This window comes from Neopelma chrysocephalum, unplaced genomic scaffold (genome assembly GCF_003984885.1).
Source record: "Neopelma chrysocephalum unplaced genomic scaffold, ASM398488v2 Primary Assembly neopelma1_59, whole genome shotgun sequence".
Taxonomy (NCBI): domain Eukaryota; kingdom Metazoa; phylum Chordata; class Aves; order Passeriformes; family Pipridae; genus Neopelma; species Neopelma chrysocephalum.
This window is the reverse complement of record NW_020897714.1, coordinates 8470305-8542393: the sequence shown is the minus strand read 5'-3', so window position 1 is coordinate 8542393 and position 72089 is coordinate 8470305. Positions and strand designations below refer to the sequence as shown.

The 72089-nt window shown below is 36.9% G+C and overlaps 1 protein-coding gene across 4 annotated transcripts; it reads left to right on the top strand.

Moving 5' to 3' along the window:
* Positions 1–27090: 27090 nt before the first annotated feature.
* Positions 27091–64803, top strand: SLC6A15 (solute carrier family 6 member 15). 4 transcript variants are annotated; one of them, XM_027679861.1, is made up of 12 exons: positions 27091–27268; positions 37712–38192; positions 47527–47684; positions 48132–48258; positions 50087–50268; positions 51451–51561; positions 55051–55292; positions 55395–55587; positions 56772–56964; positions 58813–58972; positions 61521–61683; positions 63437–64803. In XM_027679861.1, the coding sequence occupies exons 2-12, from the start codon at positions 37904–37906 to the stop codon at positions 63806–63808; spliced, it is 2190 nt and encodes a 729-aa protein (XP_027535662.1). In that variant the 5' UTR covers positions 27091–27268; positions 37712–37903; the 3' UTR covers positions 63809–64803. The 4 variants fall into 4 exon arrangements, with proteins under 4 accessions (XP_027535662.1, XP_027535663.1, XP_027535664.1 ...); XM_027679862.1 differs by lacking the exon at positions 27091–27268 and adding an exon at positions 27599–27654 and having other exon boundaries at positions 63437–63854; XM_027679863.1 differs by lacking the exon at positions 27091–27268 and adding an exon at positions 32442–32517 and having other exon boundaries at positions 63437–63854.
* Positions 64804–72089: the final 7286 nt, after the last annotated feature.

The following is a 72089-nucleotide window of genomic DNA, read 5'->3' as shown; positions in this document are numbered from 1 at the left end:
GAGACTGTTATCTCACATGTACAAACGATTATATTTTGAACAGTATTTAAAAAGTCTCTGTCTGCGTCAAAAATGTAAGCCAAGACTGAGAAGAAATTACAGACAAGTTTATTCTTGTATCATTATTTTCTTCCCTTAATGTTTTAGCTCACTTTTATAGTTCCTGATTTTCCTTTCCTTCTATTCCTTCTATATCTTTTATGATGTCTCTTTTCATAACATTCTAACAAATATCTTTTGTTTTAGCTCTACTATAGTAGAAAACCAGAAAGCTTTTGTCTTTGAATTTCTATAGATTTTGAGTTTAAGAATGGTCTCGTGACGCTTGAGTACAACTGAAAAAGGAAGTACTAGTTTAAAATATCAAGTATATTATGAATATTCAAAGAATATCTTTATGAGGTATAAGGTTATGCTATAATAATATGGACATCAGATTTTCTGATATTTATTTACCTTATGATTTTTATCCTGTTTTTGTGGTAGTGGGAGCAAAATCTTGAAAACAATTAATCCTAAATATTATTATTATTATTTATGAACTACACAAATCTTTGTGTCTTCCCTCTGCCTACATTCAAAAGTCAAAATAAATTAAATGAAGCAAACAAGATAATTTCTTTATCTCTCCTGCTGGTGTAGTTTATGCTATTCGGTACATTACTGGGTAACCTATTCTTAGCTAAAAAGATACTAGGGAAATATAAGACTTCAAATTAATATTTCGAAATTACTCTGTCTCTACAGCTTTATTCTTATCAGTTTTGGGGCTTCCAGTAAAAAAAAAAAGGAAAAAAAAACAACCAACAAAGAAAAAGAAAGAAGGTGAGCCAAGAACTGCAGCCAGCTCCCATCCATTCTTTCAAAATAATTTTGAAAATAGCTAGAAATTTTCTTTTCTCCTGTACTGAGAAAGAAATTATCTTTCATGTTACCTGAGAAGTGATGATTGGAATGTGTTAAATAGAAAACTGAAGGTGAAAAATTCTATTTCCAGAAGTTTCTAAATTAACAGCTGAGTTGAGATGGCCTGACTGAAAAATCGATAACTATTGATCATATCAGAGGAAAGGAAAGAAAAAGTGAAGACACTTCAAAACACAGCCAGAAAACTTGTTCACTTTTAAATTCACTACTAGATGGGATTACATTTTTTCTGTTACCTATGAAAGGACCACGAAAGCAACATAGCCCTCTGAGGTGTAGATAAATTATTGTACTAAATATAGTGCAATATATTATAATTATCATTATCATGTTACAGATCACAAAGTCAGACAGAAGACCTTGAACTACCTTTACATGACCCGGCTGAGGGAAGAGAAGAAGTTCAGTTGCAGCACAGGGGCACAGTGCATCTGGCCATGGACACAGGTTCACTTAGCAAACCGCAGCTGCCCACAATGTGTGTAGCTGCCTCTGCCAGAAGTTCTCACATCCATAATCCAGGATGAAGTGCTTGCTTACTAACTATATTTTTGAAAAGTAAGATGGCCAAAGTGAACAGTTGACAGAAAATTTTCAGTAGAACAAATAAATCAATAAACCACATGGCAGAAGCAGAAATGAACGAAGAATCAGTTTGATAAATACATCTAAACCTTTAAATGTTGCTTATAAATCTAAACAAGACACAAATTCTCTACATCCCACCTCTTACATTGGAATATAAACCTAAAATTTAAGATTTATTTTAAATAGAAAATTGTCTAGATGTCATTACCATATTAAAATTCAACTTTTTTCTAAGGTGAATAATTACAGAAATAATGCCTCTAATTTTTTTATTAGATTGCCATCCTTTGAAAATTTTGACAAAATTCTTTAAGAATACACAGTTATAGTGAATCATAATTACAATGGACATAAGTTGCTGGTTTCCACTTTGGAAAAATTATGGGAATATATTAAAGGATTGATAAAAGGGTTGTGAATACAATATACATTTAGCTATTTTAAGCAAAAATTCCTTAGATTCACTTTTGCTGGGAAGTACCTTTTAATAGATTTTTTCCTCCCTCTGGAAAGGCAATGGAAAAAGAAATCTCTCCCTTCCTTCCACTTTGATTTGGTTTATTTACATTAATTTCCTAAACCAAAACTTTAATTTTCAACCTCTTATGCCTGAATCCAATCCTGAACAACTCTTGACTTTGGTGGGATAACCCACAGAAAGGCTGAGAGACTGAGAATGTCTGATCTTAGAAGTTCTTAGGTCCTTGTGGAAAAAGCTAAGCACCCCTAAATTAGCCTACTGGAAAATATATATAATATATAGAAGTATATGAATCTGTTACTAGGACTATGTGAAATGAATAAATAGAAAATGTCAAATGTTGTAGGACAAATTTCTTCCAGAGAAAAGCACACAGAACTGGTCAAATCTGCACTCCGTGTTGCACCTTAAATACCATCAGGACTGTGGCTTACTCTTACTTGGTTGACGAAGCACAAGCTTGTTCATGTTCACTCTGGCAGTGTGAAATGATCTAAGTATGAACAGAGAAACCATTGTTTTACCCTTAGAACATAAGTAATTAGTAATAATAAAAATATTTTAACAGGACAAGAACCTGCATGGCACTGCGAGTAAAATAACCCATCTTCTCTTTGCTTGAACATTTTAAAGAAAGTTCCTTTTCATCAACTCTGTGTAGAAAGTGCTATTAATTTGTACTGTTTAATGTCACACTCTGATGATTAATATTAATTTTATATGGCTAGGGGAAAAAACACCTTAGGTCTATATAGTCAAGGTAAACATCTGTTGCCATTTTATAAAATGTCCTACAATTTGTGCTGATGCTGCTTTATGGAAGAGCACACTACTTTACTGCAGTCCTTTCCTCACCATGTGTCTCTGAATTTCCATTCCCACTTCATGCACATACCACCTTTGCAGCAAGTTCAAGAACTGAAAAACATTTTAATAAAAGGATGGCAGGGCTACTGAGCAAATGCATGGAGTGTGTTGATTTCCCTTTGGAACAATGGCTATGAACAAAGAAGGGGAAATAGAACTTGGCCTTTTTTAGATGCCAATATAGTATTATCCTGGAATTTGCAAGATTCAGTGCTTTTGTATTTTTGTGTTTCAGATGGACCTGATCAGTAGCATCCTGAAAGGTCAAGGAACTGTTTGGAGCTATGGTGCTGGCTTCCCAGCTGCACGTGGTCCCCTGACCAAGTGAAACAGTACATAGCAGAGTGTATAGTGCCTCATGATTTAGTGAAGAAGAAAGTCAAGGGGTATGGGCTACGCTGGAGAAATTTGTGTTAAAAGGTGATGATTTATTACATCCTGATGTTTGCTTGGGATTTACACTTTGACATAATGTGGCAAGAGATTGCTGGCTTTTCTTATTTGGAATGGAAATTACCTTGTAAAAAGAAATGTGCTAACCAGGATTTTAGTCACATTAATGGAGAGTGGATTACTTTTTCCTCTGACTTATGTGTGTGCAAATTGTAATTAGAAGGCAAATATCTTCAAATGAGTCTGAAAACTGTGAATTCCAAATTTTCTTTAACAAAGCAAATTCGCAAATAAGAAAATACAAACTGAAGAAAAGCAAAAAAAGCGTAATTTTCTTGTACTGATCAAAACAATACTAAACCCTGATTCAAAATGTTATTCTAATGTTCAGATCAGAGCAAGTTTTGGCAGTCACATAAGGAAGCTGAACAAGATGGCAGGAGTGAATGAAAAGAATGAGTTTACCTGTTTAACAGAGTTAGCGCCAGCATAATTATTGATAATTATTGATCTTCACGGAGGAAAAAATGATAGATCTTTCAACAGTTCAAAATACATCCTGTTGTCACATATGCATATTAAAATAGGCCTCTTTAATCTGTAAGCAAGATTCTGAAATATCTATATAGTGGTGAGATAAAACACTGCATTATTGAGGGATTCCTCTGTTTCTGTGAACTTGCCATTTTTCTCCAAACATCTAGCTTGTCCCACAATCTCTACGTTCCTCTTAAGCAAGAAGCTGTAGCAAGCTGCTGCACTGAAAGAGAAATTTGGATGGTAGGATCTGAAGCTAAGTTTATGAGCAACAGAGCACAAGGGCATAAAGTTAAGTTCGTGTCATCGTTTCTGAAAAAAATCCTGTCTCAGATCTAGATTTTTGAACATGAAATCAAAATTATATTGAAGAAATGGTACTGTCTATAAATATATGTTAGGATTGTGTCCTTTCCTTTTTCCTACCAATTTCCTACCTTTTAGAGCACAGTTCCAAAAATGAGTTCATCTCAAATCAGAATTTCTCTTTGCCTTTCTTGCTGTAGCTATTAGGACCTGTGGTGTAAGCCTCAGCTGCAGAACTGAAAAATAGTTTCCTTGGAATGTGTCAGGCTATTCTCTGAAATCAGTGTTGGCTTATGCGTTTCTGCAGCCCTTGAAGCAACTAGTTAGTAGTTTGACTCTTTATTTTTTGGCACGATCAATATCTATTCATGTTTTTTATTTTAGTAATAGGATGCTAATGGGACATTAAATGTTCTAGAAATTACATGGTAAAGTCATCTGTAATACCTGTAAAAGAAAAATTATAAAATTGGTTTGAGTTTCTGAACATATACAATGACATACTCCCTTATTTATATTTTCAGCAAAGGAATTTAGAATAGATTATGCTTTGGACAGTGAAACCTTTAGCTCTTATTCTCATACAAAGGCTATGATTGTTGGCAACTCACACAACTCTCATACTACTCTGTGATTGTTGGCAACTTACCTTTGCTTTGTTGGAACAATGAAAAAAGAAGTTCTGAATACTGTTGAGACTCAAAAACATAAAACTCCATAGAAATGTTAAACATATTTCATGATCATAACTAGATTACAATTTAGATATTGTCTTTAAAATGCTTGACATTCATATATAGCATAAATGAGAATGATTTGCCTGTTTAATATATAAGAAAAATGTGTACCTTATTACAAATTTTTCATACTCTGTGATCTTTCAGAGCTGTAACTATGTCTGCCTTTGATTGATTACTTCACTTGTTTCTACTGCATCTCTCTCACAGAAGTATATAATGAGCAACAGTATAGGTTTTGTAATCCTACATTGAAAGGAAAGATTGAGAGTGATAGTGCTCATATTAGAGATTATATATGTGAATTTGAAGACAAGATATTTCAGTTTAAAAGGGTGTTTTGTTTGATATGAAATTTTATTCATCTTATTCAGGTTAAAACTCCTAAACCTATGGCTTGTATTAATTTAAACTATTAAAGCTGGAGAAGCTGTCTGGGCCTAGCCCTTAATCACTTTCCAACATCTTCCTAGTTTGAAGAGCTCTTAAATTCAGCATAAGTTACATTTTCTCACTTAACACTCTTCTAACATCAAATAGGAATGGAATAAGGCCCTATTAATTTGATATTTCAAATGTACCTGAAGCTCATAAAACGATAATTAATTCCAAGATTTTTTTAGCCTGTGTAAAACTCATAATCCTTTCATTTTATGATCTGATGATTATAGCTCCACAACTTAATTTTCTTTTTTTTTTTTACCTGCAAGGTAAAGTTTACATTATGAGGAAAAAAAAATCCACTGCTGCAGGTTCAGAAGCTCAAAGCAAAACTTTATTAAAGTTAAATGGAAACTTGTAAAGAAAATATGTCAAGGAAAGCTAAAGCAAAACCCTAGGTTATTTCTTTAATTATCCTCTGAGGTTATTCTTCAGTTGTTTCCCTTTTCTACTAAGCAAAACTACTCAGAGTGAGTACTGGCATATTGTAAATGGGCTAGAAGTGGCACACTTTAGGTTTTATATTGATGTTTGTTTTTCATATTTACTAACATCCCCTTGGTAGGGTTATCTCTCTGAGTAAGAAAAGGGGTGCACTGTGTGTGTCTATGAACATGTGTGAACAGAGGAACAAACCACAGCAGCAGACTCACTGCTGGAGGTAAGTGAGTCACAGCAATTGCTCCACTTGCCCTTGGTAGGTTTGTCTGCAGGTACCGTGCCATGGGTAACTGTGGGTATGCTGATGTTCACACAGACCACTGCAATCCTGTGAATCATGGTGCAATATGCAAATCAGGGTAAAGTCACGGGGAACAAAAGTATGCTGCTTCTCCAGTCCAAGGATGTGTGCTCTGTCCATGTAAAAGGTAAGCATTTAGGTTATAAGTTTAGCTGTATATATCCTTCTCTCTCAATGAAGACATTTACAATTTATGAAATCCTTTTAAGTATCAGAAATAACTCATTGTTCTTCAGTGCTTGAAATAGTTTGAAGTAGATGTCTAAACAACATTTTTCTTGATCTCAAAATTCTGTTACTAACAGAAAACTCTAGTTTCCTAGTAGTACTCTATACCTGGGTGAATGTAGTAATTGTATAGCTGGTTAGTATCTTAGTATTTTACGTTTCTTAAAAGTGAAAGTTAAAAAGCAGAATTTCTATACTGTTAAACCAGTGTCAAAACTTCAGGATGACATGGTTTTGTTTTATTTCTAGACCTCAGATCTATCCCTCTCTATAACGCCCTTAAACCTGCAAACTTCATTCCAGTAACATTGTGAGCATTGTTTCTCAATACACATTTAGTATACTGCAGTTAGCAGAAAGTGCTGTAAGTAACCATTTTGATTTGAACTCCTATAAAGTTTCACAAACCAAGTTAGAGAAAAGGTTGAACATCAGGATAGGTCTTTGAAATACAAATTGTGCAATAATAAGAAAAAAAAGAATGAAAGAGAGGAGGATGAGACAGGAAGAGCATGCATCCATCCGGTTTTCTATCAGTACTAATGGAGTTGTACCAGAAAGCAGTTTACTCTTGCTACCAAAATGCACAGCATCAGCCAAACCTTCAGTTATGGAAAGGAGGAGCAAATGGTTAAATCAAATTAATCAGATAAGAGAGAAAAAATGTAGACAAAAAGCTCTTTCAGCCAAGCTAAGACATGCAGAGTAACATGTGATGTTGTCCTGAGCCTTGAACATGATGAAATATTCCTAACAAGATGTTAAAGGAGAAAAAAAACCCAACAAACCAAAATCTGCAAAGCTAAATTAAATACTAATTTAGATGCCCTCTGAGATTTTTCACAAAAAATTAAAGTTTCTGGACTTGATATGAAGTATTTCACTGAACCATAGCTTTAAAAAAATTCCAGTGAATAAGTATTAAGTCCACATTACTGCTTTTGCTGATAGTTCTTCTCCTCCCTCTTTAGAAGACACTATTTCCATGCTCATTAATATGTGGAGACGTCTTGTATTTTGCCACTTCCATCATAGCAGTGATTATCTGGTAATGGATTCAATTATCTCCCCTTCTCATTGTTATCTGCGTGCTCAGCCATGACATAGGAGCTTTTCTCTGCCTCTTCATCTATTCGAGTATCAGTGGATTTTGGAAGCAAAGAATATACAAACTCTGACAATTTTTTCTATCTTTTGGCCAACAAACACCTTCTGAATAATGTATTTTATTCTGCTTTCAGGCTTATTTAGACCTTTTAGACCTTTTTTAAGTAAAAAACAATTTATGATTGCTAATGAAGTGGTTTTCACTTCTTTGTTTGTAGATTAATATTATTTAAAGAAACATTGTTTTGTGAAAAATTCTGAGTAGTTAAAATTTTCAAACCAATATTTGTAGTTAATTTCTTTTGCTCGCAGGTGTCCTTGTCATGAGAAAATACAGCTGTATGTTTGAAATCACCTAGGCCAAGAATCAGTTCCTTTCTGGAGAACACAGGAGAGAAACTATTTTCATACTAACTTTCAAGGTTGCAAATATTATTTTGGTTCTGTAACATGACCCAAATAGTCTGGACTTTTATTATGAAAAAATTTCCCGTATTCATATTTATTTTCTATATTTTACAATGTAAGGGCATAAATCTAAGGCAAGGTTACATTAAAGATAGGTTATATTTTAAAACTCCTTGTTTCATGTTTAGGTGAGTTGAGAACAGAAGTATAAGAGGTCCACTGTGTTCCATACTGCATGAGAAAATAGGTGTCCTTGTCCCAAATGATTTTCAGCCTGAAAAATTGAGGGATTAGTGATTTTTAGACTCAAATATATTACAACATTGCAAAATTCAAATTTTGCTAAATGGAAAGTTGATTTTCACTGAAGACAGATTTTAATTCTCTTTTAGATACCATATTACCTTTTTTTGCTTTTGAGTGGGTGTATAGCTGTATCCAGAGAAAAGTACCAGACTATTTTTGGAAAAGGAGGCAAAGGTAAGGAAGATCCTGAATAGCTCTCAATCTAATAATGACTTCAAAGGTGCCAAAGATGTGAACTTCACAGAAATACAGGAATTAATTACTTATCTAAGTTATGACCAAAGTACTTGTGAATTTTCCCACCCTAAACCGATTGCCAAACAACTGTTTTGAGCCAGTGGTGAGAAAACAAGTGAGGAAGGTGACTACCTTTGGTACAAGAAATGGAACCTCGCACTTGTTATCATGGCAGTGCAGAATGGATGTACCCTGCCAGAGTCCTGGTTCAGGATTTTGAACCTGGCAGCTGAAAATTAAAATCTGGGCCACCTTTTGAGTTATCTTACACCTAAAGGATGATATATCCAGTTTGTTGGTGCTTTTCTATTACTGCAATATTGTCACTCACAGAAGAGAATAAAAATGGGCTCTGAGTAGTATCTGTTTTATTGTAGAGTAAATGTGGAATCATATGGAAGACAAACTCCTTTGCCCAGTGTCTCTGCTTCCGAGGTTTGCCCATCCTGTTGTGGATTGCCTTGTTTCATCCCACAGATTTGTAGCTCTAAGACAGTCCTTCATGGTCCATTTTTCTCAGCATGTATTTGCAGTAGTTTTTTCCATTTCATAACTCAATGGTCAACTTACAAATAAGAGAGGAAAAAATGACTGAATCACATATTAAGAAAATATAGTATATTTAAGTTGACATCTAAAATGTTTTCTATTCCTCACACCCTGAATGCTGAATTAATTTTGAAATTCATCTTCATAATAAAAGCCAGCTCAGACATTTTTTTGGTTAGAAACCCGTGCCTGTTTTAAGCTAAATGCATCTGCTTTTAGCTTATTGGACAATTCAGTCATTTAAACAAATGATTGAGCATAATTTTCATTCTACTGTCATCACTGTTTTATCTGAGATGTCACAAAAAGTACATTTTGTTCTATAGGATGAGTTGGAGTACTCTCAATGCTAACATCTAAAATGATATATCACGCCAAAAATTTGTTTCTCAGACAATAAAGAATGTGCAGTATGAAAAAAAAATGATACACTTTCTGTCATATGTAGAAATGGTAAAAAGATAAAAAGTAATCTGTGTCCATATATTAGAGAATCTGAGAGTATGTCATTAAGGTGAAAGAAAAGCAATTTTAAAGTATATCCATGATTCAGAAGCACGGCTCTATTTCAGACTGATAAAAATCATGCTTTAAAGTAACTTACATGCTTTTTAAAACCATAGCCAGAAGCAAATACCTGTTGTCAGGAGAACAGGGTTATATCCTAAGGGAAATGATTATAATCTATATACCAAAACATGGCAGAGGAACGCACAACTTCGCTGCTTGTTTCAGATGATTTTATTTCAGATTTCATTTGGCACTGATCCTCATCCCCTATAGGTTTCAGGACAGCTTTCTTCTACTCCACAAGAAAAGAAATAAGTGGATAATGAACAATAAATAGTAGAGTTTATATTTAGTCTAACAAGATGCAGAAAGTAAATAATTTCTGCATATTTGCAAATTATGACAACATTTTAAATTTGAGATTTGTGTAGCCAGAGGACAAATTTTATGGCTCACAACTAGGAAGCTGGCAGGCTATCATTCCTTTGATTATATGCAACAGACATAATGTCGTCCAATACATGCTCTAGAAATTGGCATTAGCTGCTCAGTAAAGCCAGGCAAATATAAGGAGCAAATATATCAATTAAGTAGATTTTCCACATGCTGTTTTACCATCACCCTACTTCGACCTGTTTTTAAGTAATTCACACAAGAATGCACTCACACAGATGTGGAAAGCATATAGCATTTCTATCATACACCACTTTATCCTAATGCCCTTTTCAGGAGGCACAGTCTCTCCAGGATCCCTGTAGCTATGTTCTCATCCAGAAGACACAGAGTTCTGAATTTGATGCCACCCTTGGACTAAATCTCTCCACTGACCACACTATCAGGCCTGACTGGTCTCCTAACCACCGAATGTCATCGTGCAGTTCCTGAAGCAAATCCACATTGTGCTTAGCAAGAGTAGCTTGTCAGCCACAGTCTTTAGAGGCAAGCAAAGCTGAATTGTGAGAGTCGGTGAACCTGACAGATGGATATGCATCTGTTTGTCTGTCTGTCTGTCTGTCTGTCTCTCTCTGTGATACATGATTTATTCATAGGTGAGGGTATGTATGTATATACACAGACACATACACACGAGAGATGTACGTATATGTATAGCCACATATATCCATGTATATATATGAAAATGTATATATACAAGTGTACATATAGATGAATAGTTTATGTATGCATATTTATATAGAGAGAATATATGTCAGCTCCAGTAAAAGTAAACATAATTCTATAAGTATTATCTGATAAAAACACCTGTCAGTCAACAAGAGTTATATTTTGAAGCTGTTTTCATGTTAGCCCATTGTTTGTAGGATGACTGATCTGATTCCTGTCAGACTTGGAATAAAAAAGCAAGCAATATGACGATAAATAATATAATCACTATCCATCGAAGTACCACAAAGGTACAGTCATACTCTTTCTTCTCCCATTGTAAAACGAAGTCTGTTTGCTAAATTAAAACACTACATGCTAGTTTCCTAGTCCTTTTTTTTTTTCAATGAACTTGAGTATGAGCCATAGGTGTTTTATTTTATTCAGAAGCATTTAATGAAAACACTTATTTATTCAGTCTTAATTTCATCACATAAACATCATAATTTTCAATGATACGACATTTTTAAATGCATTTGTAGAAAGATAACCTTTCTTTTGCATGTAGTCTCAGGATTTTTTTACCAGCGTCTCACATTATTAATTCAGATCTATTAAGTTTCCTTCTATTTTCCCCTTCACTTGCTAACCTGTGTAAAAACTATAGCTGACTCTTTCCCAGCAGGCACTCTGCACATAATAAACATCCCTTGGTTGGTATGAGGTACAGAGAGCTCTCTCTTTTTTCTAGCTAGAGCAAAAGCTGATTGAGTTTGGGTTTCACAGTGATGGATCCAAATTAATTTACACAATTTTTCCAAGGGACTTAATAGATTTTGTTTGCAGGAATTCTATGATTTATAATCCCTCTATTTCTCAGATCAAAGGAGATGACATAGAAGAGATTACAGTGTTTTAGCTCAGATATGAGAGAAAATTCTAAAGAAGAAACCAAACACAAAATTTGCTAAATCACTGTAAAGAGAAATTAGGAACATCTGTTTATCTTCATACTTTTTAATAAAAATATGCAAAGCTAAAACGGTTGAAATCACCTTTCCCTCCTCTGACTCCATATTAGTTTTTAATGCCAATCCCTCGAGTATGTGTTGTACTATAACTCTAGCCAATTTTAAACTGCATAAACAAAAGAGCTGGCCTAATGAATTTATACAACAGATAATTTGCTCTTTTAAATACAAGGTTAAATTCTCAAAGATATAAATAGTGCAGCAAGTAATTAGGTCAGAATGATGACAGAATTTTAAATGATCTTTTTTAAAGCTTTGTCTTTCAATTTTTGTTTTCAACAATTCTCTATGTATTAAATGTCTGTATCTGCTTACTCAAATTATAAATGTAGTTTGATATAAGGAAAATAAATTGAGTAATTGCAATGACTGGAAGATTCTCTCAGTTTGAAAAAATCCCCAAATGAGAAAGCAATATCTGTTGATGAATAAAAAGTGAAACAGAGTACGTTACACTTACACAAAAGTGCAAACATACGTACATATATATTTGAAGAAAGACACTTGCTAAACTAAATCACTTTCTTCAGCTCTTGGATCTTTCACTAAATGGTGAACTGAGCCCTCGGTGCTGCTACTTCTCCATACCCATGTTTTGTGCTAATCCTCCAAAAAGTGCCATACTCGTTATGCATATGTGAATCTGGTGGCCAAAATTACACAACACTCATATTGCCACCATGAAGTATGTACCAAATCTCATCCTCCCACCCTCTGGCATAGTAATGAGCATATCTGTTTAGCAAGACGTTCTATTCTCTACTAACTTTTTTCCAGATTTTGACAGATTTATGGAAAGCTTTTGAAAACACATAATCCTCTGTAAAACAGCTGGAAAAATACTCAACTGAATTTAGTAGCACTTATCAGTTCTATTGGGTTAACATGACTGTAACTGTCTGCCCCCAATCTGAAGAAGCATTTCCCATAATTAAAGACTCAGTTGATTTCTGTGTATTCTGTTTACTTTTACAGATAAAATAGTAATATCATTTGCATGCTTTTTCACTGGGAAGCCTTAGGAAGTCAATAATATATTTTCACTTTTTATAACAAAATCTATCCTTTTCATTGATTAAACAATAATATCAGCACTAGGAAGCAGACAGGGATTGTTTTGCAGGGTCTTGTGGTCCTCATTTGTCATGTCAGTAAGACCATTGCATTCTAAAGATAAGAGACCAGGAAAATCAGCTTTCTAAGTGGTGCTTTCATGTGAATCCAGCATTAATTTTTGCTGTTTACATATTCACAATAGATACATTACTTTGGACATACTATTTTTGTGAACGTGTATATGTAAAGAATCTTTCTGTCTGTTTAATCATATACTTCACCGAACATGGACATCAAGCTTACCAAACTTTCTCGATCAGTTACCTCTCGAAATGTTGGTTCTGTGTACTGACTTTCTGAGAGACTTGGGCTTAAAGCAAGTCTGATGCACGAAGCAGCAGGGCTTACAAGTACTCCGCCTGTCTTCCCTGAGGCAGTCATGGCCATGCTGCACATTCCTACCTACTTCTCTTACTCTGGGGAGTTATTTCTTGCTAGTTCATACCTGCAGCAAAGTAAAGCTTTTGTTCATGTGTACTTAAACATTTTCAAGGATTGTGACACTATAATTGTTACTTACCATGGAAATTTTGCTGTTGATTTCACTAAGCACAGGATCAATCCCAGCTGTCATAGCTCTGAGCCATATAAACCAGGCAGTATCATAAGAAAAGCACATGTACAGAGAAATGAACTCAAAGTCTACTGATTAGTTGGTGATTTCAATTCCACAGTAGAACACTCCATACTGCTCTCAGCTATACAGTAGTGTCCAGCAACAGCCCCAAGACAAAGAACTAACCAAACAAGGTCTTCCCAAACTCCAAACCCTCCAGCCAAGGTCTGGCATCCCAGCTAGTGCGCTATCACATCTGCAAATTGCATTTAAGGTTTGCTTTTAAGTCACAAGCCCTGTATAGCTTAATATCTCTCACTTTGAAACTTTAAAAACATTGCTAGAATGACTCTTCAAAGTCTATGTATAATTTCAAAGAAAAGTCTCACCAAAATAATATAAGTTCGTTGATATCTCATTTGTCTAGCACTAAGGGAAATCAGAATACTCTGTAAAGAAAACATCCCATAAGAATATCAGTGTAAATATCGCATAATTTAACTTCTGTATACAGAAAATAGTATTTATTTTCAGCAAATATGAGTTAAAGATTTCCAACATTTGTAAATGTATATTCAGAAAAACATAATTTAAGGAAGTTTTATGCCCAAATTGAATCATAACAGTCTTTATATAATATTCATATTAATACAATACATAGGTTGCAAAATAATATATGAGGTGAATATATAAATTGAATTTTTCTACAGTCTCTTATTTTTAAACCAGCATTCTTGCGTTCTGTCATTTTCAAATCCTTCCTCATCATAAATTCTCATAATATGGATTTAGTCAAAGCACACAACTAGATAGCTTGAATCTCAAGCTCATGTCAAAATATTTCTGTTGTAATGAGACTAAATTAAGGACTTGGGATCTCATATATGTACCTACATAAAATGCATGGGTGAGGAATGGAATTTTTTAGCTGCCTCAAAATTAGGAGTCTGGACTAACCTAAGCTTTTGACTTCTTTTCAGCTTCTGGACAGAACATGTATCCACAGAGCAACCTATCACACCCCACAGAGGAATATAAGTAACAATAATATTGGGGTGGCTGACACTGTGTTAGATAAATTCTGTCTTTGAAGTAATTGTGACACACCCATATATTTTTTTCATTTGCTATAGGAAAACCAACCAATCAAACAAAACACCCAAAACCAAATCAAAATGAAAAAAGCACCTGATTTTCAAGAGTAAGCTAGTGTTTAACATTTGAAAGAACTATTGATTTTTCTAGTCCAAAATAAAAGCACTATTGCAAATTTGAATTGGTTTAAAACTCACATATTATAATTGACAATAAACAAGATAACTTTAAAAAACAAAGAAATACTGGGTATGATGCATTGTAATTCACAAAATTGAAAAAATAACTACTAAAATCAGCAGGTTTTTTACATACAAACTATTTTCAATATTAGAACATACACTCACATGTTCAGAGTTAATACAAATGTAATTATTTACATAATGGAAAAATAATCTTCCATTTTTACCAATTCTGTTTTCCGTTGTGATGGCATGATGTTAACCTGTTAAAGAAATAAATTACTATTCCATAAAGGAATAAAGTATTAAAGCATAAAATAGGCTTTTACAACTACAAGCAAACACCTTTGTTGTATAGCTTCAGCAACTACCTGTCTTCAGTTTTATGGTTTTTCCCACTAAAAACCACTTCCAAATTAATTGGTGTTACTGTTTAATAGTCTGTAGAGTGCAACTTCTAACAAAACAGTTAAATAGTTAAAATGCAAATCCCAGATCCTTTATGTATGTATTTGACTTGAAGTTTTCTAGTAGTGTAGAGAAAAAAAAATTGTCTGAATAAACGTTTTATTGTCATTATTGTTCCCGTAGGTCAATGGAAATAAAAAATGATTGAACTCAAGTTTTAGAGAAATAAAATTGTTTTGATGCTATTTACATCAAAATCTTTGATTAATTAGTAGACTGTAAATCAGTACTTTATTAGTTGGGGTTTTACAACACCCAGTGTCATTAAAATTAAGTGATGTTCCTATAAACCGAAAGGCCAAAAATGTTAAAATGCTTGTTTAAAAGATACACAAAAATTGATTAAGCCAATAGTAACAGAGATAGGGTAAAAAAAAGTGGAGGTTTTTTCTTTTTTTTTTTTTTAATTAGCACCATTAAGGTAGTTAGAAGGACTGGAATTTTCTGGAAACTGCGAAGTACCTTTGCAAATCAGTAGCAGTAATATATCCTCATTTCTGCCAAAATAAGAAGGGGTGGCATAGATAGGAGGAGGGAAGCTCATCCCAATAGTAAAATTTGAGAAAGAAAAGAAATCATAATGAACTAGATAAAAAACAATGACAGGATGATACATAGGAAACATAAGAATTTCTACAAGGCAGAATGATCCTTAGACAGGAATAAAACAGATGGGAACGAGCCTAATGTTCACTACGACATCAAAAGAGTTGGGTCTCTGTGGTTAGAAATTAAGAATCAAGAGGCCTGCCCATTGAGCAGATTCAGACATAATAAAGATTTAAGATGCTGACTGTGGATTGAGAAGGATTCAAATGCAGAAAAACCACTGACTGCTCTTCATGTGCTGCCAAACAACTTCCTGATTTCCACTGAAAACCATGAATAAATAGGAGACATGGGCAAAATTCATATAAGTGAGAAGTCATTGAACACAAGAGTGTTACTAGTTCTCATAGCAGAAATCTCACCACAAATGGAGTTTCAGGACTTTTGAGTGAGAAAACAAAAACTCACTTTGGTTACTAAAATTGGTATTTCGGATTATAAACCCTTCAGAAGTGGAGCCCGCAGGCAGCAGTTCTTTGGAAATCCAGATCTAGATAACGACGCTGAACAGGAGATTGAAGGGAGATGTCCAACTTCTGGGAGGTATTAACAGAAAAAGGAATTCTTCTCAACAGATGGAGTCAATTCTAAGCATGCAAGTAAACCCAGGTATCGTATCTAAGATCAAAGCTGGTTCCTCGGGATTTTATTTTTTTTTTAAATCAGAGAGTCTCAGATAACCAGTCTACTTACATTTAATAAAGAAGAAGAGACAAACTGATAAATGGAGTGGTAAAGGTTACAGAAAATGAAAAACAGTAGTCTAAGAGAAAGGAAAAATATGAGCAGTGATGAGAGTGTTAAGAGCAGAAGTCAGGGATATAAGACAGAGGAAGATTGCCTAATTCAGCTGGGAAATTGGACAAACTCAAGAGAAAATAACTAACATATCTTTACATTAATGCAAAGACCTCTGAAAGTAAAATGAAATAACTAGAGCTGCTCGTGTAAGATATGGAAAAGAGAAAAAGTTAAGATGATGTGTAGTTTCCGGAAGCTGTTGCTGCAAGCTTTAATTAAATCAGAATTAAACATGAATAAAATCCATTTGGTTAAAATAACTTGTTGGTGTAGTAATGGAAAGTTGGTATATTTTTCTTGGGTTTTTTTTTTTTTGGTTGGTTGGTTGTTATAATTCCAAAGGTCTACTATAAACCTTCAGAACAGGACACTAATATGACGAAAATAATGTTACTGGCAACATAAATATTAATGAAGCCTGCATAATAAAGGTAGAAACTATAGACATTTGGGAGACTAAATATTACTATCAACAGCAACTATACCTGAGCAGGACATGTGACAGATTGCTTTTATTTATAGATAAATAATGAAGCAAAAATATATTAATATTAACTTGTTTCAGGGAATAGTGAACTCAAGGGAAATAAATCAACTAAAGAAGAGTTGAGTTATCACAAGCTAGTTCAACTGCATAAACAGAGTGGTTAAATAATTCTGTGACTATGTTTTTGGTTTCGAAGAAGCCAAGAGTAAGAAGTTAGGAAATTTATTACAGAAGTTTGTGGACTTACACAACAAGAAAGTACAGAGTTTCCTTAAGTAAAATATGCAAAAATTAAGAGAGTTTGCTACAGTCTTCAAGCAAAACTGGTGGTGTAATTCTTGGTGGCAAAGGCAGCTTCGCTAAACAGAATGATTAAAATGGAGCAAACCTCAACAATAAAACTTCCATTTCTGTGTAGCTGGAGACAGTTGAGGGAGGAAAAAGCCAAATTATTTCCACCCTAGAATACCAGTAAGTACTATGCATGAAAGGTTTTAATATGTTTCTAAGAAGTTCCTTAGCAATTCTTGAAAATTAATAAATTAAGTCCAAGATTGCAAATATGTCTGGAAATAAATATATTTAAGGATAAACCATGAGACTACTCATTTGACTTCAACCATATGAAGATTTTTCAATTAAATTGAAAGAAAAGGTAGTCAAAGAACAAAATAAAAATCAGTAAGCTCTGTATGGGTTTACTAAGGATAGTTCATGCATATTAGCTTCATATTTTATCTGATAAACTAGTATTTTATTTTGATTATAGGAAATGTTGTCTGAAATGTATTAAAGGTTTGACATAGTACCAGAAATCACATCTGCACTGTTCTTAATGCTTTTCTGTAAACATCTAGCATTTACCACTGCTGAAGACAAATACCGTTCAGGTGGACCTTAACTCTGGTCCCATATTTAATTGGAAACAACATGTGCTACAATGTGCACAGCTGTCCTGTGTGTGAGCTACTTGCTGTTTCACAGAAATGTAATAGATTACCTTAGGGATAACACTTCAATATTATAATATTTTAGTAAACTATCACACGCATGTCCTTTTAAGACTCAAGATGATACCTCTTCATGATGTACATGACTAATATGCATGAGGATTGTTTTGTATTATCTTTCATTGCTCTAAAACCCCTCAGTTTTATATACTGCCAAAACAAAGGGACAAAAGGATAGACTCATTTTCCATAAATACATAGCGATACACAAAATAGAAAGACAGAAAACAGTCTACGACATTTCAGCACAAGACCTTTTGGCCGTGACTGTTCCAAGAAGGTTTCAAACCACCACATAAGAGAAGTTCTAGAGAAACTTCAACGTGATGTAGTGGTGAAACTTAAGTAGTCTGAACATGATAAATTTAGGGACAAGTTTACACAGGTAGGTTGACTAGGGTATCACAGGACTGGATTTACTAGTGCAAGTTATCCCCTCCAATCTCTTAATCCTGTGAATAAAATACACACCTTGGTCCTTACTCCCTGGCCTTAATTGGTGGTAATCAACTAAATTCTATATGCTATTAATATACTATAAGCCGACATATCCTCAGATTTCCTTTATGACTGTAATGTATTAAAATGAAATTATTTCATGTGAATTGCTTGTGCCTTTGGACACAAGGATCAAGTTGTGGTTGATTCATAGGGGTTTCAGCTTGAGGCATATGGAATACAACAGTACCTTGTACCACAGACTTTAAAGAAAATTCCATGCAGGAGTAAAAATGTTACTTTCAGCCTTGCACATCAACAACTAAGTGCAAAAGAGCATGTGCAAGATGCACAAAATCTAACATGAATTTCATATTATTATGAAATAACCCAGTAATTAGGCTGCAAGTAGAGAATGGTAACTTCTGTAGGCAGTGATGAGCGACAGGATTACAGACATGAGGGGAGCCTTATGTTTGCTCTTGCCAGTCCTGATATTAAGAAATATGCTTGGATTTTCTCAGCCCAGAAGCCTGTGATCAGAGGACATATGTTAAAATATACTGTCAAACTGGTTTGCTCTGAAATCTCACTGAGAAACCAACACAGCCAGAGACATTTTGAAACTTCTCTTTAAACCAATTCTCTTCATGCAATGTATAGATTAACATAGCCCATGTTATCCTAGATCCATGAATTTAGAACACATTTGGGGAGGCTAGGATTCCATTCTGGCTCATCTCATGATGCCATGTCATGACAAAAAAACACCACAGCATAGAAAAGAATTATATTTAAAATAGTTTATGTAGCTCAAACATACGGAAAAATTCTAAGTATCGTGCAGTTTCAGGCATGAACTGAACATGAAGGCCATTCAGAACTGAGATCTCATTATATACTACTCAAAATGTGGCATATTGTTCTACAAGCAAAAATAATTTTCTTTAAATGACTACTCTGCAAGCTTTAAAAAAATTAAGAAACTTCATGACATGTTATTATTTTATCACTTCATTCAACACATAGTACAAGACATGAACAAATCACTGTGCTCAGCTGTATGTTGAACTATTATGTGATGCTTATGTGTGTGTGTGGCCTAAATATAATGGTTTAAATTAATTTGAAGTGCTAAAGCTGAGTATATGATAAGGTAAAAGCCTTAGACTGCTTTTTATTTTTTTGAATGCTGTGTTGCAACACAAATCCATTTCTGATGTAAAGAAAGCAAGTCAGTAAACTGCTGGCTTCCCAATTTTCAAAGTAATTATTCTCTTAGTACAGCCCTAGCAATGACACCCATGACTCTGACTTTTTTTCTTCTATTTTCTGGAGCAGAGGATTTGTTCTTTTCCCTATGTCCTGGATGGGCATTTAGAACGGTCTGTACAAAAACACATTCATAGAATCACAGAACCATAGAATGGTTTGGGTTGGCAGGGACCTTAAAGACCTAGTTCCAACCCCCCTGCCATGGGCAGGGACACCTTCCACAAGCCCAGTTTGCTCAAATCCCCATATAACTTGTCCTTGAACACTTCCAGGGATGGGGAGTCCATAGCTTCTCTGAGCAACTTGTTCCAGTGCCTCACCACCTTCACAGTAAAGAATTTCTTCCTATTACCTATCTAAATCTACTCTCTTTCAACTTAAGACAATTACCTCTCGTCCCTTACTACACCCCCTTGTAAAAAGTCCCTCTCCAGCTCCCTTGTAGGCCCCCTTTAGGTACTGGAAGGTGCTATTAGGTCTCCCTGGAGCCTTCTCTTCTCTAGGATGAGCAGCCCCAATTTTCTCAGCCTGTCTTCATAGGAGAGGTGCTTCAGCCCTCTGATCATCTTCGTGGCCCTCCTCTGGACTGGCTCCAACAGGTCCACATCCTTCTTATGCTGAGGACCCCAGAGCTGGATGCAATACTCTAGGTGGGGTCTCACGAGAGCAGAGGTGTCAACCTGCTGGCCATGCTGCTTCTGATGCAGCCCAGCATACGGTTGGCTTTCTGGGCTGCAAGTGCACGTTGCCAAGTCATATCAACCTCCTCATTCACAAACACCCCCAAGTCCTTCTTCTCAGAGCTACTCTTGATCCATTCTCCACCCAGCCTGTACTTGTGCTTGGGATTGCTCTGACCCTGCTGCAGGACTTTGCACTTGGCCTTGTTGAGTTTCATGATGTTTGCATTGGCGCAGCTGTCAAACCTGCCAAGATCCCTCTGGATGGCATCCCTTCCCTCCAGCATGTTGCCAACACCTGTCATCTGCCAATTGCTGAGGGTGCACTCGATCCCACTGTCCATGTCGTTGCTGAAGACATTAAACAGTGCCAGCCCCAATACCAATCACTCGTCACTGGTCTCCACTTGGACATCAAGCCATTGCCTGTGACTGAGCAGCCAATTCCTTATCCACTGAGTGGTTCATGCATCAAATCTGTCTCTCCAGTTTAGAGACTTGAATGTCATGCAGGACAGTGTCAAATGTTTTGTACAAGTTTAGGTGGGTGATGTCCCTCACTGACTGCTACTGTAACCCTGCCACAGAAGGCCACCAAATTTGACAAGCACAATTTGCCCTTAGTGAAGTCGTGTTGGCTACCACTAAACACCTCCTTATTTTCTATGTGCCTTAGCACAGTTTCCAGAAGGATCTGCTCCACGATCTTGCTGGGCATAGAGGTGAGACTGACCAGCCTGTAGTTTCCCAGGACTTCCTTGTTTCCTTTTGTAAATATGGGGGTTATGTTTCCCCTTTTCCAGTCAGTGGGAACTTCACCAGACTGCCCTGTCTTCTCAAATACAATGGATAGTGGTTCCCTAAGGACCCACTCATCAGGTCTCATGGACTTGTGCACCTTCAGGCTCCTTTGATGGTTTCCAATACTCTGCAGAGGTGTGCATTTATTTGCCTAAATGCATTTAATTATCTCTCATGGATGGCTTGCAACTGAACATCCTATGCTTTTTATTCCTTGCTGCCACAAAAATTAATTTATCATTAATTAAAACTGTAAAAGCCTTTTGGGGATTTCTGAAAATAAACACTCTTTTGTCTTAATATTAGATTCAGCTATTTACATGTTATTCTGAAATGCAGTAATTGAAATAGTAGCTCCTACCTGTTTAATTCTATCATTAAAGTATTAATTTACTTTAAAAACGAATTCCCAACAATTTTCTGGCAAATGAACTGTCTTGGGTACAACACATCATGAGAGGAAATTATTTTTAACTCATGTACCGTTTTGAGCTGCTGTAACCTTTTTTTGCTAGTCTCAATGAGTTTTGGGAATCAGAAAGAACTTCCTCTGGGTATGATTTTATTGCTATGATTTTATGATTTTACAATTTTATGTTAAGCACATAAGTTTCCTGGATTTAAATGGAGAATATAACTTCTGAGATTCTCATAATGTCTTGTATAGGTTCTGGTCAATGGCAAGTTGAATATGAGTCAGCAGTGCCCTGGCAGCCAGGAGGGCCAACTGTGTCCTGGGGGGCATCAGGCAAAGCAACGCCAGCCAGTCGAGGGAGGGGATTGTCCTGCTCTGCTCTGCACTGTTGCAGCCACACCTTGAATATTGGGGACTGCAATATAAGAAAGATATTAAGCTATCAGTTAGAGTCCAAAGAAGGGTAATGAAGATGGTGAAGGGTCTTGAGGGGAAGCCGTATGAGGAGCAGCTCAGGTCACTTGGTCTGTTCAGCCTGGAGGAGACTGAGGGGAGACCTCATTGCAGTCTACAACTTCCTTGTGAGGGGGAGAGGAGGGGCAGGCACTGATCTCTTCTCTGTGGTGACCAGTGGCCAGGACCCGAGGGAACGGCCTGAAGTTGTGTCACAGGAGGTTTAGATTGGATATTAGGAAAAGGTTCTTCACCCAGAGGGTGGTTGGACACAGGAACAGGCTTTCCACAGAAGTGGTCCCAGCACCAAGCCTGACAGAGTTCAAGAAGCATTTAGATGATACCCTCAGGCACATGGCGTGAGTTCCTGGGGATGGTCCTGTGCAGGGCCAGGAGCTGGACTCAATGATCCTTGTGGGCCCTTTCCAACTCAGCATATCCTGTGATTCTGTGATAACACATGGAAGCATTCCTTAGTAAGCAGTACATTCTGTATTACTTTCAAAAACAAAATTCATATGTTTGTTTACACGACAGTTTGTATCTATCTGAATAATATTTTGAATGCTAATTCATTTTTCTCTGAGTAAAATAGGGTATTTACTTCATTTATTCTGCTGAAGAAATGATGGTCAATATACCATTCCATTAATTATATTTAAACTTTCAACTTAGTGAAAATTAAACCTCAAACACACATTTCAAATCCTAACTAGCCATACCCTCAATTTACAGTGTTTCTGGAACTGAGTATTTTAATCTCTATACAGACCCAATTCTTGCAATGCACTTTGATTTGCCCCAGACTGGGGAGATGCCTTTCTAAATGTCTCTAGAACACAAAACCAGATGTTGCAGTCAGCAATCCATGCTTACTATGTCCAAGGAAATAATTCATGTTCTGAGCAATAAGGAAAAATCTTCTTCAGAATCCTGATCAGATGCCATCTCCTAGAAAACTAAGAGCAGCCAGAATGATGCTGCAATAAGAAGTTACAGTAACTTAGTGGTTCTGTGCTGTTCACTTGAAGTTTCTCAACATGTTTGTTATCATAAAATCACTCAAAATAGGCAACTTACATAAAACTTCTTTACTTTTTTTTTTTTAATTAATCCTTCTGCTATGGTTGGAGACAAAGTGTAATTTTAATTTCTTGAATAGACTGCTTCAGTTCTTGACCAAATAAGCTATTTTTAGAATAAAAATTTTAGGTTGAAAAAGATCTAAGTGATTCAGAATTACTGGATCATGAGGTTTTTTGAAAAAAAGTGGAAAAAAATAGGAATGGCTGCTTCTTATACAAACCACTATAGTTGATAATTACTGATATTACTCAGTTTACAATCCACAATATTCTGAATTGCAATAGCTGAAGCTGAAATTCAGTGCTAAGCTAACACTGAGACAAAGAACATTAACAATAGCGACAGATTCAAAAGGAGCAAGATGCAATACTACCTAATTTCACATTTAGCCAGCATGTGAAAAAATGTAATTTACATCCATTGAGAATATTAATGATACTTGTATGCAAAAGGTTCATTTAACAAGAAACTATCTTTATTGAAATATGCAACAGATTTTACAGAGAAGTCTGAATCACTAAACTGATCTGTCCTGGAAGTTCAAGACCATAAACCTGAGGTATGATTTTTAACCAGTAATAACAACAACCACTTAGTATGGTTTCCATTCAAATATACTGGTGTATACTGACTCATATTTATTCCTTTTTTAGTATAGGCTTGTCTACTTCATTTTAGTTACAAGAATGTTATTCCTAACTTTCACCTATTACTGAATCGCATACCATCAATCTAAGAAATATAAATAGTTCAGGGCAGAAGAGACTTTTATAGAACTCAGTTCATTGTTAATTAAGATTGTGCTTATTCAATAGTTAAAACAGGTGTAAAAATGTTAAGTGACTTATTTCATACATGTTTACTTTCAACAAAATTATAAAATTTATTTGTTACGTATTTGTTATATAGGGGACAAAATGTACATCACATAGCTGGATAAATACATCATGGAATGGGGGAGCAACTGGCTCATGGGTCGAGTGAAAAGAGTTACAGTAAATAGGGTAGCATCAAGCTGGTGACTGGTCACTACTGGGGTTCTGCAGGGCTCCATCTTAGGCCCAGTTCTCTTCTATGTGTTTGTAAATGTCTTGGATGCAGGACTCAAAGGAACACTAAGTAAGTTTGCCAACACCACTAAACTGGGAGGAGCTGTTGACTCCCTCAAAGGCAGAGAGGCCCTGCAGAGAGATCTCAACAAATTAGAGAAATGGGCAATCACCGATCATATGAAGTTTGCCACAGACAAGTGCCAGATTCTGCATCTGGGATGAGGCAACTCGAGATTTATGCACAGACTGAGGGATTAGATGCTGGAAAGCAGTGGCAGGAAAGGGACCTGGGGATCCTGGTCGACGGGAAGTTGAATATGAGTCAGCAGTGCCCTGGCAGCCAGAAGGGCCAACCGTGTCCTGGGGAGCATCAGGCAAACCACTGCCTGATGGTTGAGGGAGGGGATTGTCCCGCTCTGCTCTGCTCTGCAGTGGCCTCACCTTGAATATTGCGTGCAGTTTCAGGCACCACAATACAAGAAAGATATTAAGGTATTAGAGAGTGTCCAAAAAAGGGCAATGAAGATGGTGAAGGGCCTTGAGGGGAATGACCTGAAGTTGTGTCAGAGGAGGTGCAGATTAGATATTAGGAAAAGGTTCTTCACCCAGAGGGTGGTTGGGCATCAAGCCTGACAGAGTTCAAAAAGTGTTTGGACAATGCTCTCAAACACATGTGATTTTTGGTGCTTGTCTTGTGCAGAGCCAGGAGTAGGACTTCAATGATCCTTGTGGGTGTCTTCCAACTCAGGATATTTAAAACCTCTATGCAAATGACAAGAGAGCAGAACCCAGCAGAAAAATAAAATTGTCATAACTGCTTTTCTTCCAGTTGTTTTCTCTGCTTGTGCTTTTTTGTCTCTAAAGTTTTGACAAGGTAGAGGTTTAGTACATTAGCATTTCACCTTTGCTTTAGGATAATGGTTTTTTGTCATGCTGGTGTCTCTTGCTTTCCACTTAGATTTGTTCTCTCTGTCCTCAAACCTTCTGAGTTACAAGCACAGAAACACTGAAAGTCTGACCAGCAAATGAGGCTTTTTCTGTGTGTGTGTAGGACCATAACTCAGATCTAAGCTCATCATTAATGGTACATAGAATTTAAAGGGATCCAGGAATGACCTTTTCCTATTTCTATTAACTATGCAGTCATCTGATAACATTAGTAGTTAATTTACTAAATAAAAGTATCACTCATGATCTGCCAAAAGAGAGCATGAATTATTCCTCTTATTAGTACTTACTATAAAAGAAGCTTATTTCACAATTAGAAACTTACTCAAGGTAAGTTCACTTTTACTGAATTGCAAACAATATTTATTCATTTGGTGCAAAATCTGTTATATGACTGTTTTTACACATCATTGACATACATTGTGGAAATTATTAGTGGCCTAGTGGTTAGGATGCGGCACTCTCACCGCTGCGACCCAGGTTCGATTCCCTGGTCCCCCGGGCAGATGGAGCCCATTAGCCCTGTGAGGCCATCCATCTATGAGAAGGTCACTCTAAACAAACCTACGTCCTGAGGACCTCACTGCCATTGTCCAAGCTTGCTTGGCCCCGGCAGATGAACCTTAGGATTAAAGGGTGGGCTCAGTTCAGCGCATGCTGTGTCTCACCTAAAAAATCCATTGCGCAGGCTGGAAAGGTAAAAGACCTTTCCCAAAATCTTCGTTCGCGAAGACTGGCCATACCTACCTGTACTAGCAACAATGAGAAATGCACAATGCTACGATGAATTAATTTTGTAATGAAGCAAAAATGAAAATAAGTCCGTATCACAGGTTTCTCACTAAAATAGGAAGGAAATGCAAATCAGCTAGGCAGACTATCTTCTTTAGTCTTTGAAGGAAAACATCTCCTTGATTCACATGGTTTAATAAGGTTATGTATTTTTATTCAGCATGTGTTAAGATTGAAGCTGTTGCAATAACTGCTCACATAGCGAACATTAAAACCAGTTCACCCTCCATTCCATCGTGCCTATCTTCATCAAAGCCAATGTGTCTCTCCCATCTGGCTGCTGCGCCTTTGAACAGCTCACAGCTCTTTACTACAAGCCTTCCTTTCCAGACATGATCAATCTGCCTTTTTGTTTTCATTTCCCAAAGTAAAATGCAAGCAAAGAAAAAACTGACAGAAGGGCAGTGAACAAACTTCAAGACAGAATGCTTGGGGGGGTGTTGAAGCGAAACATTACCTTCATGTGACTGCAGTAAATATAAGAATCTGGGCTACAAGACCTGTGCACTATCACCACGGGGATGGTCGGTGCCTTCCATGCTCCTCACAGTCTCTCTCCATCCCTTCAGCCTCTAGGCTTGCTCCTACTCAGTCCACTGTGGTCACAGCACCGACTGCCAAAGTTCAAGAAGCGTTTGGATGATACTCTCAGGCACATGGTGTGACTCTTGGGGATGGTCCTGCACAGGGTTAAGAATTGGACTCAATGATCCTTGTGGGCCCCTTCCAACTCAGCATATTCTGCAATTGTCTACCCCTGGTTGCTCCCAGCCGCCTCGCGGACTTTAGCACACAGGTGTACTCGCTGCGATCGCCCCCTTGCTCCTGGTTTACCCCTCTTCCTTCCTCGGACTCACACTCCTCATTCCCCTTCAACCTCTTTTTCTGGAAAACCTCCGCGTTCCCCAAGGAAGCTTCCACCTGTGTGCCCACTTCCCGCCTCCAGGCCTCCCGGAGGCCATCCCCTCCCCGTATTCCGCTCTCCCGCCACCAGGAAGCCCAGGGCGGGCCGCTCGCAGCCCGTATGAGCAGCACATGGGACTTGGGAGTCATCATGCGTTCAGGCGGGGAGCGAAGGAGGCAGAGGATAGAGATGAGCATAGAAATGAGGCAACCGCGGTGCCTAAGCGTGGCGGCAGGGATTTTGGCGTGGCGCTGCTGATGGCGCCTCCCCCCTCCTCCTCCTCCCGCAGCTGCGTCTACCTCCTCCCCGCCCGCCTCCGGCGGAGGAGATGCTGCTGCAGGCGAGGGGGGGCGGCGTAGGGTGGTGAGCGCTCCTCCCTGCGTCAGGAGGTGCGGTTCCCCCGGCCTGGCGCTGCCCTCCCCCTTTCTCTCCCCCCCGCCGCTTTTATGTCTGTCTTTAAACGCCGCCGCAGCGAGGGCTGGGCAGATGTGCCTGTCGCCGCCTGCCCGCCGCTGAGCCCCGCGCCCGCACGGCCCCGCTCGCCATCCGCGCCCGCGGGGGCACCCGACCCCCCCTTTCCGCAGCTAACGCCAGGCGGGCGAAGGTAAGGCATGGCATGGCAAGGCACGGCAGGGCAAGAAAAAGGCACGGCACAGCAGGACGGCGAGCGCTGTGCGGGTGTGCGCGGGGCGGGCGGTGGCCGCGGCGGGGTGGCCCCGGGCTTTCCCAGCGCTGCCGTGCGGCCCCACCGCGGGGGCAGCGTGTTCGCCCCGCCGGCCTCGCGTGTGTCGCTGGGCGGGAAGGGGCAGGATGTGGGGGGGGTCCTTTCCGCCCGCTGTCCGCCTTCCTGTGGGGAGCAGGGTGTCCCGCCAGCCCACCGGAGAGGCTGACTTCGCCCCGGCGCCAGCTCTCGCTGGTGGGGAGAGAGCCGGCCCTCGGGAGACAATAGCGAGCGCCCCTTGGAAGCCGCCCATGTGCTTTAACTCGGCGGTAGGTTAAGAAGATGTACAGGGCTGTTTCAGTTATTGTTATTGGGAAGGGCGAAGAATTTACATCCTTTTTCTACCGCGAGTGAAAGAAATTTCATTCATCTCCCGCGTGTTGCGTAAAACACCTCGAATGCATGTGTAGCGCGTGTTTCGGAAGGAGCGGGGGCGAGGGCTGTTTCCATCCTGGGAGCACCGCGGAGATGCACCTCCCCGCACGGGCTGCCCCGGGCGCGGGGAGAGCAGGGCGAGCCTCACCGTGCCGGGCGGTGAGGAAGCTACCCAGGGGCACCATCGCCGCCGGGGGCAAGGGCCGGGCCCGGGCGCTGTATTGTTGCCGCGGAGCGTGGGCGTCGCCCGGCACGGTGTCTCCCAGCGCAGCGCCACCCGCGTCTCTCGCCCCGCGAAGGCGGAGGCAACCCCGGCGGGCGGGGGGCTGGTGCGCCCCGGTGTCAGCCATGTTTGGGTGGGTATGGTAATGAGGACCTTCTCCCTATCTTTGTGCCTCTTGGATTTGTTTTCTGTTCAGGATTTTGATGGTTGCAGCCCACCTTGTGCTACGGTATATCCACCGGACGCATTCAGACCTGCAGTTTTCTCCTAGGGATTCTTCTTCTCTTTGATTTGCTTGTTAATCCTTCTTATTTCCTATGCTCACGTTGACTGGTTTTGTTCTGATTTTTCTAGTATTAGAGCAGACTGGAATTTCTGCACAAGAAGAATTTTGTTGCTTTTGTTGTGGAAGTAAATGAGACGATTGAAATGTGGCTGCACAATCACACTGACCTGCCATATGAGGGGTTGTGGTGGGATTTGATGTGTTTAAATAAATTGCACTTTGTTTATTTGTAAAGGACCACATCCGCCATTTTATTTTCCATGTGGTATTGCTACATAGCAAGTTCACTGCTGTAGGGTGGATTTCTAAGAGAAGCCTAATAATTTTTAAGTAGTATGTCACCATCGATGAGTTGCTGTGACAGGGATCCAATTCTCTGTTTCCCCCCTCCAAAGGAAATTATAAATAAGGTAAAGATTTTGTTATCTGATGTACACTGGATTTATTATGCGGCCAGCTTACTCCATTTGATTAAAAAAATAATGCCAACATACTCAGCTTCTTTCTGTTTAGCAGTGTATTTCCCATTATCAGCATCACATTAAAAAGGAAACTGTAAAAAATACTTAGGAAAGATTGCTTAATTTTGTCTTGGCTAATACAGAAGATTTTTTTTTTGCACATAGACCATATTAAGATAATGATAGAATTACAGCCTGCATTCAGTGCCTATCAGACACTCCCTTTGGGCTCAGCTCTGCACTTGAGACTCAAGAACAAAAAGTCCCATGGGTTTTGATCTGTGCATGAAAAACAAAACGGTTTTATAGCTGTTCAGATGTGTCACCAGTAGTGCAACTTGAGTATGTGAAACTGCCAAGGCATCTTGAAACTAGTTTTACGGCATAAGCTGATTCCTGTTGACCTTTCATGTCTTGTTCTTAGAGGTTTTTTTTTCACGTTGCAAAAGCCTGTATGCACAAAACTTTTAAAATGCTGAATTTGTCAGAAAATGAAAATATCACAGGTTATTTGGAAGCACAACCTACTAATTACTGCTATTCCTTTTGATACAAATTGCATTGTTAAGGTCTGTTGGAGTAGTTGTTGCTCAGGTGGCAAGGAATTACAGCACTTGGGAATTATTCATGGTAGGAATCTTTTTGGGAAGACTTTTTTCTGAAATTCTCTAGAGTACAACCAAAAGTTTACACAATATAAGGACATGTCCACCTGTATCCCCAAGTACTTTCCATTGTGCTGTTTCACTCATATCAAGCAATAGTGTTCTTAATTAAAAGACAAAATACTTGTTGATTTTAGAAGGACAGTTTTCAGTCCTGTGTTTTATAGATCACCATAGCAGTGGTAGCAGCTTTTCCATGTGACTTTAAAGACCTCTGAATTCTCAGTTGCAGAATAACTTTGACATATCAGCAGGTGGCATCTTGAGCAACTCCCTTCTTCCTTGAAAATTGATTCAAAGTAACATTGCCATTATTCGAAAAATGTTCTCAAATAATTTAGGAAAAGAAGTATCATTGACAAAACAGTGCTATTCTACTGAAGAGCTGGAAGCACAAAACCTGGCAAGGCCATACAAAGTAATGTGAAAACACTGTGGTGACTGCCAGAATGGTTGCTTTAGGCTATGGCAATAACTGGACTGAACTTCCCATATGTCTACACTGAAACAGATCTCTGCATTCTTATCCTTCACTCTTAAGACTAGGGATTCCTTATTTGTATGGGAGAAAGCAAAGGAAAAGGTTATGTAACACTGTGGACAGCAATGCCTTGAGTCATGGTGCCACTAGTCTACTTCCCAATTTGGGAAAATAATTTTTTGCTGCTGGCAAATGGTATTTTTGCATTTCAAGAGTCAGAAACGTGTGCTGCAGTGTTAATGATTCAGCATGCTCTCTTTAAGCCAAAATGGAGAAGGGATGCTAGCTCCAATAAGACATTTGCAGTGTTTCTTTTTAAAAACATAGGGATTTATTGTAACATTACTTAAAAGCATGATTCATATAATGAAATTAAATAATCAGAGGAAGTAAGATTTCTGCTAACTCATCTATGATCACTTCAGCTTGTTTGCTTATGCATAAAAAACAGAGGAAGAAATAATCACATAAATTCTTCCCAAGGACTACTTGATTTACTTGTAAAGCATTCTAAAGCACTGACGGCAGACAGTTAGGGTCTCAGGGCAACTATGTGTCTGATAAAGTCAAACTTTCAGTACTTGATTTTACAACTTAAATTAACATTAGTACTTTAATGAAATACTAAATATACTTTTATATCCTCTCACTTCTAAGAACTGTGATAAGATTGTACAATAAACCCGTGGTCCTCTTGTATCTTATATGGTGACTTGCAAAATGGAGATTTTGTTTCAAGTTGCCAGTAGTTACACCTTTTGAGTCTGACCAAGGAGGGGTAGAGTTTTTCATAGTTGGTGAGTTTACTTTACTTGTCTTCAGCTGGAAGAGTGGTAACTACTGAATTTGTTTCTTCATTGAAGTACATGTAAATAAAAGACTGCAGAATAAGTGATACATTTTCTCCATCTGAATAGGAGATTACAGTTAGCTCGTACTGTAAGTCTGTGAAGTATATAATTAAAGTTGATTTGTGAGAAGAAAATACTGAGAAATCTGTGAAAGCAGGTGAGAAACTACAGTAAAGCAATAAACTCTTTAAATTAGTTTATGTTCAATGAAAAGAGCAAAATGACATTTAAGAGCTCTAGGTTGTAACGATCTGTCTCTTAAGTATTTCTGTTTGGCCAGTGATTTGAAAGTAGTAATACAAGCTGTTAAAATCAAGTCTATTGATAATGAACAATCCTGAGACAGAAATTTTGCTATTTTTGTGAAATCATTTTGTTTGTCTTATAATAGTAGAAGGTATTCTCCTGTAACTAAAATTTAAGAAGACTAATCTGGGCCAGAAATAGTCTGCATTTGAGTCTGTGCAGGGTCTTGATGTAAGATGAAGCCAGGAAGAACATTTTGTAGGAACTGAGAATAAATTTCCCAGCAATATGAAACAAATGCAGTGTTACTGAAGTCTGTGTAACTACCCATATCTGCAGAAGGTGTGAATTTAGTCTTTCATTTTTAAATAGTTTTGCTATAGTGTAAATTATTTCATTATATAGACAACAGAATAAAAAACATTCTCTTTTTCTAATGCTTTCAAGTCTCCCATAGCCCACAGAGCTCTTTTTTTTTATGGTGTTGTGTACATATAACATTGATTTCTCTGCATTCTTCAGTGATGTTTTCTGAGACATGCTAATGCAAGTTTGTGTAGAATAATTACGATTGAGTTAAGCACCTATTGAATCTCTATCTGTTACTGACAGGCTGTATTAAACTAGGTAGGGCAAAATGCTAGATCGTGTAGTTCATGCTGAAGAGCAGCATAATGGCTGCTTCAGTAGATAGATACAAATGGACTTGGCTAGGCAAAAAGGCTATGGTGCATATTCCTATTTCCGCCAAAGAACACAATGCTGCATTGCAGCAGTAGTTCAGTCTGTGCAATGAGTACTGTAACACAGTGTAACTCTTGCTCAAATAATTATCTGTACGCAGATTCCCCCAGCGATAGCCATTCTTCACAATCACAGTACTCCCACAAAACCTGGTCTGCTCCTGCAGTCTTCTTCCTCTCTTTCTCACTCAAATGTGGTGGTCATAAACTGTTCTTCTCATCCTGTCTGCACCAGTGGCCAGATTCCTTTTTGTAGACTCACAGCAGTCCCTTGCTCCTAAAATTTTGGTTTTTGTTTTTCTGTATTGGTTGTTCCCATCGTACTTTCTTCTTCCCAGCTCATAGACTCGTGTTTAAAATGCATTCTGTAGGTTTCCTTTTGGTGCAAAGGCTCCTCTTCTTCACCTTTGCGTATAGTTCTCCTGCAGTGATTTCATACAGACTGAAACCTTTGGCATGAATATCAATAAAAATCTTCTATGAACATATGCCATGGTGAGGATCCTGATTTTTAGTTCTGTGTCCTCTGCTGAATCATCCTGGTTTCTTCATTGGGAGTCAAGGTGAAGATTTGGTGAACAGGAATGTAAGACGTAAGCTTGTGGGACTGGGCTGGTACACTGCATTTGTTCAAAGCCGAGATTAAAGTAATGTGAACTGGCTGCAGCTTTTTATTGCATTTTGCTACCCTCGTGTAGCATATTGGTATGTTAACTGCTTCATAGGAGAAGAACACAGTGCTCTGAAGAACAGAACATTGATCTCTTTATTCCTTTAATGACAAACATTGAACATAAAAAGGTACCCATTCTTTTCTTGGTCTGTTTTTTTGTTTGTGTTTTTTGTTTGTTGATTTTGTTTTTGTTTGGTTTTATGATATGACAGTAGCCTTCTAGAAAGTCTGGACTTTCTTTATAGTCTTTTATGAAGTATGAACTCATGATTTTAATTTTTCCCCCCTTCTTTCCAACTCATATTGAAGATTGAAACAGATATTGAAGATTTGTAATGCATTAAAAATTAAATGTAGGTAATTTTGCCAAATTGCTATGTTTTCATCGTATGTAAAAGTAAGATTATAAAAGTATAAAAAGTACACTGTGTTAGAAAAGAATGGAGAGTTTTTTGGCCTTTCCTTTTCAGAGGGAACTGCTCGTTTTAAAAAGGAACACAATGTAAAATTATCGTGTTGTAATTTATGTCAGAAAAGCACCGCTAGAAGTTCTTTAACATTTAGTTAGTTGTTGCAATAATATTGTGGGATGTTTTAAACATGAAATTACCTTACAAATGGCTTTTTATAGAGGCTGTAATTCCAAGAGCATGGGGCAGTTGTACTCTTATACTTTCAAATTGGTGAGACTTTTTTTGTGCCTGTTTTTCTGTACATGTTGGCAAAATCTCCAGCCTCATAACTTTTAGTTGTTTACTTGTATTACACAGTTGAGACAACTAGAAGTGTATGTTCTTCTAGTAGGTGCCTGTATATTGGCATGCAGAGCTGTCTGATAGAGATGTGTCGAAAGGAGCCCAATATAAGATTCATTACCAGTGTAACAGTGAAGAGGAGCAGAGAGTGTTGGACAGACTCAGCACAACTCCCTTACTACACATTCCATACAAGCAAGATTGTGAGAAAAGGGTGTGAAGCAAAGTTTTTCAGTGTGTCTTTTGGTGCTTTGACTAATGAAGTTCCTTTGGGTCTTACTGCAAATGCTTGCAGTTTGGTCAGTGGATTTTGTGAATTTGCCAGGATTTCTGAATGCAGGCCTGCAGCTGAAGTAAAAATTCTGTAGTGAGCCTGGATCTCCCAGAGAGCTAATTTGGGTCTGAATTCCTTGTTGCAAGGGATTATTACTGCTTAATCTGCTAGTAATGTGGTAGTCTAATCAGGTTACTTTACTTCTGCATGCTGATGCATTAAGGCTTGATTCTTCCTCCATAGAAGAAAATAACAAAATTCTCACTGTGTTTTGAGAGAGAAAGTTGGGGTCTAGAGTTTGCTTGATATGTCAAAAAAGACTCACTCTGTTTTATGTTCCACTATGAGAAAGAAATAGATTTTAAAATATCCGTGACAATGCTAGTCATTATGGCTAGGCTTCACGAACGAAGATTTGGGACAATGCTAGTAAGACCTAATCAAAATCTAGCTTATGTGTTTGGTTTAGTAAGTTTTTTCCAAAAACTTGTTTATGCTAACTCAGGTTATAGATTGGTGTTATTTCACTGACAGAATAATTTTCTAAATGTTCTTCTAGCTGAACCAATTTCCTCTAGCTGTTCATCAATTTCCATTCAGTTAAATTTCCTCAAACAATACAGAAACTTGTCCGTTTAATTTTAGATTTTTTTTGTAGATGTAATTTTACATAAGAAAAGGGATACCATCCTTATTTGCTCACTTCAGTTGTGTAAAAGTCCAGAGAAACATATTCTTCAGTAAATGTGATGATAAAAATTTCCCTTCAGTGTTTTATCTGACAGGTGATATCATTTGAGTCACAAAAAGGATGACAAAACTGCCTGGAAATCAGAGCTAAGCCAGTTGATCAAATTCCATGATCTAAATCCAAGACAGAAAAAAAATTCCAACCTACAAAACAAATAGCTTTAATAGGGCTAAATGACATTTTAATTTTAATCCAAGGTGCTGGTAATAGCATAGTAATGTTTTAAAATTCCTGACAAGATTTAGGACTTGGAGTCCTAATGTAACGATACTTAGTTTTATAAATCCTTAGTAAAATGGTGATTTGTTATTTAAATTTTTAAATGATACTTAGGGGAAAACATCCATCGCATAATGCTGTATTACTGCATGAGGCAGTGTAGAAGGTAACCAGTGGTAGAACTAACTGAAGAGGGATTTTAGGAGAATTTGGTGTGATATTTCCTAATTTGTTGCTGGTGAAGAACTTCAGTTCAATACTGGACTACATCCAAATGATGTGGGAACCTAAAATAACATTTTATATGTTGAAGTGCTAAAGTTCAATACTGTGATATGGGGGAAAAAAAAAGAGAAAGCAAGCTTGTTCAGTGGTTCATGTTTATCTAAACTGTTCTGGGGAGTAACCTTATTCAGTTTCTCCCTATTCAGTCTTCACTCGGGAGCATTCATATCTAGGCCGAGCTTGAGCTGAGTGGTTTGATATCAGCCTTCTGTGTGGGTTTGATTTGGATCAAAGAGAGAGCCTTCTGTGCACATCACTGACTGTGATCTGGGAGCGCCGAGGATAGACTGGCAGGCTCCTTGCACAAACCAGCTGGGACCACACTTCAAACCTTTGTACCTGATGGTAGCATCTGGTGAGGTAGGACTCCTCGTTTGGTTTAGTACCAACTCCTTTAATACAGAGACCAAGTTGTTAACTCTGATAATTGAGGACTGCCTTTGGATTTGTGATGTGACCTGAAGGACTGTCCTGTATCCTTGGTGCAGTCTGGCCAATAATAATATATTCAATTAGAAAACCAGTACTGTTAAAACCGTGGACCATTCTGCTGAGCATGCCTCCCACATTTTCTCAAGCCCTGCAAGTATTGCAAGTCTGTACAGTGGTAGTTCTATGGATAATGTCCTGCTTAATGGAAGGTTAATTAAAGGGAAATTAATACAGTACTATGCTAGGAGTAAAAGTATCAAGCCTAGTTTATCTTGAAGTGTAGCAATACAATGTTTAATGCGTGGCAGGATAGAATGATGCAATTTCTGTTGGAATTGACTCAATTGTGAGAGCTCCAGGTAAATCATATTGCTGCCCTGCAAGTTACTGAATCTGAAATAATTAATACAGATATGACCTTTTAGAACATTTCAGTAAATACTGATGGATGACTTGTGCCTTTTTGACTGAAAATCTCTTTTGCTTATTGCAGTTAGAGAAGGATTTCAGACCTACAGACGGTTCCACATGTGCAGCTGTTCTATTAAATACGGAGAAAAAATTGTTTCATTTTAATGTAATCCCCGAGCTTGTTACTAATTACAGGAACTGAGAAGCTGCTCTAATTTACATCAGTGGAACAAAAGGAAAAAAAAATGTTTGAAATGTGACTAAAAGTAGTGTTTGAAGTACCAGATGCTGTGGTTTATAGTCCAAAGCTCCATTAGGACTGCTTAAATGCTTCAACATAATGTATTACTGGTGTGTACATTTTGTGTCTACATAGGTATCTCAGTCAGAGCTAAGAGCTCATCATATATGAACTAGAAGAGGGTGGAGTCCTTTGAAGAGTTTGCAATACAAAGGACAGAACAGATAAAAAAAGGCTCAAACAGATATTATTTAACCCAGATATGAAGGATACTGTGTTAGGATTTCTCTATTGTCTAAACAACTCTCTTTCCCCATTCTACTGTTCTGTGTATAGCTCATATGCTTAATTTTTTTTTTTTTTAAGAACTGGTATCAAGTCAAAGCCTGATACTAGTTCCACTGCATGGCAGAAGGATGGTTTTTAGGACCCTGAACCCTCCAGTGACATTGGTAAACATGAAGCAGATCATAAGCCAAGTAGGCTCTACTGTGCTTAAAAAATTTGGGCTGACTGCCAGAACTGGAGTTGCTGAGAAGAGGCAGTAACAGAAGGAAAAGTGAGAAGACAGTGTTGGAAGTCTAGGGAATGAGTGAAACAAGGTTACAATGGAGTTCAGTAGGCAACTGGAGTGAAGTTCAACTTCCAAATCCTTGGAAATTATTGGAAAAGGTAATTGCCCTGTTGCCTAGGAGGCTAGTGATAGTACTTGTGGTGACAAGAGGTTTTATTTCTGTTGCTATAAAGTCTCATCTTGATAAGCTCTGTGCTGGGTTCCAATGGCTTAACGTCTTTCCTTTGGGTCTGTCACAGAAGCAACCATGAGGTGCTTCATCTCTCAGTTACTGTGCAAACTGTACCTTGCAGTTCTCTACTGCATGAGAGTTTGTCAGGACATGATACAGCCTTTGTACTATAGACCAGATGTTGCAGCAAGTCCATAAGCAAAAGCTGATAGGTCTTATGTTTCCTGGAGTAATTTCTGATTCTCATCAGTTAGCAGTTCTTGATTAGACTTCTTGTGTATACCCTCTTTAGGGCTTTCATGAAGCTTAACACATAATTTAAATCCCTTTTAAGACTCTTAATTGTGCAGATGGCTTTGCACATACTAGTTTTATCCCATGTGATTAGAGAAGAATTTACTGAAAAACAGTCCTCCCCAAAATATTATGGTTACCTTCAGTACAGCAGCTGCAAGCAAGTCTGACTGTCTTTTTAAATGATTCCTTGTGTTTAAGAAAAAGACATATTCAAATGTGGGCATTTTTGTCTCCCTACATACAAGTTTGGAACAGTAGGCCTTTTAAATGTATTTGGTTATGGCTTTTCAGATATTTCACATAGTTTCTTAGAAATAGGAAATAATTAAAAATATCTAAAGCATCAAAGATGAGCATCTCTCCTTTGAAACTATGGTTGTGATTATATAGTCCTTGGTGAAGAATAACAGGAAATAAGTCACTCTTGCTTTTGAAGCACTAAGTGCATACCAAATATCAAAATTTTAATTGCTGCATGACTTTCTGAAATGGACTGAACAACTTAATCTACTTTGGTTAAAATATACTTTTAATACATTCAAGTACAACTGTAAAGTCAGGAAGTAATGGAATTGGGCTCCTAAATTTTGCGTAAAGTGCATATCCCATTATGCCTGATAAGAAGAATCTTGTTATGCTATCAAAATATGAGCAATTAGCCTATCAGTCTTTAGGAACAAAATCAAAACGAAACCCTCAGCAAGTGAATGAAATGTACTCTATATAAATATTTAAGACCAAACATTGAACTTATTCCCTACAGTTTGGAAGTGGCTAACATCCCTTTCTTGTCTTTTTCTCCTCTTGTCAAATCATTAAGCAGAAATGGGTAAAACAAAGCACGTGATTTCAAAATTAAGTTTTCTCTGCGTAGTAGTGTAATATCTTTTTTTATTTTTTTTTCCCCACAGACACTTTTGGTAGAACAAACGTTCAGAAGCAGAAGTCCTTACTCTTGATTTGCTGGTATCAAGGACTCATCAGGCACCATCTTCAATCCGTTTCTTCAATATTTTTGTCCAAGCAGAGGGAGAGCTTCAGTGTTTGTCTGTCTGTCTGTCTCAGCTGAACTTGACTTCCTTGCTGTTTGTCTCGTATTACAAATGCCTAAGAACAGCAAGGTAGTGAAAAGAGAATTAGATGATGAGGTCATTGAGTCAGTTAAGGACCTGCTCTCTAATGAGGACTCTTCTGATGATGCCTTTAAGAAGAGTGAACTTATGGTTGATGACCGGGAAGAAAAAGATGTAGATGTTGAAGAAGGCTCAGATGTAGAAGATGAAAGACCTGCTTGGAACAGCAAACTCCAGTATATCCTTGCTCAAGTTGGATTTTCTGTGGGATTGGGGAATGTATGGCGATTCCCATATCTCTGTCAGAAAAATGGTGGAGGTAAGTTTTGTGATATAGCTAGTTGTACCTAAATGATAATGCAAACCTTGCAGGTTTTGAAGCTAGCAAAGATAGCCACAGTAAAACCTGCCACAGTAAAACCTGCTTCAATATGTCAGGCTTTTCTTTTAATTTTTGCCAGAGCCTGTGAGGAAAAACCCATATTCTCTTTATTTAGAAAGAGGTATCCATTTAAGTTAGTAGCAGATTCTTCTAACATGCCATTTCCTCATTTTACAGGTGAAAGTTCTTGATATGACCTTAACTAGTGGTCAAACTAGCGGCTAAGCAAAACACATTTTTATGGAGGGCTGCATTATATAGGACCTGGTTATTGTTGTGCTAAAGTGTTCTTTATAGTACTTGGTCAATAAATCAAGGCTTTTGGTCTTTTAGAATTTAGCAGTACTGAGCTTCACACCTTAACTTCCTAGCTTTTTAGCTTTTAGCTCCTGGCCATTTGCTCATGATTTACTGTTGACAAGAATACCAAAATTCTGTAGGAGGGGAAAAAGGTTTTGTTTGTTTTTTTTCTTTTACTGATAATGAATAATTTAAATCATTACACTAAGAGACTGCATCTGTTCTTGTGCTGTTAGAGGGTTAACTGTTTTCCTAAATAACAAGTTACCTTTCACTTAGAACAGTAACATCAGGCTGTTTGTTCATTGACCATCTATGGTCTTGTATGCAGTTTGAAGTATGAGGCTAGAGACTTTCCTTCCTCTATGAGTGCAGGATTAGTTTTTTTATCCTATGCTATACTGTACCCTACTATACTACATTGATGCACATCCTATTGTAGCTAATTGCTTAGATGAATTCAGAACAAACCTGTCACTTTTTATGATACAGAAAGTGAATGTGTACAGAAAATAAAGAACAGCATTTTACTCATGGTGAATTTTAGAAGTTGAATGACACAACTGATGTAATTAAGGAAGATAGAAATGAACTTAGAATATAATAAATGTATAATTCTCAATTTGTTTTCTCTCAGTTCAAGTAGTAAAAATGAAGTTTCTCCTTTCAAATATTCTATCTCCAGGATAAAGTCTAAAGTCTTTTATATTTAGTTACTGTAAATTTTTTTCACGCATTTAACTGCCCTTTTTTGTCTTTTATTCTGGATAGTAAGTCATTAAATGGTTGATTAATGATTTGTGTGGAACCTAAAATTTTCTTCATCTATGACTAATGTTGACTGAGAGAACATGTTGAATGTAGTTTCTCAAAACCCATAGCTTTTCAGTGGATAGCAATCCTGTCTAGACTACTAGACACAGTATAGAACTAATCATTTATCACTACTAGTTTAAAAAAATACATTTGTTAATGAATAATTTTTGAAACAAGGTGATTCATAGTTTAAAGTGTATCATGAAAATGTTTATATTCTCTATAATTTCATCCTGAATATGGCGTCAAGATGTAGTCTCAAGGATAAGGCATTGCAACAGTTTATTTTGTGTAGTTGTGTCCCTTTTAAAGTCAGTGTTTCTTATAATTAGTTGCTAATTTTGCAAGCCCTTTGGATTCTTCTTAGAACCAACAGAAAGGATCCATTAGTATGCTTCTTAGGGTGTTGGTTTCATGCTGTTAGGTGCTTTTAAAGTTACTCTACCAGTGATGGTAAATTTAATTCAGGTCAAATATAAATGTATTAAAGGAATTAATAATTTCTCATTGTAGAAAAAAAATTGAAAAACCCTGAAACCTCAAACCAGCCAACCTTCGGGGATTATGGCACTCCATTACTCAAACTTGAAAAAATAACTATGGTGTCGCTTCAGATTGAAGGTTTTCTCCTGTGCTGTGATTGCAGGAACTTGTATGTGTATAATGTAATCTGTGGTGGTATGTTTTCTGCACGTGGCTGAGACAAGGGTGTATTTAGCTTTTAACAGTAATTTTGCATCATTTTAGCAAATTGCTGCCTTCTGAACAACAGAGAAAAGGAAGTGGTTATTAGAGCTAAAGCTTGCTAGATTTTTCAAGTTAATCATAATGCAAGATGGAGAAGGTGACACAAAACTTAGAAATGTGTAAAGTACATTGGTGCTTTTTTATGTGTGCACAGATGGACAGATAATTCTCGCAAGTGTATAAAAGAATAGGGGGAGGGAGGGAAAACTTCAAACACATGGTAAGAAAACCTACACACATTTTATATGAGGTTCTGTTTTCTCCTACATATATTATTTCAAATATATTTTATTCTAGGTAAAATTAGAGTGGTTTTACATAACCCGTTCTAAGTATCAGTGTCAGAACTGTTCTGTAATCTTCTGCTGATAAGGCTTTACTATAAATACCTGTTGAAGTCTCTTAATATAAGGTAAACAGCCTTTCTATGAAGTGTATGACTATGTCTCCACCTTCAGTTTAGTCCAAACATTTTTCATTTTCTTCTCTGTGTTTAAGGAACTAATATCTGGCAAATACCATCAGGTGAGGGGAATATATTACAAAGTGGTAAACCAATAAATCCTGTTCCAATTTAAACCAAAAAGAAGTATAAAACATAGTTACTCATTTGTCATTACTTTGCTTCACAGGTTTCTTCCAATATTGTGCTCCAAAGCCACCGGTAAAAGAAAAGGCAAATCCTAAATGTGTAGTAATCTTCCGTTTTGTCTTTTTTTTAAAATTCCGTGACAAGAACAGCAAAACTAACAAAATAAACATAGATGAGGCACAGTCAGATTAGCTCAAATAGATATGTTATTCAAGGATTATGTGCAGAAAAAAATTGAGTGTTTCTTTCCCTCTTTTCTGTAGATATTTAGTTTGTTTATGGCTATGGCCTGTGGTATGCCAACGATCCTGACTTCAGAGCTCTGTACTGCTTCACTGAGATACCTGTGATACCATCTTTAAAAGTAACTTGTGTAGCGCTACACTGCACCAAGAATTTGGGCTTCCCTGGGTATTTTTGCAGTCTCTGTTTCTGAGTCTGGTCTGTACCACCAAACCAGTTTCCTGCACTTTATTTTTTGTGATTATTTAACAGTTTCTCCTCTTGCTTTAATTAATATAAACTCATAAATATTTAGAGTAACATCAGGTATTTTTTGTGGTTAATTAAGTTACAGTTAGACTGGGCAGCTCTTTGCTGACTCACACTTATCTCATTCCCAGAAAAGTTCGTTGGGAGAGGTGAGAGGAAAGGCTATCATGCAGCTGGGATGAACTTGTATCCACACTGGGGATGTAGCTGTAATGCACAAGGTATTGAGAGGAAAAAAAAGAGGCTGGGAGGTAACTGAGCACACTTGAGGGTGCTAGTTTTCTTGACTTGAGAGGGAGGTCATAAAGGAATTTTAAGCTCTGGGAGTGAGGGGCTGAAGATGTTCAGTAAAGTTTTGAGGAACTGACTATAGATCTCTCTGTCCTCACCACAAACCCTCTTTACCCCTGGTGGGCAATGCCCAGTCCCCATCTGGCACTTGGGGGACCTCTTCCACTCTTTACAGCCCAATAGATAAAAAAAGCTGTTTCTTCTTGGTTCTTGAGAGGTGATTTGCGCTGGAGCTGGGTGTGCTCTAAGTTAGCTTTAAATGTTTTTAATATTCATTTTGCACTATACAGTTTGTTTATTACTCCTTTACTACATAAAGATGAATACGTGCGTTTGTTCAGATAGGCACAGTTCCTATATAACAGTTTAGGTTTATAACCTCTGTTAGCATGCCATAGTTTTAGAGCTGCCTCAGCTTTCTGTGATTGATAGTGAGCCTTAAAATGAACCCCTCAGGTCTACCCAGACTTGCTGAGAAGGCTAATAGTGACAAACTAGATCTATATTTTCCTGCTGTTCATTTCTGTCATCTGGAGAACAGCTTGCACACCTTTCACTTTTTTCAAACAAAGGAAATATTGTCATTTTCCTTTAGGATTAGCAGAAGTAAAATATTTCTTTCAGCTAAGTAGAAGTAACAAAAGCAAATTAAATTAGCTGTTTTGCTAAAATGAGTAAGTGTTTTTATGAAGAAAATTGAGGAGTCCACAAAATACTACACACCCAAAGATTTAATCTTGTATTTTTGTGAGCATTAACTTAATTTTCCTGATTTTTTTTTTAAGTCAATCTTTAATATCTCTATGATGTAAAAGGTCAAAAGAACTAGTAAACAACGATAACAGATAAAAACTATAAGCAGTGTAGGGAAAATTGTAGCAGATGATATTGTCAGTATGTTTTGAAAAGATTTACCTGGGTAGAGTCACATCCTGAGTCTTTACAGTTAAATAGTCTGAATTTTCTACTGAAATACCAGGAGATGGAACAGTAAAGTTCTGTGATATTATGAAAAAGCACAGCAGTTATAGTGGAGAACTGCAGAGAGAGAAGTATAAAAACTGTTAAAAACCAGGGAGTTGTTAGGAGCTGCAGTTTGATTGTCCTAATACGAGAGAAATGGAAGCAAAGCGTTTCCTTGTATTCCAACGCTTGAGTATGGATTCAAAGGCTTTATTATTTAGCTTTTGATCAATAATTTATATTCCATACCTTGAGTTCACTGATGACTTCAGTATTTTTTTGTGAGTTCTGTATTATCAGACTTGAAATTTAGTTGTACTGTAGTGTGCTGAAAATGTTTTGGTTTTATTTTGCAAGTGTAATTCTTCATTGAAGCTTATTGGCTAAGGAGATTTTCATACTTTAAGCACAGTTTTGTAAAAAGGCATACCTGAACATTTTTAAGTGAAACTAGTGACAGGAAGACTATCCTATCAGTAGGATAGTACAGATAGAACATAAAACCATCTATCGGAGTTTTTCTGATAAAAGCAGTTCGTATTTTTGTAGTGGTGAATAATTTCACTTACAGAAGCCTAGCAGACTGTTAACCTATAGTGTTCTGTTGCCCGCTTGTAATAACTTTGAAAATTTTAGCATTTGACATGGAAAAGAACTTGATATTCATCTGTATGTTAGCTTCTTGCTTGCATTCTATTAGTAATAGTCTAGTAAGTGATAAGAACTAGGATCTCTCTTCAAGACAGTGATAAACTTCACCTTGATTGAGTAAGAATTAAATTGGACACTAGACAATTAAAATCTCACACAGAAGCAGATGAAACAAATCTGGAAAATTAATATATTTTTCAGGTTACATCACAAATGGCTAGAAGAAGAAAAGTTCTTCTGTACTGTCAAGATGCTAATGGTTATGTCACCTTGCATTACTGCTTTTGAAATTATTTTCCAACTCTTTAATCACTATGAATCATGTAATTTTATGATTTTTTCCTAAGCATTTATAAGAGCTTAAATTGAAATGTTATTATTCCACTTCTGTCAATAATGTTGTCAAATGTAGTACTTATTGTAATATCAAGAGAGACAATTTACCATCTATCCCATTGTGATGCTTGATTAAATAAAAAAATTAAGGAATCAAAGCAATGCTGTGCGCAGTGTTAACAGTCCCCAGTTCATGAAATCTTTTGTATCATTGTTATTCATTCTATTGAAGAAGAAGGAAGAGGTATGTTTTTTCCTTATGAAGTTGAGATTATTTTTTTTAATATGGAAGCCAGTGTTTAAGGCCAAAATATGCAAAAAAAAAAAAGTGGCTTCACAGTGGAATAATTTCGTATATGTAGAAAGGAGACCTGGAGATCCAGAACTACACAGAATTGTAGTATTCAGAAGGGAGCTTAGCTGGTAGAGGTAGCAGACAACTGATTGGAGGATGTTGTTCAAGACCAGTGTGTATAGTTTATTATTCTAATTCAAATGAAAATAGTCCTTATCCAATACTGCAAGGACCCATGTTTTCATGCCCAGACAAGTAAGAGACATGCTGAGCTGTTTCCATAGTAATTCTGTTTTAGGATGAAGGGAAGATGTCTGTCTTTGAAGTATATCTAGCTTCAAGGGAAGACTTCAGCAAAATATATGCCCAGAGATGTTGTGGTTTCATGTTGACTCTAGACACAGAAGCCCTTTGCACTTGTGATATACAGTTGTATAATCCAGCTACATCCAAACTGTATCATACTGAAACTCATACATGCACAACTTTCCCTATGTCCTTTTTGGGGAGGGGAACAAGATCTGAAAGGAGCTCAGCAGAAGACTAGCACTTCAGGTGCTTTGCACAAACCTAGCAGTATAGTGGTGAACTCTGCTGTCTGGCTACCCACGCTGAATTACAGGGTTGTGTCATGTCTAATGTAATGTAGATTTAACACCACATTTATTTAACTCATTTAGTAGAATCCAACTGATAAATCTTGCAACTTACATTCATACTGCACCATAAAATACCCACATCCACCCAGTCTTTAAACATGTGCTTAACTTTGCAGCCTTGTGATTAAGGTTGTGGACTGGGACACTGAAGAGCTGGGTTCAGTTCCTGCTCTAGTACAGTCATCCAGTGGGATACAGGGTAAGTCACTTAGGCCCCAATTTTTTTTGAGCTGTTTAGGTTTGTCTCTGCTCAGCTATGCCACACCTGCCTAATTAAGATCTAATGTATCATTTACAATAGCTCTGTATCAATTACTGTATCAATTTACAGTTAGATGATATAAAAACTATGTACTGTTGACTTTCAATTAATTGTATGACCAGATTTTTAATGATAGTGATGCCAAAGCTTCTCACTTGCAATGTGAATTGACTTCTGCGTTGCAGAAGTTTTGAGCGAATGTTGATGATAAATCACAGGTATTTAATGGTATTTGTCGTACATATTCTTAAGACAGATAGTACCCCTCATTTTGGAATGTGATTGTTGCTCTGTTCCTCAGTTTTCCTCACATTTTTTCTTTCTGTCTCTGCTGTCTCTCTTTTCCTCATAGAAAGTAAATCCTTTGTATTCTTTCCATTATGTGCACATAGAAGATGAACTACAAGAGACACCGAAGTACTGAATGGGAATGTAGCTGCTACCTCAGTAAAAACAATCTTTCAGTAGACACTGTAGCGGGTACAATCTTTCAGTAGACACTGAAATGGGTAGATAGGCTGTGATGTTTGGCTCTATGAAGGGAGTATCATAACCTCAAAACAGGTATATTTTTCAGAGCCTGGCATAGGTTTTGACCAAATGCTGCTCAGACAATATCATTGCATAGCATATTATCATATCATGAAAATAAAACACGGAAGCTACTTCATTGCTAACATAGCCTATAGACTGTGAGGTACATAAGATTAATATTCTTTGTCTGGTCCACTAGTAGTTTTTCACAGAATTGTCGAATGTTTTGGGTTGGAAGCGACCTTAAAGATTATCTAGTTCCAATTCCCCTGCCACGAGCAAGGAACCTTCCACTAAACCAGGTTACTCAGAGCACCATCCAAGTTGGCCTTGAATGCTTCCAGGGATGGGGAATTCACAACCTCTCTGGGTAACCTGTTTCAGTGCCTCACCAACCATATACTAAAGAATTTGTTCCTAATATCTAATCTAAACCTACTCTCCTTCAGCTTAAGTCCGTTTGTCCTTGTCCTGTCACTACATGCCCTTGTTAAAAGTTCCTCTCCAGCTCCCTTGTAGGCCCCCTTTAGGTACAGGAAGGCTGCTGTAAGGTCTCTCCGGAACTTTCTCTTCTCCAGGCTGAATAACCCCAACTTTCTCAAGTCTGTCTTTCAGCCTTGTGATCAACTTGGTGTCTTGTCTCTGGACTCCTTCCAACAGGTCAATGTCTTGCGCTGGGGGCCCTAGTTTTTCGCAGATTTTATTTCTTCTGTCTTTTTTCCCACTAGTCTTGGCCTCAAGACTGCAGTTACTCCATGCTTTGTATCTTTGTAAGATAATTGTAATGGAAGGGGATGTCCAATCAGTGTGTATTTCATGAAGAGCAAAATAGGAAGCGGACCTAAATAGGAATGGATGGTACCAAAACATCTGAGACCACCTTCCGTGAGCCTAGAAAAGTTTAAGTTTTCTAAAATAAACTGTATTCCATGAGATAAGCTGCCCACTAAGTATATTAAAATGACAGTGTACTTTGATAGACTCCTAAACAAGCCCTAGAAAGTCGACACTGGATAAATAAACTTGAAGTAAGACTTAGTTGGAGTTGAGGGTAAATGTCAAATTGGTTTCTGAACTTTGTTCAGCATCTCTCTCATCACAGAGATGAATAGACTGATCATACAAGTTAATAGCTCTGAGTCTAAGCTTCTGTGATCTTGCTTTAACATGCTGCAGTCTGCATCTCTTAAATGCTTTTCTTTAGCAATGGTTGCAAACAGAAATTCTAAGCCCTTTGAGTTAGTTGGCCAGCCAGTGCAGTAGTCTATATTGCAGTATGAGAGCCGCACGTGAAAGAAAGTTGAGTGCCACATTGCTAATTGCTGATGCCTACATGTTTTCTTAGCTCTAGTACTAAGTATTCCACAACACTGAGGAGAAAGTTAGGCTCTGAACTTTTCAGTGCACTTAGTGTATATTTGCTTGCAATTAGACTTACTTAGGGACCCCTGGTGGCCTAGTGGTTAGCATGCAGGACTCTCACTGCTGCGACCCAGGTTCGATTCCCCGGTCCCCCAGGCAGATGGAGCCCATTAGCCCTGTGAGGCCATCCATCTATGAGAAGGTCACTCTAAACAAACCTACGTCCTGAGGACCTCACTGCCATTGTCCAAGCTTGCTTGGCCCCGGCAGATGAACCTTAGGATTAAAGGGTGGGCTCAGTTCAGCGCATGCTGTGTCTCACCTAAAAAATCCATTGCACAGGCTTGAAAGGTAAAAGACCTTTCCCAAAATCTTCGTTCGCAAAGACTGGCCATCATTATTATTATTATTATTAGACTTACTGAAATAAATGGATATACATCCTTTGGTTAGGATTGTGTATGATCACTTCATACAAATAAGACCTCAAAAATCAGGAATTCTGTTTACATATATGTTTGCGTAACAGTGAAGTAACAATTGCATTTTCAAATATGCCTTGAAGGAGAGAGTTGGTGAGTACTGTAAGATCTGGACCTACAATACAAGTCAATGTGTAAGGTTTTTTAAGAAGTGTTAAGTCGGCTTCTGATGACTATATTTCTAAAAAGTTTAATCAAATGCCCAGAATTTCACACGAGTGAACAACTAGTTTTGATAATATCCCACTTTCAGTAAGGTTTGCCTGAAAAATGTTACAGTGCTTTAGAAAGTCAGTGTGTCTGGGTTTTTAATATCTTACAAGATGTATGACCAAGGTTCTGGTAAAATTACTCTTTGCATGTGATCAAAAAGCTTTGCAGTGCATGACAGTAATTCAACCTTGAAGCAATTAGGAGTTTTCACATTTGTTCTGTCAAGTTATGACTCTTCTTTCATTTACTCTGATTTATACTTTGTTCCCTTCATAGGTGCCTATCTTGTGCCATACTTAATCTTGCTACTGATAATAGGGATTCCACTCTTTTTCTTGGAGCTTGCTGTGGGGCAGAGGATACGCCGAGGGAGTATTGGTGTGTGGAATTATATCAGCCCCAAACTTGGTGGAATTGGATTTGCAAGCTGTGTAGTAAGTTTCTTAACATTGTGTGGTTTGCTTTTAGGCTTCATGATTTAGACTTTGTTTTGCTGCAGGGAAAGGCCCTCGATTTGTAGCTGGGTGTCAAGGTCAGTTTACAATGATCTTGAAACTTGAATTGGTCCATTAAAAATGTCTGTTTAACCAGTCAACTTGTGTTGTATGGTTCTTTTGAAATTAGGAGCTATGGAATGGAGTAGTCTTCTGGGCAAAAAGAAGACCTGTGAAAGTATAGGTGTAATGTGATAAAGACAGAGAAAAATGAAAATTTAGAAAATGTCAGATACTTAAATGGGAGAAGTTATTCCCTTTTTATTTTGACTTAATTAAAATTAGGTTCAGTGGCAAACGTGCAGAATATGCAGAAGTTCAGTAGAGATTTTTTAATTCTGCTTTAGAAATGTAACTTTTTGACCTTTTTTTTTTTTTTTTTTATAGGTATGTTTCTTTGTGGCTCTGTACTACAATGTCATTATTGGATGGAGTCTGTTTTATTTTTCCCAGTCTTTTCAGCATCCACTACCATGGGACCAGTGTCCTTTAGTTAAAAATTCATCTCATACCTGTAAGTCTATGATAATATAAGGTTCTTAAAAATTATATAAAATATATAAAATTTCAGATTTTGAAACATAAAGGAGAAAAAATACAATTAAAAAAGGTATTTGTGGGCAAAAGTGTTGTATGCAAAGCTGGTTTTTCGTCTTAGTAAGATGCCACATTACGGTATTTGGAAAAAATACAACAGAGAAGTTTAATCTAAGAGAAATACACTGTATTTATAAAGAAACATCACTGTCAACAGCATTTTAAATGATCATAAAATTAGGAGAATGCTATTTAGTGTGTTGGAGAAGAAAAATAATGTGGTTTCTTTTTTTCTGATGTTGATACTACTTTTTATGCTTACTTGGAGAAAAACAAAGGTGGAAGGATATTTTTACATTTCAATTAGTAGGGTACTTCCCAGCAAAAAGTTGTTGTGTTACTAACAAAGGAGAAAATGTAAAACTGTAAACATCAATGAAATGCAAGTGATAGAAGCACTGTTTGCTTTGTAAATTAATATAGATGAGATAATTGTTCATTGGGTTGTTCTGTAATGGGGTGATCTTTCATGGGCTTATTATAGAACAGCATTAAAAGTTCCTTATTTCTTGAGTTTGGTTATCTTGTAACAGTTACACATTTTGCATTATTGCTGCTATTGAAATATGAATTATTTATTTTTGTTTTTATTTCAGATCCTAAATTTTCTTTAATTATCTTTTGTGAGTTTATTTACCACTTGAATAAAGAACATAATTAGGGACATTTGAAAAGTTGTACCTTTCTATAGTGTTTTTTCCAGAGTTGCGTGCTTCAGTTATTTGAAATAATCAGTATTTGTGAATGTTGACACACAGTCAAATTGATTGTAGTCCACAAGCTGTTGTTGAGCCACAGTGGTTGTTTATATACTCTTTATTCTGCCTAAATATTAAGATACAGTGTGTCAGCTAACTTCAGCAGAGGCCATCTGAACTAATCTTAGAGAAAGTTATTATATTTGATAACATCATTTTTGATAGATTATTTCAGTGAAGATCTGACATCTGTGTTAGGTTGCTTAAAATTAGTATATTTTCCCTTTTTTTCCCTTAATTATCTTAACTCAGGACGTACCTTAGCTATGTGCTTGATTGTTAGTTATAAATAATTTACAGAAACTTAAACATTTTCTTTGAAGAAATCTTTTTATGTGTTATATCTCTAGATACACACAGTTTCTTAAACTGTTTGGAAACATAAGTATAACGGAATTACAGTATAATACAAAAATCACTTCTGGAATACGTATAGCAACTTTCATGTAACATAAATGTGTATGAGCCATTTGTTACCTTTTCTCATCACTTTGATATCATGTTATTATTTTGCTGTTTATAATACTAATTAAGTTCCTGTTTATTCGAGTGTCTTATCAAAGTGGATACAATTGAGGTTTTGTTTTCCATGTCTCCAAATTTGTGTTCATTTCAGAGAGATAGTTTTCATAGTATGTAAGTCATGGATAGATGATGTAATCTTATGTGTGATAAGTGGAATGTATGTCTTCTTCTAAGCCTGCCTACTATTTAGTAGTCAAGTGAGAAATAAATTCTGCCTTGGACTAGGATTAACCATAATGTGGAGGAATACATTAGCCCAAAGGGGTGTTTTAAAATGTATACCCAGAACATTTGACTGATAGCAGTCACTTTTTCTTCTAGAGAATGTCTTAAGACCTTTTTGTGAGTTTAGTTTCTCAGTAAATGATGATGACACAATTACAAATACTGAGAATTGGTAGAATGTGGTTATGAAATATCTCTCCCAAACCCATTCTTTACTTGCTGACATCTCTTTGACAGTTGTGGAGCCAGAGTGTGAAAAAAGTTCTGCAACCACTTATTACTGGTATAGAGAAGCACTGAATATTTCCAGCTCTCTTTCAGAGAGTGGGGGTTTAAACTGGAAGATGACTATCTGCTTGCTGGCTGCCTGGGTCATGGTATGCTTAGCCATGATCAAAGGCATTCAGTCTTCAGGCAAAGTGAGTATGCTGTTTACCTGCATGGTATTGTTTTACGTTGAAGCATTTCAAGATATTTCTGTTCACTGAACCCTCTGTTTATTCTCATGAAATCTGTAGGAGCAGGTGGGAACTCACCCTGGTATTTGTATATCCTCAAGTAGAGGAATGTTAGTTAAGCGTTAGAATTACAGTAATTTTAGAGGGAATTGTAGTAATGTAGTGGGAATTGAGATCTAAAGAAGTACCTCAGCTTTACTGTGCAGCATAAGTCTGTGTGTTTTGAGTGTCTAAGGAGTTAGGTTTCCATGTGTACTCACATTATGATTGCAGTGCACCCACATATGCATGCTTCTGTCATTAACACAGCTACTTTGTAGGATTCTGGATTGTTTCCTTTAACTAATGAATTACCATCCCTTGGCATCTGAGTACTGTCACCTTGTCTTCTTTGCTTTGCATGCAGCCAGCTGGGTTGGCTAATGAATGATTTGCTAGATCTGTTGATCTCAATGGGATTTTCAGAGGAAAAATAATTTGTTCCAGTAGCAAAATTCTTTGCTATTAGGAAGTTTAGCACTGGTGTGCCAATTTCTGTGGCCTCCTTAGAGCATTCCAGTTAAAGAAGTAGCAAGTTTAACCAGAGAATCATTTTGCTAAACTAAACAGAATAAGTTTTCTTTTCAGTGATGGGGAATGAAAGATCAGATTTGATTGCTATTTTTTGTTGTTTTGGCAGTAAGCATTACTTAGTGCTTGAATTCATTGGTTATGTACTTTCTATTGACTCTTTGTTTTCTTACCTTCTGAAGACACAATGAGTTTCTATGCACACTGCATATCTTTACGATCCTCAGTACTTGAGTACAATTGTAAAGTGAAGCGTTTCTACAAGTCTGCTTCTGTCTTTGTTGTCATCTCATTGAATTCATACTGAATTTCCCCAGAAGCCCAGTGGTTCGTTATCAGTTAGTGAACACTGGCAACTGTGTTATTTTAGTAAAGTACAGAATTTCTTTTATAGTCATGTGACTTTGCTTTCTTCTGCAGAGACAAGGGGAATGGGAAGTGTTCTGCATATTTCTTGGAGCATATGATTATCAATACAGTCATGTATCCAGAGGATACTGAATAGTGAATGAAGCTATTGAAAATAAAGTCCACATTAAATGTCACATTAAATTTCTTCTTTATGTTTTTCAGATCATGTATTTTAGTTCCCTTTTTCCTTATGTGGTACTTTTATGCTTTCTGATCAGAGGACTGCTCCTTAATGGGTCAGTGGATGGAATTCGTCACATGTTCACACCTAAGGTATGTGCTTAATTTCTGCTTGCAGAGTATTAAAGTTTCAGTGGCAATTTGACCATTTATGAATGCTCTCATTTAAGCTTATTGTCTTCATAGAACATTTGGCTGTGTTTCTGTTGGGTTAAATTACAAAATTGTTGTTTACCTCAGTGGCACAATATCAAGCCCTGAAGTCCAAAGGCCCTTAAGTATTCCAAGGGCCTGTGTAAAGTTACTTCCCTTTGATAAGGGTTCCTGAAGTTAGATGCCTCTACAAAGCAACTAAAAGTGCTGTTTACAGGATTCAGGATGTTTAGAGAGCTCCAAATATGGAAAAGAAGTGAATCTTCAATCTTACCATTCTCTCATATTGAAATACCTAGTCCTGGGATGTCACAGTGCCTTACTTTGAATTGTCACATGACATTACATAGTTATCTCGTCCCTTTTGAAAAAGAACAATTTTTTTTCCTTTTTGTAAATAAATTAATGCTGTTTACATAGTAGTCCCAAGTACAGGAGAGCTGTATTTAATAGTAGTGTAAGTACTCACCACTCAGCTTTCCTTGTCCTGTTTTTTTTGGTTGACACGCCAAGATAGCAGCACTTGTACTGCCAATATTTTTTGTACTGCCAATATTTTTACTAGGAGCATGCCTTACAGGGCTTTAAATTTTTTAACTGTGGAGGTGATAAGGGATGTTATGAATCATTGTTTAGCTTGAAGATCTAAGTTCTACCCACACCCATCTCAAATGCTTGCAACTGTATCTATACTACAGGAACAACATGTTTGAGTAGTTCGAGCCATACTCAGGAATGTACAATGCTGGGCTTCCTATGGTATTGTGAAATGAACTTTCCAACAGGTCCATTTCATAATATAGTTGAGAAGAACAGGACTAACGTTTCAAAAATGAAAGCTAAATAATAAGATGATCAAAATCAATGCACATAGTGGCTAATGCCAGATGACAGGGTTTTGTCAGTTGTTTTGACTCCAGGTCTTCTGAGTCTAGAGAACTGTCATTCTATAAAAATGACCTTTGTTAGCTATCACATTGATGGAGTTGTGCTCCACGTCATTTACTGTCACCACTTTAGAGAGTCATGGTTCTGCAGGAACTTGCAGGCTGCTCAGGCAAGTTTGGGAAACCTGAGGAATAGAAAAATGTAATGCTTACTAACAAAAGGATGTCTAGAACAGAGGTGGAAAACAGATGTCTTGAAGATATAATTTGGTTTCTCAACCACAGTATTAATCCCTTCTTTGACTGGAGAAGTACCACTAAATACTGAAGGAATATAAATACTAAAACTTCCCTTGAATACCAACACCTCTTCACTACTCACTATTTCATCTGAGTTAGACTTAAAATAAGTTGCAGCTGATGCTTACTTTATAGTTACGATATACTTAATTATACAATTGTCTCAAGTGTTCAGATAAATGATCTCGAAAGAAAAATTGTTTTTAATTTATTCTGCTAGTTTCTAGTTCTGTATCCCAAAATTTAAGTTGTGGTTTAAATTTAAGTTAGGAGACCTCCATGTCACGTGTATTATATGTGAATGTAAACCTTCAAAAGTATTTTAATTGTAATTTTCTGTACTTGGGCACTAATTTGGACTGTAGGTTGACATGAGACTACCTGAAGAAATTCAGACTTGCCCCATCTGTTGTTCCATTTACTCCGTAGTGCTAACAGTTTATTTGGGCAGGCAGACTGTACAAAATTGTGCTAAACCAATCTAGCTTGAAAATTATTCAGGTAGATAGATGTGAGAGAGGAAGAGGAGACATCTTTTTCAGCTTCAATTAGCTGAGCAAATGACCACTTTTTGACCAAAGACGATCACAGCACATTCCCACAAGACTTGTGCCAGCATGGCAGAGGACTGGCACACATTGGTACCCATATGCGAGAGCCCAGGGCTAATGTAGAAGGGGAGAATTTCTCTGTTTGGCATGGTTGTTGAACAAAGCAGAAATTCTAAATAATAATTTTAACGGTAAACCTAAAGAAAGATATATGAGAAACCCACTTAAATCAACTACTGCAGTTAAACTATAGGACTGAAGTTGAAATGCAGAGCTCCCAAAATTTCACAAGCAGTATCTAATAGGAAATCAATTACAAGCTTATTTTGAAAGTCTAGGTGATGTGTATCTGAGAACACAATACTTTTTATGGTACCAAATGATACATTAAGGAAAGTGAGAAGTGTTTTGATATTTTAACCATTTGGAGATTTGGTAGAATTCAGCATATTCCTCGAGCGCACTCTGGTGGAAAAACTCTGGCATGACGGTGATACAGGCAGGTTGAACTACTTGCAATAGCTACTTGTGCATTGTAATGATAATAAAAATTGTAAGTCAGGAACAAGTTTATTGCCATACACACCTTTTCTTTCCCCAAATATATTGTATTTTATCTATATATAAATGACTTAAGAGGCTATCTGCTACCTATCTGTAATAAATATTATATCTTCCTGGAAAACTGAAAATTTTTTCAAAATGTTACAACAATAGCAGATTTATTTTTCCTCAGAGTAAGACAGTCTAATATTGCTGTCATCTGTGTTGATGCTTTTTAGTTTTACTGTTATCAGTAAACCTAGGACTTAAAAAAGAATAAAAATCATATGCAATAATGGAGGCCCTGAATCAACTTGAGAAAATCTAATGTTTAAGTTTGACATCTAGTTCTTTATTTATTTTTTTTTTTTTTGTGATTCAGTATCTAGAAGAATTTGAGGTAGACAAATGGTGACTTGGAACTTTGTAACAAAGATTTTTTTTTTGAATGAGCAATACAGTTCCTCTAAATGAGCAATACAGTTCAATTTTTTTGATAAAAAGGTTTTTTGCCCTCAAATACCATTTAACATTGGGTTAAGTTCAAGGCATCTGACTTAAGGGAGATCTGACTTGTGGTCTATACAGCTTGTGATGGCCAGTGTTCATTTCATATATTTCATTTTGCTTTATATATTTGCATGTAATAGAATTCCATATAATCATGTGTATCTTATGTTCACTTTTTTATGTTTGTTTGAAAAGTAACAACAAAGCAACTTTCATCATACTCATTGAATTTATCAGGGTTGATCATCCCAAAATACATCTTAATTCTAACAAATGTCAATACATATACTGTAAATCAAAGACAGTATATACTGTAAAAAAAAGTTCTCTCTTATTTCTCGGTGTAACTTGCTGCTATTTCAGTTACATAGCTCCAGTAGTGTGTCATTGTTGGGAACATAATGTATAGCATGTTTCTCTGACATTTAGATAATATAAAGTCAATAGAAATTCTGGCCCATAAGTTTGCTCAAATTTAGATGCCTCAGCTTTCATTTTATCATAATGAAAATACATTTGTGGTGGAGTATGATCATTTTGTGATGTAGATTGTTTTCCTGATCTTTTTTCTGTTGTTTTTTTTCATATAATAGAAATGCATATTATAGCTGACATATATTATATCTAATTTCAAACAGCTTGAAATAATGCTGGAGCCCAAGGTCTGGAGAGAAGCTGCTACTCAGGTGTTCTTTGCCTTAGGGCTTGGATTTGGTGGAGTCATTGCCTTTTCAAGCTACAACAAGAGAGACAACAACTGCCATTTTGATGCTGTACTGGTGTCCTTCATCAATTTTTTCACTTCTGTGCTGGCAACTTTGGTGGTGTTTGCAGTTCTGGGCTTCAAAGCCAATATCATAAATGAAAAATGTGTTATCCAGTATGAATATCCATTTTTTTTAAATTATTTTTATGGTTTATTTCATTCATGAATTAACACAGAACACTGAGTTTGATCTCTCTATTTTATTGTGTTTTACAGGAATTCAGAGAAGATTTTAAAACTTTTGAAAATGGGCAATCTCAGCCAGGATATGATCCCACATCATATCAATTTCTCAAGCATTACAGCAGAAGATTACAATTTAGTTTATGACATTATACAGAAAGTTAAAGAAGAAAAGTTTGATTCTCTTGGTCTGAAATCTTGTCAAATTGAAGATGAGCTTAACAAGGTGAGAGTGTTAAGTAAGTCTTAAATATAGAGAATATGAACACATGCATATTTTTAGACCTGAAATGAACTGTGAAGTGTACCTACAGAGAGTATCAGTGCAGTGTACCTATGAGTCATGCACCTGTAAATACCTAGATGAAAACAAAGTTGTATTCCAGCTCACTTGAGGACTTTTGGGTCTGATGTCTTAATATAGTCTTCACTTTTTTTGATCATTATATCATTCCCCTTATGAGGTGAGAAGTTTTTAAAGTTCTGGTTTTTCGAAGAATTGAGCATGAGGATTTTTTCAAAGAGTATACAGAGGTTTACCTATTCAATGCCTCAGACTGCGATGTCTTATAATGCTAAGATACATTTTTAAATATTAATCCTACTATACTGAAAGTAAAAAATTATTCTTTACTTATCAGGTAATTGTTTAATGAATAGCATCCTGTTTTGAAATCTTACAGTAAGATAGATCTGTAAAAGAAATTATAGTTTTCTTGCTTTAGGGAGGGACTTGTATATTTAAACACTGATCTCTATATAGTTGCACCAGGATCTGAAGATAAAATGTAAAATCTGTGACTTAGACTTTAAAAGTTTCTGTACTATTCCTACCATTTAAATTTGAAACAAAGATAGAGAAATTAAGTCTTTTTTGTACTTACTGGAGAAAACAGAGTGTATTTTGTAGCAGTTCGTTATAACAGCTCTCATGCAAGTCATCAGTGAAAGAGAGAAATAAGTTCTGACTGGACTCGAGAGGAAAATTTGTCATAATGAGAGCAATCAGACATTGGGCTAATCTCTTCATGGAAGTGGTGGATTCCACAGCACTGAACACTTATATGGTTCAGCTGGACAGGGTGCTGGGCCATCTCTTCTAGACTGCTTTTGCCGAGAAAGGCTGGACCAGATGATCCTTGAGATACCTTCCAACCTAGTATTCTATAATTTTATGAAAGAACTGTGTTAATGTCAATCAATTTACAAATTCTCAGCCAAATACACTGTTTCACTAAATAGTATTAATTAAGTGGAAGAATTGCATATTAGATAGCAACTTCCCACTCTGCCTTTGAGATGTAGTTGATGATGACACTGTGTGATTACAAAGTCAGACTGTCACACTACCAAAACCAAAAAAAAATTTCAGGAACAATAACATAGATTTTTTTTTTTTCTCACTGACAGGCAGTTCAGGGAACTGGTTTAGCTTTTATTGCCTTTACAGAAGCAATGACCCACTTCCCTGCTTCTCCCTTCTGGTCAGTCATGTTCTTCCTCATGTTAGTAAATTTGGGACTTGGAAGTATGTTTGGAACCATTGAAGGCATTATCACACCCATTGTTGATACCTTCAAAGTCAGGAAAGAAATTCTTACTGGTGAGTTACACAAACTTTCTTTTCTCCATAGAGGAATAAGCTAATTTTTTTTGAGAGTATGATGTTTTTTTTTTTTGACATGAAAATTTACAGATCATTTTACAGAGCAGTAAATCACTGTATTCCAGACTGTATTTCCATACATAGGTACATTAATGTTTGCCAGTAATACATTTTTCTGAGTGTTACATGAGCAGAAACATCGTAGAACTTAAATTTTATTGGAGGACTAATTTCTGTTACAAGTTTCTGTATGGTCAATCCTTTTGGGCTGTTCCAGGATACTTTCCATTCCAATTTGTGTCACACATAAGAGAAACAAAGGAAAAGGAAAGAATGAAAATACATTGCAAATTACTGCAAATTACCCCTAAATAAGCTAAATGAAATCTTAATTTATGATGAAATTTTTATTATGCTAAAATCAGTATAGTTACTCTTCAGAGAAATGGACATCCCTTCAAGTGGAAGTGAATGGGTCTAGTAGCTTGGAATTAGAGGGCCTGCACACTTCCTCCAGAGGGATTGAGAAAAATGCATTAGTGATATCAATTGTGGCGTACCACTGGGTTGCCTTTGATTCCCGTGTGTGTTGAAGTTTCAGCATGTCTAGCACAGCTGCACTCAGCAGTGATGTGACATCATTCAGGCCATGATAGCCTGCTGTTAGTCTCCATTCTCCAATAGACTTCCGCAGTGACCATATGGAGCTGTTTAAGGGTGAGCAAGTCCTACTGATTGCTTCTAAGCTGTCACTCAAATCATCTTATGAATGGGAATCAGGGAGTCTCAGGTGGGTCATAAGAGGTGGTCTCTAGCACAGCTAATTCTCTCAGATACTGAATACATCTTTCCATGGTGGTCCACTTGCCTGGGTGACATATAACATCTTATATGAGGAAATGTCTTTCCAGATCATATCCAGAGGCTAAGAACTTGTGTCCCTTTTCCAATCGCTTTGTTAATGCCCCCTTCCGTAGAAAGTGATCCCAGCTGTTTGACTTTCCTACCCTCTAATTCCAGGCTTCTAGCCCAGTTATCCCAGCACTGGAGCAGTCAGGTGCTCACTTACACAGTGGCTGAAATATTTTGCATATCCCACAGCTCACTCAGGGATGGGGATCATCCTTAGCCCAAGTTTCCAGTGGGGAGAAAAAAGGCACCTTAACTGGAATAATCAGCCTGACTGATGCTCAGCCTACAATTGATTTCACAGTTTATTGAAATTTGACTTATTTTATGTCTACTTAAGCATTTTGTAATAATATTATTTGTAATAATATTATTGACAAATTTAGTAGGAAAAAATTATATTGAGATCCATTAGGCAGGATCAGGCATTAAAGAAATACATTTCAGGTTGTTCTAACAAAAAGAAGGGACAAAAAGGTTGATGCTTAATGCACAAATACATTTAGACAGATCCTAATTGAACTTCATGCCATGAATGATCTTTTAGGGGAAGTCTGTTCAGCCTTGATATTTTTTAGAATCATAGTCTGAAACGTTTTCACTATCTTTTTCCATGTTTTCACTTCTAAGTTCTTTTCACTTCTGATTTCCAAAAAGTGAAGTAGTGACCAAGTAACATGATGTATGATGTTTTGCTTACCAGTTCATTTTACCCTTGCATTCACATTACATTTAGTGAGAAATAGTCACTTGATTAATGTCTGGTGCTTAATCAGGACTGCTGTAATATGGCAATTCGAGTAATTCTAATTTCATAACTTTTTCATTATGTAGGGAAGAGGTAGAATTCCTAATATTGTTAAAATTGAGACTCCCTAAAAAGTAAAATGTTATCAACTTCAATTATATGAAATAATGAATTTCTCTTTATTCCAGTCATATGCTGCTTGGTAGCATTTTTTATTGGCCTGATCTTCGTGCAGCGCTCTGGAAATTATTTTGTGACAATGTTTGATGACTACTCAGCTACTCTGCCCCTGCTAATTGTGGTCATTTTGGAGAATATTGCAGTCATCCGAATTTATGGAATAGACAAGTAAGTGAAGGAAATGTATCTCCCTGTCCATATCAACAGTATTCATTACAATAATTATTACTATTTTAATTATATTTTGTGAAGTATTTGTGATGTACACAGAAGTACAAGTAAGTAGAAACTGGTCAAGAATCTAGTCTGTTGTTAATAACAGGGTTGGAGGAACATAAATTACATCAGGACAGTGTACTGAAACCCAAAGAGTCACTGTAAGAGGTCCAAAGAGAGGAGAATAAAGTTAAAGAGGCAAAATTAGAGAGTTAGAAAGGAGGCTGGATATGAAAGTATAAGGAATTTGTATCAAAATAAGTCATCAAGAGAAAGATTTAAAGAAGTAATAGCCGTGGTCTAAGCAGCAGATGAGAATGAGTATTCTGAACAGGTCTGCAGTTTTCCAGGCAATTTGAGAAAGGAACAAAGCAAACTCAATGGAAGTAACAAGAAGAAATTTTCAGTTTATGAACTAGATTTAGTTTGGGGTGTTGTAGCAATTAATCATTCTTTGCGTTAGTTGTGAGAGAGGAAATAGAGGAATTGACAGCAAAGAACAGGGTCAAAACTTACCTGGAAGCAGAACAGTTGACAATGAAGTAAAGTGACCTGGCAGTGATGGGTGAAAAGACCATCAAACCCCCTTTTTTTTTATTTCCTTCATTTTATGTCCAAAATCAGCAGAATGTGTTCACCAAGCAAGATCAATGTGTGCTTCAGTAGAAAGATTTATGTCAAAAATAACTTTTGCCATCCACAGGTCAAACAGAGTATGCTATACTAATATGTCAAAGTCATGAAAACATCTGTAATTTCTTTGCACAGGCAAAAAGTGTGACGTAGAATGGGTGGTTATTCATTTGACTTTTCACTTGTTCGATCAGAGTAATCAGCCAGTCTGTAGTCGTAGTGAAACAAAACTGTAATAAGAAAATTTAATTATATGGTTCCCAGACATTGGTTCTGGTTTACACAAATAATGCCTGGCCCACTTGGGCTGCATGTATAATCCTGTAATCAATCACACAGACATAAAAACGCCATGTATATGATTTTACACATGCAAACAAAAGATGAAACAAATGACGTGCTTATCAGTCAGGGAGTGTTCCACTGTGAATGGAGATAGACATGCCAAAAGCCAGCAGCTTACCTGTGAGGAATTTTGATGTTTAGGCATAGCTAAAATATGGTAATTCTTTGCTTCTGACTCAGAGTGCAGGTGATCCATGTTTTCAGAAGGAGTTCTGACAGGATACAGTCTAAAGTTAACAGCCAAACTTCTCATTCATAATGACACCCAAGTATTCCCTCTGGAGTATTCCTAATATTTCTTCTGATGTATATTTCTCCAGAATATCCTTAAGGAACATGGCAGTCTTCTTTGCAAACACTGTCAGAATCAACAACCTCAGGTTGTCATTGACTAATAGTACCAAGGGTTCCTCATAGATGAAGTTCCATGTATATGTCGTACTACACACATTGTCTTTGATCAGATAGTAAAAAAACAAAACATAGCATCCAAAGGGATTACAACCAAAGGATAGAAAAGAGACAACATGTGAATCCCTGTAGACAAGAAGGAAAATCTGGAATCAGTGCTAGTGGAGCCTGAAGAGCATAAGTAGGACGGAGTCAATGAAAAACTTTAAAGATAACAGATTTATGTTCAACTGGATAAAGAACTGGAGATCTCAGAAAGAGGGCTATTTGTAAAGGGCACAATCCATTTGTAAATTCAGCTTCTTTTTAATGATGTGTTTAATTTCAGTGTAAACAAACAATAGAATGGCCCAAGCTGTGCAGTTAAAAAAAAATGTTTTGAGAGTCTATATGACAGAAACTTCATATGTGTAACTGCTTTGAAAACATATTTATTGCTATAAGAGCCTTTTCTAGATGGACATTTCAAAAGGGAGTAGGACCACAATCATTGCTTGTGAACACTCCACAAGTTATTTCTAAAAGTATTCTCTGTTTCTTCTGAGTCTGGAATACTCCATCACAAGTACAAAAATAGGAGTTTTGTTCATATTATAACATAATTTTGAGGAACAAGGAGGCAGTTTTATAACTTGGCAAAGTTTTGTTTAAGCAGCTTATATGATGCAAACCATAGCTTATGTGTAATGTTGGTTTTTTACACTGCAGCACACATGTGAGTTCAAAATTAATTTTGCAGAATCTGTAAGAGGTGCTGGTTGTGTATGTCCTCAAAAGTAATGACATATGCCTCAATAAACAACTCAGTAGACAATACAAGAAGATATAAAAAAGAATCTTATAAAAAAAAGGTGTGTTTAAATATCTTTCCAACACAGTCCAGCAAGCAGCTTACTAAGTCACTGTACTGTGCAGTAATTCCTTTTATTCATCTGTTCTGAAGAACTAGTAATGCAAGCTCTGTTTTTCAGCCCATCAAGTAATTTAAACTGCAACTGTTTCTATATATGCATTGTTTCAGTGTGTTCCCTCAAGTTAGGTGATATGTATCAATTACAGTGCTCAAAATCTCAGTGTCTGCACTAACAATAACCTTTCAATCCCTTCACAGATTTATGGAGGACCTGAAGGATATGCTTGGATTTTCTCCAAGCCAGTATTATTACTACATGTGGAAGTATGTTTCACCATTTGTATTGTTATGTTTGCTGGTAGCTAGCATTGTCCAAATGGGATTAAGTCCTCCTGGCTACAATGCTTGGATTGAAGATACGGTATGTATATAGTATGTATATAGTATGTATGTGTATATATGTGGTATGTATATATACATGATACCATCATCACTGTAATGATCGTATCTGAAGTATTTCAGAAATACATGAACAGACAAAAAAATTGGAATTAGAAATTCAAAATCAGTATAAATAATGACGTGGTTTTTTGTCTCAAGTAATTTTGATGTAAAACCAACCATTTTTTAATTTTAGAGTAGTTCTGCTTTAAAATATAACTGATTGACACAAACCTTCATGCTTTTGGTGACTTTTAATTTGTTGATGTATGATTAAGAAATTCTTAAGTTTGGGAGACGTTCAGATTCATGAAGTCTTATTTTACTGCAGAAAAGAGTTGGGTGATAACACTGAATAAATCATTTCAGATATCTCATCAGTATTTTTTTACGTGGCATTAAATACTGAAATTTAGCCATATCATAAATTTTCCTTTTGGAAACACATATCACAATATAGGTAGTAGCTGCATTAAAACCTTTTTCTAATAAGAGTATTGGATTTGAAAAAAACTTACCAGGGTGAGCAGCAATCAGTTCTCTGCATTGGCTCCAAGAAGAGATTCACTTAAGGTAACTCCTGAGAGTTCTGCTCGTTATAGGCTCACAGCCCTCAGCTGTTTCTGTGGGCTTGTCATGCAAAATATGTAGAGAGTAAAATGTCAGAGAAAATAATCTTGGGACAATTGTCTGAAGTAGCTGGGGGGAAACCGCAGCAAAGACAGGTAAAAGATAAATACAAGAGATTGGCTTTACTATAGGTAGATGCCTGCCTCTATCCAGACAACTACTGGTTTCTCATGATTCTCAGAACAATGCTCCTGTTGCGTTTGATTCTTGCCCTGAAAAATTAGAAAGAGAAGTACCTTAAAATAGCAAACGTACCATTCCTTTTCACATACAAAATTCGGCAAAGGAAGCCTGTTGGCCAATGATACATAGATGCAGTGGCTAGGCTTCGCGAAGATTTGGGAAAGGCTCTATCCACATTTGTTACAAGCGCACTGGTGGCTAATGAGGCCAATACGAGATAGGCATGTCCGATTGCAAAAGGCACAGCAGAAAGACTCCTTAGGTGGTATATTCTGCAAGACACGCTTCTTTCTGCGTTGTCTTTTCTCCTCGAGAGTGATCCTGCGTGTGTTCTCAAAGGAAGCAGCAGCGCTATAGATGGTGTGTCTCCAGACCTCCCGATTGGAGGCCAGAGTAGACTAGTTATGTTGATCAATATGGCCAAAGCTGAGATGTTGTTTCAGGGAGAGGAATAGTCAGTGCCCCAGTAAATGCATTATAGTTTACATGAAGTTTATACAAAGTAGAATAATTGAGACAGTCCCTGTTAAGGCCAGTTATTAGCCTACAGAACAAGGACGTATTTGCCAGGCATAGTTTACAGATACCACTGCACCTTGTCTGTTATGAGCATCCTTTAGAGGATCAGTGAACAACTACAGAGAAATGTAGCAGCCTCATGTGAAAGTCTTGATTTGGGTGCCTCTAGAGTGCTCTGAACATCTCAGAAACTGTGCAACAGTTAGTGTTACTCACTGGCAGACAGATAGAAATCCTACATCTCCATGACTGTTCAAATTTGATATCTGCAGTGGTGCCCACATTGTGGGTGCAGGGTGACAAAAAGGTATGTATTTGAAAACTGCAGGCCTTGGTGAGGACTGCCTATTTGTTCTTTTTTGGTAAAGATGTATTAATAGTTTTTCTGTTGTGTTTCTCAGGCTGCGGAAGAGTTTCACAGCTATCCAACGTGGGGAATGATTGTCTGTATATCTTTGATGGTGTTGGCCATACTGCCAGTCCCAATAGTCTTCATGGTGCGCCGTTGCAACCTTATCGATGACAGTTCTGGTAGTTTGGCATCTGTATCCTACAAAAGAGGTCGGATAATAAAGGAACCTGTTAATCTGGAGGGAGATAGTACAAGTCTGATTCATGGGAAGAGTCCAAGTGAAGTGCCATCTCCAAACTTTGGCAAAAACATATATCGAAAACAGACTGGCTCACCAACTCTGGACACTGCTCCAAATGGACGTTATGGTATCGGGTACCTGATGGCAGATATGCCTGACATGCCGGAGTCTGATTTGTAACTACAGAAAAAAAATGGCTGTTTGTTTCTTCTCTCACTGATCATGGTTCTCCTATGAGAAGTGGTCAGCTTCACTTACTAGAGTGTGATCTCAGGTGCTCCATAGTGACAGTCTTTTAAATGTCATGACTGTACATACAGGTTGAGAAAACTCCCTTTAGATTCTCTGGGCTTTTATTTGCACTGAAGGAAACACATTCAAATTCAATGGCAGCCTACTCTACCACCATAGCCAAGAATTTGATTTTTTAAATTAATTTCTAAATTTAAAGCTCTCTGTCTCTGAAGCCCAGGTCTCATTCAAATGATGAAATATTTCTGAGGTTATATAATTGAAAATCCCTTTTTTTCAACTAAATTTCAGGTTAACTCTCCAATATTAAAAGTGAACTCAGTAGTAGTACACCAAACCTGTGTTTGTATAAACACCTGTATATACTTTATGTAGATATGCTGTACTTATTTTGTTAGCACTGATAATTACTTGGGCTTTTAGCTGAGTAAAAAACAAACCTGCAAACTATTTTCTTATGTAATAGCTGTATAGAGCAATAGTATTAGAAAATCAAGGAGTAGACTTACAGGAAGGCGATCAAAGATTCCCTGTTCACTGGGGACTGCATAAACCATGGCTGTATATTTTGTGTAAAATATTTCTTTTTCAGTGTGAAAACAATGTTAGAGTGAGTCACTCCAAGAATCTTAAAGATTGTGCAGATTCTGCATTTTTTTCTATGCTGTGTGCCTAAAAAAGACCTTGATATTTATTGTGGTTACGAGATTACATATATATTATATTTATATAATATACTTGTAATGTAAATATGTATATTATTCTGTATGTAATTGTTTCAAAAATCGAAGCAAGATGGCTTTCCTAATTAGTCTCCTTCAGTTTTGCTTCTGTTATATGCAGATATTTCTTTTTCAGTAAGTAATTGTTAAGAACTGTATGGCATTACATTTTAACCCATGAATAAAGAGATTGATAAGGTATTTTGCTGTGATTTCCTAGTACACTTACTATATATAACACAGGCTGCTTTTCCCTTATCTGGACTATCTGAAAGAATTCTGACTTAGCTACCTCTAAAGCAAAGGGCAGAACCTAGTTACATTGTCCCAGCATAAAAAAACCAGATTAATTCGTCTGAGATAAATGCAAGTTTCTGAAGCTCTGTGCCTCAAGAGTACAATTTTGAGCATGTCAGTGTGGAAAAGCTATGTCAAACAAATGAAAAGGAGCAAAATCCTAAACCAAAGCACTTCAGCAACTTGATAAAATTCCGTATGGATATCTCTTTTGTCATAGGAAAATTATCCCAGATAATTTTCCGCTTCTAACCTGAGAGCTTTTGAAATATTTCCAATCATCTGAAAGTTGAGCTAGCATTAGTTGACTAAAAACTATATTTAATTATCAGGCTTATTTTACGTTTGATAAAAGTTGTGAACATAAAATAGGATTTAAAGTAGTCCTCTAAAATGCACTTATTGGTAGATAAGGGAGAGAACTGGCATAATTTAAGCAGGTTATTCTTTTATAACTGACCAATTGGCAATATTAGTATGTGTGTAATGGATCACCAGTAGAGACACAGGGCACGCACGTACAAAATATTCTTGCTGTGGCAGAGCAGCAGCAAATTTCTAACATCATAGAACATCAGGCTTCTAAAGTGACTGTTCAGGGTAGTTGTCATGCATCCCTCTGTGCCCAGTCCACAGAGTGCAGAAGTCTGTTCTTACAGGTTAGTTACCTGTAGTGACACATGCTTTTACTTATATAGGCTCTAGTTTTAGATGTGAAGTCATGGCCAAATGTCTGCTGCTACAGAAGATCTGTTAAAATGAATGTAGCAAGATCTTCCTGTTAAAGTGCAATAGCTACTTCTGTTTAAAGCATCACAACGGGGATTAATGCTACTTCAGCAGACTGCTGAAGATTATTCTGCTGGGGAATATATGTCTTGTTTCTGCCTTTTTGCTGTTTCCTCGAACACTTAATGAGTATTAAAATTTTCCACTCATTTAAACCACTGCTTCTCATTTGGTTGCTTCCTATTAACTTCAGTTAGGCACGTCTCACCTCAGCTTCATTAAATGTTTCAGGCTTCAGAAAGCCCAGAATGTATGTCTTGTCTACTGCCAGATGTTTGATTCATAATTTGATCATAACCATGACTGAACACCCTCAAGTGCAGAAGTTCTTTGACCTCTTTAGTATGATGGGCTTAAAAGACACTATCTGTCCAGCCTAAAGAAGCAGGACTTAAAAAAAAAAAAAAGCTAGATGTGAAGGTTTAAAAAAATTAAAAATAATTACTATAAAGTGAGACATCCAAGTCCTTCCATATTAATGAAAGAACTGCTGGAGCAAAAGTATGAAATTGCATGTGCAGTTGCTGTTAAAGTCAAGGAAATACACAACACTTTGATACGTCAACTTTGGGAGCAAAGTAGTGAAAGAAGAGGGCAGAAGTGAGAGGTTTAATGTATTTTTCTACTTAAAAGCCAGAATGACTGTATGTTGTGTCAGTCATAACTAAAATTAATTTGCGGGGTTTTTTTTAAGGAAAAGATAATTGTGAAAGTCAGCCATGCTTAAAATTAAAGAAAATCCTATTTGTGTCTTACACAATCAAAAATGACCTAAAACAAAATCATCCATGTGAAAAGTGAGAATAGATTTCCAATATGATTTATTGCAGCGGGCCTAAGGGTCTTCTAACCAATGTGCTTTCTGAGATCTGATTGAACAATTGTAACCCTACTCTTGGGGAGCAGCAGATACATGCTAGGCCATCCTCATGCTGGCATAAGGAGAACAGTGATCTTGTCACACTAGGGAGAAATCAGTTATGATTGTGATAGCAGTAAGCAGAGAAAAAAATTATGTGTTTGCAAAAGGGTTTTAAATACTCAGAAAATACTTGAATGTATTAACCACCATGGAATACTAAATGGGTTCAGCTGAGATGCAATGTACTCAAAAAAAAGCTTTCTACTTCTACCACATCTTTGGGAAATTAGCAGAAATATACTTATGCTAGTTTAAAAAAGATGAAGGGATTTTAATATAAACACCTAAATGTCAAGTTAGGTTATGTGGTTTGAGGAAAAAGAAGGAAATCGATACATAACCTGTAATTTACTTGCTTTGCCACTGGATGGTGCTCATATTTCATGTGTGTTGGTAAAATGGCAATTTCAGGAGTTTTGAAAAGGGTAGGATAATGTATTTTTATTCTCTACCAAAACAGAACTCTTTAGAATGATCGTGGTCTTTCTAAAGCTCACAACTTTACTAATCTGTACCTTCTGCTGCTTTCATAATATTTTTGGGTTTGTTTTCAAAAAGGAAAGACTAAACAAATCTTTAATGATAACAAAACCAACAACATGCTGTCAGTATCCTGTTGCCAGTATCTTGTTCCCAAGAACCACTTTTGGTTCTTGAGAGCAAGCAGTAGCTTCTTGATTCAATATTTTGAAATAAGTACTTTCTAGCATGTTTTTTTTTAATATTGTATTAATTGCTGGTCTCATTTCTTAAATTAGCAACTTAATTAGTTGACAAATTAATTAGTGGAATAAGATAATCCCAGACTATAATATTACTACTAACACTAATTTTATTGAAAATTGCAGTGCTTCTCACTGCCATCATGAGTAAATGCTGAAAGTTGCAAGGAGGTAGATGAAAGTTGGGAGGGGGGGCAGCAGCAGAACGACTGCTAAGCCTAAGCCTGCACTTTGCTTCTGAGGAAGGGAGCTACTGAGATGTCTAGTAGTGTTTTAAAAGTAGTATGGCTAGTGAAACATGCCTTGGGCAGCTGTTTAACCATTTTGGTAGGGAAGATGTAAAGTATTTCTCACTAGCTCTGACAGAGCCACCATGACTTCCATTTATACTGTATACGTCATTACTATGAAATGAGTGAAAAATATTAACCAAGACACTCTTGTCTGAAATCAACATCAGTACATGTGTTTGTTGATTTTTTTTCTCAACAAAGTACACAGAATGGCAATGAAAGCTCCCATGGCATAGTCTATAAATTAGGGTGTTAAGATAAATACAGATGTAAACATTCTCCCTTTTTATTCAGTATGTTGTTTTCTGGTTTTGTGATGTCCTCCGAATGTCTCATGTCCAATCCAAACTCAACAGGTGGAAAAAGAAGAATGTGTTTTCCAACACAAGAATATGAACTACTCTCTTAAGTTGAACTAATTGGTGAAAAGAAAAATGGTTTGAAAAGACAAAAGAAATTTCCTTCAAAGCAAGTCCAGTTGATTTGCAGATTTTTGATTCAAGCAAAAACGAAACATGCAAAAGAAGAGTCAGGTTTGCAATCCTGCAAATACAGAATTAAGAAACATGTCAAAAGACTGATGAAGGGGAGTGGAACTGAAATGGAGCACATTAAAAGAAGGGAGAAGGAAAAAGATACTGCTTAAATAAGGCTCATTCATAAATGACAAAGTGTAAATTGAATAGATAGTAGGTGATCGGAAAGATTAAGAGATATGGGGGAAAAAAGGACTTCAGAAAGAAAACAGATTTTGATGGCTGTGTGAAGTATGATGTAATCAAGCCTTCAGAAGAAATAGTCTTCAGTTAGATATAGCTGTTAAATAGAGGTATGAATCAAAGGTAGTTGAAGTCTTGTTAGCATCGGAGAAGAAGGAGAGAGGAGGAATGAATCAGGACAGGAGAATGCTGGGCTGGGAAGAAAGACTTGGCCAGTGTCAGAATCAATGTCCCTTCAAGTACTCAAGTGCCTTTGACATACTGAAAAGCTTAGTTACTTTTCATAAAACATTTTGAGATGTTCTGGGGAAAGATGTTAAAGAAATGCAGCCTTCCAAAATTATTTCATTTTAGCTGTCTGATTTGAGGACAGGGTAACTATCAGCGTAAAATAGAAGCTAAATTGTGCCATAAATTTAAGGTTTAAGGAGAAAAATAATTACTTAAAAGCACAGAAAGCTCAATGTATGATGATATGAGGTGAAGGAAAATGAGTTTGTGACTAAAAGCTCTGATACGGAGACCACTGTGTTACTGTGATTTAGCATTGTAGTAAATTTCCTGAGCATTTGCCTAGCATCAAGGATATGAATAGTACCTACCATTACTCAGAGACTTGAAATTAGCCAAAAACTCAAAGCACCTAAATGATACGCATTTTACTGCCTGGTCCCTGGAATGGAAACCAGATACCCAGCCTCCCATATGCAATGCATCTGGGCAGTGAAGTGTTCCAAAATTATATGCCTATAAATGGGCAACATTTTGTGTGAAACTTAAGTGTGACAACAACCCCTTGTTATCACAAAAGGAGAAACTGAGGCACTCTGGAGAAACTGCCAGATGGAAATGTGAGACAATAATGTCTGTGCATCGCTACAGGAATTGAATGTTCAACTCTGTTCAAGTATAAAATATTTTCAATAAATCTATGTTTAATTACACAAATATTGTATATAATAAAGTTGTCATGAATGTTCTACTCTCCCATAGGCAGCAAAAACATAAAAGACAAACTGCTTACCTGACACAAAAAATAGAGAGGCTTGCGAAAAATGTTGCAAACATTATATGTACACATTCCTTGTATCTATACATATAGATAAACATATATCTAGCTACAATTCACCTTACTTTCTGAGAGAAGAGCAAAAAGGGGATAGAAGAGTTGGCACTTAAGGATCTGTCTTTACTCCTCAGGAAGGTTTACTTTCAAATAAGTAATATTATTCCATAAAGAATCTTCAAAGCAGTGAAAGGCTAAAAGTAAGGTCACTAGATAAAGAAAGAGGTTTTGAACTAAAAAACCAAGAAGGTTCTCTTATGAAATTTTGAAATTTCATAAGAGACTCTAAAATTTTCCCCAGGTCCTCTAGGGTCAGCTTAACAAGGCCTCCATAGACCTCGTAGATGTTGCAATGCAAGGTCAGCCTCTCATACATCTCAATTGACACATTGTTATAAGCTTCCTTTTGATTTTGATTCCTCTCTGCTGCCCCAGGATTTCTCAGATGGTTCCCATTTCACCACAGGCTGCATAAACAGCTGTGCTGACGCAATGGATGTGATGGTGTGAAGAAAAGAAGGCAAGGCTGAGAGCAGAAATTGCTTAAACCTGCACTGCCACCAAAGAAAGAAACATGGATTTTTTGGTTTCAGCTTTAGAAATGTTCAGTACTCTCTATGAAAACTATGTTATGAACAAGTAAACAATAGCAAAAATATCCAATCTCTTAAGAGTTTTAGATAATTTGGAGTTGTCAGGTAGCTGAAAATTATACAACACATGGTGTACAGATAATATGGCCATATAGCCATATAAAAAGCACTGGTGGCACTGAATCATGACTTTATAACAATCACTAAATAACAACAGAATGGACTGAATTGGAATTCTTAGGTTTCTTTACACAGCCTTTTTCTTCTGTTTTCAGGGATAACTTTTTCTCGCCTTCCATATCTGTCTTTTACCCATTACAGAATCAGCAACCTTCAGGACTCACTAGTTTGTTGAAGTACCTGGAGTTTGAAGAAGCAACCTAAGAGCATTTATCACACGCACGTACAAATGACTTTCAAATTATCTACATTAGTTTTCTTCATTGCCTTTACAGTTTGAATGCAGAGCAGCTGAGTCTGTATTGCTGTGCTGGACAGAAAACCTTGTGTCAGCACTGCATAGGTCAGAAGGAGTCTGGTCCAAATCACAATCTGACTGTACACACGCTGCTTCTCTTTGTATTGTCTGTGTAAAGGACACAGGGATATAATTCTTATTCTCTGAAACACTTCAGACCCTTTTTAGATGGAGCACCTATTGTGGGATGTGCTGAACAAGCAACTGAACAAATTAGCAATTTGGTGAGGAGGAGGAGCAAGAGGAGGTTGTTTTTTATCTTCCTACTCTTACTCCTCCCCACTTTGGCATTCATCAGACCTTCACAGACACATCCATTTCATTAGCCCAGCAAACTGCTTCACTTTTTATTCCAATTTATCTTTTGTTAAGCTGTGAATCAAAGTGATTGTTCACAAGGATGTAGTGACTGCAAGCACAGATGCAGGAGAAAGGAGGTGCTGTACAGTCAGGAAAGGAATAGACAGTTGGAGTGGGATAGGAGATGGACCTCTCTCTTTTAGTACTGATGAAATTATTATATGTGCTCAATCATGTAACATTAGACCAGTACAGAGATGTATGACTGGATAATCTAAATTTTGGCCTAATAAGAGCCAAATCCCCTATATAATAAAAAGCCTATGTTATGTGTACATGAACTTTCACACTATGTATTGAATTGGTAAAACACATTCTTATTAAAGCATGTTAATAGTCTCTGGAACAAATTGTGAGGGCTATGTTACTGCCTTGTCATGTCTTCAAAGAGAATATGATAGTTTGCCACTCCTTTAGTTTTTAACTCTTCTTTCTTGCTGCTGCTGAACTGACTCAATAAGTTTCCCTGTTTTGAAGTGTGATTGAGTGTGCTGTTGACCTTTCATCATCACAGTCATAATACTGAATAGCTAATTTTATTTAACAGTATAGCATTACTTAACTATGGGAAGACATTTCTTTAAAGACTGAAAATGTGTCTAAAACCAGATCTGAGATTTGACTCCTAACACATTTATAGACATATATGAAGTTTTGAGTGCTGTCCAGGCCAAATATACTTTAGCAACTCAGCATGTGGTATAACAGATTTTAAGACTGTCTAGAAATGAAGAAAAATGGGGTTTTCTTCAGACGAGGTACTGACAGACAGTGGTATAGGTAAACATATTCAGTGGGAGATACTTACTGTTCCCTCAAGACAGTGTTTTACTGAGCTAGTAGAAATGAATACTCAGCTTTAGTGAGACCTAGAAGTAAATCTTTAATATAAATAGAACAAAAGCCAAGGAAACCTCATCTGGTCTCAAAGATTTTGAACAGTCTTACAATTGTCCTTTATGACAGAAGCAAATTGTGGGGTAGCATCACTCTGTCCCCCGAGTCTGCATCTCCCTAATCCCAGAAGATTTATGACAATTGTTAAAACATGGAGAAAAATGCAAAAGCAACAAGATGAGTCACTAAATGAGATGCTCAGTTATATTCCTCTCCACTTTCCTTTGTTAACAGACAAAATACAGGAGTAAACCCCTCCAGAACTGAGAAAATAATGCCTCTCTTCAGCTTTTTTCTTTGATGTTAGGGAGGTGAGTCAGGTGGTGCATAATAAACCAAATGGATTAACCC

Excerpts from the sequence above, each read along its gene's own strand:
- SLC6A15 (XM_027679861.1), top strand. The coding sequence starts at position 37,904 with ATGCCTAAGAACAGCAAGGTAGTGAAAAGAGAATTAGATGATGAGGTC. Across the intron at positions 48,259-50,086 it reads TAAAAATTCATCTCATACCT|TTGTGGAGCCAGAGTGTGAA; the intron begins GTAAGTCTATGA and ends TCTCTTTGACAG. Across the intron at positions 56,965-58,812 it reads CAGGAAAGAAATTCTTACTG|TCATATGCTGCTTGGTAGCA; the intron begins GTGAGTTACACA and ends TCTTTATTCCAG.